This window comes from Malania oleifera, chromosome 8 (assembly GCF_029873635.1).
Source record: "Malania oleifera isolate guangnan ecotype guangnan chromosome 8, ASM2987363v1, whole genome shotgun sequence".
In the NCBI taxonomy this organism is placed as follows: domain Eukaryota; kingdom Viridiplantae; phylum Streptophyta; class Magnoliopsida; order Santalales; family Ximeniaceae; genus Malania; species Malania oleifera.
The window spans coordinates 43,933,939-44,006,027 of NC_080424.1; the positions used below are offsets into that span (position 1 = coordinate 43,933,939).

At 37.2% G+C, this 72,089-nt stretch overlaps 2 protein-coding genes and 1 non-coding gene across 9 annotated transcripts; 2 read left to right on the forward strand and 1 right to left on the reverse strand.

Annotated features, from left to right (window-relative positions):
• The first annotated feature begins 30,081 nt into the window (after positions 1-30,081).
• On the forward strand, positions 30,082-30,176 carry TRNAY-GUA (transfer RNA tyrosine (anticodon GUA)). Its single transcript has 2 exons — positions 30,082-30,118; positions 30,141-30,176. It is a non-coding gene; the product is annotated as a tRNA-Tyr (tRNA).
• Positions 30,177-30,250: 74 nt separating this feature from the next.
• LOC131161496 (protein WHAT'S THIS FACTOR 1 homolog, chloroplastic) lies at positions 30,251-46,931 on the forward strand. Of its 3 annotated transcripts, none has more exons than XR_009138491.1 (2): positions 30,251-31,759; positions 46,915-46,931. XR_009138491.1 is itself a non-coding variant. In XM_058117301.1 (1 exon), the coding sequence occupies exon 1, from the start codon at positions 30,345-30,347 to the stop codon at positions 31,563-31,565; it is 1,221 nt and encodes a 406-aa protein (XP_057973284.1). In that variant the 5' UTR covers positions 30,251-30,344; the 3' UTR covers positions 31,566-31,873. The 3 variants fall into 3 exon arrangements, 1 of the variants encoding a protein (XP_057973284.1); XR_009138490.1 differs by lacking the exon at positions 46,915-46,931 and adding an exon at positions 43,282-43,320; XM_058117301.1 differs by lacking the exon at positions 46,915-46,931 and having other exon boundaries at positions 30,251-31,873.
• A 1,021-nt stretch (positions 46,932-47,952) lies between these two features.
• Positions 47,953-51,358, reverse strand: LOC131161497 (uncharacterized). Of its 5 annotated transcripts, none has more exons than XM_058117302.1 (5): positions 51,223-51,358; positions 50,461-50,979; positions 48,984-50,328; positions 48,739-48,885; positions 47,953-48,604 (listed from the first exon to the last, which is right to left on the reverse strand). In XM_058117302.1, the coding sequence occupies exons 2-5, from the start codon at positions 50,512-50,514 to the stop codon at positions 48,084-48,086; spliced, it is 2,067 nt and encodes a 688-aa protein (XP_057973285.1). In that variant the 5' UTR covers positions 50,515-50,979; positions 51,223-51,358; the 3' UTR covers positions 47,953-48,083. The 5 variants fall into 5 exon arrangements, with proteins under 5 accessions (XP_057973285.1, XP_057973286.1, XP_057973287.1 ...); XM_058117303.1 differs by having other exon boundaries at positions 50,461-50,964; positions 51,223-51,341; XM_058117304.1 differs by having other exon boundaries at positions 51,060-51,246.
• Between the last annotated feature and the right edge of the window lie 20,731 nt (positions 51,359-72,089).

A 72,089-nucleotide genomic window follows, 5' to 3' on the forward strand; every position in this document is an offset into this window, starting at 1 on the left:
GTCATCTGCCTCACGGCATTTTTCTGATTTCCAACGGATATAATTTTTGAAATTCAAATATTTGGAAACTCAAATAAGTTTAATATATGGAAACAACTCTGAGTATTCTTGGGGAACAAGCACGAAGGTTTTCTACATCTAAAAATACCCCAAGATACATTGATTTCAAGACACCAAGATCATTAAGAAATCATATTTTTCTGTCTTACTCTCTCATTCTGAATTTCTGAAACTGCTTCAATTGCTCTCATCCTTGCTTGAAGTTAAAAGAAGTTTTGCTGAATCTCTCACTGTGTTTGAGCATCAAGTTGTTGATTCTTTCATTTATTGAAAGATACTTACAATGATAAGTTTCTAAAAGCTTCATCCTGAAATTCATATTCTGAAATTATTAAAGTGCATAAGTGTTTCAAATTTGTACTAATTAGCTCTTTGAGGAGCAAGTTCTTGTACGTCTTGTTTTCTATCTTTGTTACAAGATTAGTTGACGGTTCGAGTATTGAATCATTGGACCAAACAAGGGGATATTGTTTGGAGAAGGTGGGCTCTAGCCTTACCCAAGGAGTGTCTGTAACTGGTCTTGTTCCGGCTGATAAAGGAACGGTAATAGTGAATCCTTTGGCATTTTTTGCCAAGGGCGAGGACGTAGGCTGTGTTGAAGCCGAACCTCGTAAAAATCCTTGTGTTCTTCTTTCTCTACTCTACTCTTTATTTTTCTTTTTACAAAAGATATAATCTTTGTGGTTACTTTAAATTTCAATTCTGAATGTTTGGTTGTTAAATAGACCAGAAGGTAATTCGTTTTGGATAAATCGGCATTGATTGCGAAAACCGAAAGTGACTACGTTGGTTGTTATCCTTGACCTATTAATTTGAAAGTTTATTTAAAAAAACTGAATATTAGGAAGAAGAATAATTGTGATACAGGGCTTATACTAAGTTCAACAAATTTTCACATATATATACAGGTTTATTGTTACATAAATTGAGTGTTTGATATTGCTATGTTGATTGTGATTGTTTCTAAGTCTTATAACTTAAAAAAAACTAATCCTAAGGGACTAATTTTTTTTTATAAAAAAAAACCCAATTCACCCCCCCCTCTCTTGGGAAGCTATTCCAATTTCACCTATCAAGATCAACTACTCCATGGACAGACTAGGAAAAATATATATTCAAGAGATAGTACGACCACATGGTCTGCCAGTGTCTATAGTATCAGATCGAGACCCATGTTTTACGTCACGATTTTGGAGGAACTTGCAAGAGGCTCTAGGGTCTTAATTGTTAATCAGCACAACATTTCATCCTCAGATGGATAGGCAGTCAGAGAGGATGATTCAGATATTATAGTATATGCTACGGGCATGTGTGCTGGATTTTGGGAGTAGTTAGACCCACTATTTGCCACTAGTAGAGTTTGCATACAATAACAGCTATCAAACCAGCACTAGCATGGCACCTTATGAGGTGTTATATGGTAGGAGATGTCATCTCCTCTATACTGTGATGAGGTAGGTGAGAGGCAAGTTTTGGGACCAGAAATAGTGCAGAAGGCATATGATAAAGTTCAATTTATTAGAGAAAGAATCAGTGCAGCTCAGAGTCAGCAGAAAAGCTACGCAGATAATCGCCGACGAAAATTAGAATTTGAAGTAGGAGACCATGTATTTTTGAAAATAGTGCCACTGAAATATACTATAAGGTTTGGGAGGAAGGGTAAGCTGGGCCCTAAGTTTATTGGCCCTTTCGAGATACTTGAGAGAGTGGGGTCAATTGCCTATCGGTTAGCTTTACCACCAGTTTTATCAAGAATACATGACATGTTTCATGTTTCTATGTTGAAGAAATATGTTGCAGATCCCTCCCACATGGTCAGTTATGCAGGGATAGAACTCATAGAATCACTGGCTTATGAGGAGATACCAGTGCAGATCTTAGATAGGAAAGAACAAGAATTGCGTAATAAGAGGATTCCATTAGTGAAAGTCCTGTGGAGGAATCATGCGGTGGAAGAAACTTCATGGGAACTTATGGAAGAAATACATCAGAAGTACCCACATTTGTTCAATGCTAGTCCTGTGGAGGAATCATGCGGTGGAAGAAACTTCATGGGAACTTAAGGAAGAAATACATCAGAAGTACCCATATTTGTTCAGTGGGGACCAGCAGTAGATAGAGGGAAAAGTAGTAATAATTCAAGTAAAGTAAATAAGGTTTGATTTATTTTATGATAAGCAGAATAATGTATGTGTAAGTGATATTGTAGGTTTTAGGATAGGTAGTGTTTGATTTTTGGGGAATTTTTCTTTTATGTATTTGTAATCTCCCAGAACCCTAAATATAACCACGGTATTCCTCTGCCACAAGTGAGGGTAAGTAATAAAATAAGTAGCCCATTTTCCTCAAAGGATGGGGTTCAATATAGATAATAAATTTCGAGGATGAAATTTTATAATAGGGGGAGCATGTAGAGACCCACAGAATTATAGTAATTAAATAATAAAAGGAGGAGAGAAAAGGAATTTTAAAAGGCGTTTCAGCAGGGTCTCATCGATGAGTGCAGAGTGCTCATCGACGAGCAAGCCTCTTGGACTCGTCGATGAGGATGCGTGTCTCATCGACAAGAAATTACCGAGAGGGCTGATTTTAGAGCCTGAAACTCGTCAACGAGGAATAAGTGTTCATCGACGAACTCCCTTTATGGACTCGTCGATGAGGTGACATGTCTCGTCAATGAATCCGTGTTTTATAAATAAGCTCAACTCGGGTTTTTCCCAATGAAATGCATGCAAAAAGTCTCTCTCTCTCTCTCTCTCTCAAAATTTTCGTCCCCTTTACCTTCTCTCTAGATTTCTGGTTCCAATTTTCGTCGGTTCGTCGATCGAAAGCTGCCATGCTACTCCTAGGAAGATTCTCTTCAAGTCTACCGAAGTGGATTGTTGGTTAGGCTAACTTGAGTACCATCCCAAAATCTGGGTAAGTTGGTTATTTTAGGCTTTATAAGTTATTTGGTGTTTCTGGACTAATGAAAATGCTTTAGATAGTATAATACTGAAGTTTTGTTGGGGAAAATGCAATTTCAGGGTGTTGAGTTGGTAAACACACGGGTGTAAGTTTGGAATATTTTGTGGGCTTCTCAGTAAGTTAGGTAAAGGGATAAATTAAGTCAGTATTTTTCATGAAATTGTTATGAATTATATAGCATTTATTTTTAGAAAAATATGTATGATATAGAATTATGTTTGGGGAATATTATTGTTGAACAGGGAAATAATTTGAACACATTTTATATGGAAATATGATTTTAGAATTAATTATGAGTTTATAAGGCTATGTACATTTGTGTGGCATGAGTATAATATTTTCATGAAAATTATGCTATATTGATATATTATGAGTTTTTCAATATAAGCATGTTATAGCGGTTTTCAGGAAGCCCTAAAAACAGTACAGGAACTATGATTTTAAGATTATGTTAAATAGTGCAAGAATTTATGTTTATTATGTTATGAATTATGCGAGCGAAAATGCCATGATTTTTATGTTATGAAATATGTCGGCGCAAATGCCGTGATTCTTATGTTATGAAATATGCCGGTGTAAATGCCATGACTATTATGTTATGAATTATGCCAGCGTTGATGCCGTGATTATGTATGATATGTAAGAAATCATGAAATATGTTATGTCAAATACTATTCTGAATTACGAAACGACTATGTTTTAATATGGAATGTATTATATGTTATCAGAATCTAAATAGCTTAGTTTAGTTTTATGAAGCACGGTACCGTAACTATATGTTCACGATTATGAATATGTTAGTGTTACCACACATCTTATGTAGAGTGTGGGAGATGGTAGTCGATGTGGCTTTATGAGAGTGTCGTAGTTCCCTTGGTAGTCCGGCACAGGTGGAAGAGGCCAACCGTACTTACACACCTATGTTTGACTTAGCATGGTCGGCCAGTCATTGTTAAGTCCCACCTTCGGGCTGCACAACCCTATCATGTGGGGGGTAAGACATGACAATAGCTAACTAACTATCTATCCCGGGTAATAATTCAAGTATGATATGGTTATAAGATGATTTTGCAGTACATAAATTTAGTATGTTAAGTTATGTTATGATAAATAATGTTTTATCCAGATATGATACAACTGTTTATACTAGTTATGAATTATGTACTGTTTCTATGTATATATCTAAAAATTCTCATGTTGCCACACACTGATATTAGTTTATCTCCCTCACTGAGAGGTGCCTTACCCCAGCATTACAAACATTTTCGGAAATCCAGGTAGGAGGGTGGATAGAGCCCCACAGCAGAAGTGGTTTGAGTTACCCTGTTTGTAGGGTAAGTGGATGAACTAGGGTCAGATGGATTTTTGGGTTGAGACCCTAAGAATACTTTTTGGTCTTTTGTGGATATGTATATGACAGATTTAGTAGAACTCTGGTATGGTTTCTAGTATTTATGACAAGTATATGATTTTATGTTTTCCGCTGCTTAAGTATCAGAGTTTTATGACAGGTATATTCCTAGTACCCATGAATCCAGCTTGGTCATGATTATGACAGTTTAGTTAAATGTCAGAATTATTAATATTATCTTTATGTGGAAAATAAAAAAAATATATGGAAAAATAGGTAGATCATTACAAAAGGAGTGTGTGATTACATGAACATTATATTTGCTTTTTCTGAATATTCAGGCATATTGATATGGTGATTTGGCTTATTATATATGTATTTGGGAAAAACTAATGTGAGTAGGGTAATCATCTCAATTTTCTTTTTAAACATGTATTTTGAGTTATATAAAATTATGGAGATGATCATACCCTTGTTTTCAGCGAAATATATTTTTCCTAAGCAGTTAATTACATTATAAATTATCACTCAAATTGTGTGGCATAAGGGATAAGTACGATACAACAGTTTTATAATAATATAAGATATGACAGTTATGATATGACGATTTTATATCGATTATGATATGACGGTTTTATTCTGAGACAAGATATGACAGTTATGATATGACGGTTTTATACCGATTATGATATGACAGTTTTATACTGAGATATGGAATGACAATTATGATAGGATTTATACAGACTCATGAATTTGGCATGTTTTAAACTAAATTGTGAAATGAGATCATGTTATTGTTTTATGTTATAAATGGTACTATATGGTATAAGAACCCTGATGGACCAATTACGTTAAGAGCACAGTACTGTTGCTAGTATGATATGTTAGTGCAACCACACTATTCTAAGAGTGTTGGTGGTTGGATAGTTGATTGGGCTTAAGAAGAGTAGAGTACCCCCATGGAGTCCAGACCAGGTTGGGTAGGCCAATCATACTTACAAACAATTATGTTTGACTTAACCTAGTGGTAGGCCAACCATGGCTAAGTCCAGTCTTCGGACCACACAACCCGATCATGTGGGGTTATTACATGATGATATATGATTGTCCATTCAGGGAAAATCTTTTATGTATATATGATGATTTAAGTACACAGAGAAATTTATTATGACAAAGCATGTTTTTGAAAAGAAAGTATATATTTTCAAATGTATAGGTGTGAGAATAGTATTACATGATTTCTCAGTTAAGGTTAATTATTTAATGGATACGTTTTTACTACACTAAAACTTATGTTGCCACACACTGATGATAATATTTCGTCTTACTAGGAAGTGTCTCACTCCAATAATTTCATCATTTCAGGGAATACAAGGAACCAAGCCTAGAGAACTCCGGGGCGGGACTAGATAGTGTTGTTTAAGTAAGTGCACGTGAGACACTGGCATGTATGTGTGTGTGTGTGTGTGTGTGTGTGTGTGTGTGTGTGTGTGTATAGATATGTTTTGTTTATTTGGGATGTATTATGGATGCTTGGAGATACATAGGTAATTATGAGAAGGTTTAATATTCTGGTATAGTTTTTGTGGTATGAAGTATTCCCACTGCATGTTTTAAATGAATTATGGAGAGGTGTGCCCGGTACCCCACTTCGGGTTCGTGTCATTATGGTTATGGTATCAAGGATTATATGTATTATTGCTGTTATGATATGAGAAATTTTTAGGGCCTCACAATAGTGGTATCAAAGATTATCATAGGGATTTATGTAAGGAAAAGTAGCACTCTGGGCCCTACCGGGTTCGAGGCACTATAATATGTATATTATATATGTATATATAAATATCTATGTATAATGTGTATGTATCTAATATTGTGAGTGTATATTATGTGTGTGTGTGTGTGTGTGTGTATGTATGATATATATATATATATATATATATATATACATATATGTATTCATCTTCATGAATTTCTCTATGGTGCATCCCTGAACTGGAAATGAACCTCCCTGCTCTCCAGAGCTCCATGCTATCTCAGCCATAACTTGCTGAGCCACACTACGTAACACAGCATCTGAATCTGCACCTCCTACATCAGAAGGCCTACCACCATTAGCCCCACTAGCGTGAGCGCTACTGCCTTCTGGGTCCATCCTGCAATTAAAGAGAGCACTGTTTCAGAATCCTATTTCTCATACAGACCTAACTTATTTCATTTAACTAAAACTTCAAATTCTCAATTAACTATCCCTCATGATCCTAACCCCAAAATCCAATCCTGCAACCCAAACACAGACTCGTTGATAGTTTACTATGGTTTTCCTAAAATTGTCACCCAAGGAAAAGCACCAAAATTACCACAAAATCCTATATACAGATCACAGAACAAAACCTCAAATCTTTTCCTATATTCTGGTATTGTTTTCCGCTGCACTCTAGAGTCTACAGAACCTAGCAACCTAGACTCTGATACCAAAAAATGTAACATTCTCAAAATTCTCACCACTTTATATATATATATATATATATATATATATATATATATATAATAACAAATTACTCCAATATTTGAATATAATGGGCACCCGTATGCAGTGGAAAACATAAATCACATAACCACATATACATATATATATATATATATATATATAATATCATAATTCCGTATTTTCAACCATAGCTATATAATACATCCCTCTCTCCAGTGTCAACTACCCCAAAAATACAAACCCTACACAAAACTTACCTTATAACTAGGGTGACGAAGGGATCTCTATCCGCGAGCCTGATCTGCTCGCCTAGCTGGCTCACCTGAAAAATGTTAAAGTAATGGGGTGAGTCGATGCTCAGTAAGTATGCTATTACTAGTGTGTGGCGACCGAGTCATAAAATTATAATATTAGTATTTAAAACTGCATGATCTGGAAATTCTATAAAACACATGTATAATAGCTTAAAACATTTGTATCATTTGAGCTTTCTATCATTCATATTGCTAATATCATACTATATACAACAAAAGCTGTAAAATTGTATACATATACATATCTGTGCTCTTTCCCTGGGATTCTGAATGTCATGATTTGACCCCTCATGACAAGGTTGTGTGGCCCGTAGACGGGACTTAACCTGGTCGGCCCTCCAGATAAGTCATCATACTCTACACTGCCTCAGCCCGACCAAACTGCATCCACTCCTAAGCTCGAGACTCGCTGCTACCTCGTCAAACTGGCCCCTCAACCTAGTGTACCAGAGCTACATCCTCTCCGAGTACAGTTTGACGGTACCAACACACTATCTGAGATATGTGGTTGTACTCTATCTGTGTTAGCAACGGTACCGTGCTTTGTATTCTATATCTGTACTGTATCTGTTTGTAATCTTTCCACAGGGATCTGATACTATATATATACATTCTATACTCTTTATACTATTTTCATTTGATTTCCAAAATAACCATAACACTATATTGATGTACTGCAAATACTGTAATATTTGTAGCATCTTGATGCTAGAACTGTGTAATCTGTCTGTACTTTCTTTCTGTATAATATAAGTGTTATAGCATTTAGGAAAACATAGCTTTTTATATACACTGTATATACTGTTCTGAATAAATATCTATATATTGTTATATATATTTGTCTATGTAATCATCTGAATAAAACTATGTATGTATACATATTCTGTCTGTACAAAATCTACAATTATCTAACTATATCTGTATAACTTGAAATACTAAAAAACTGCATAAAACTCCATATCAATATCATGTACTCAGGCCACACATACTTTAAAAATTTATATCCTGTATTATATCTGGTATACATGCATATATATATATATATATATATAATTTCTGATAACGTAAGTAAATCTCCTAGCATAGCATATTTCCCTTACCTTAAATCTGAAAAGCCTCTCACTGAACTCTAGCCCTACACCCGCAGGGTTCTCCACTCAACATCCTGAAAATAACATCCCCTAGAACAAAACATTAGTATTTTCTTACCTACAACATTTCTTATAACTATGAGGAATGCATAATCTGAATAAAATGTCTTACCTTGGATTTGGGATGAAATCCAAACCAACTTCTCCCACGATCAACTCTGGAAGACTTGCAGAGAACTTCGTCACAAGCGTTGTGGTGGCCTCAGATCTTCAATCTGGCAATGGGGCCAGAATTGAAGAGAGAAGAGGAGGGAAACGTAGAGAGAGAGAGAGAGAGAGAGAGAGAGAGAGAGAGAGAGAGAGAGTGGAGAGATTTATGCGTTGAATTTTCATCAAAAATCCTAGTTTTCACTATTTATAGAACCAGATTCGTCGACGAGACACATCACCTCGTCGATGAGTCCTTAAGTAATTTCGTCGATGAACTTCCTCCCTCGTCGACGAATTTCAGACTGTCCAAAAACCCTTCTCGATATTTTCTCATTGACAAAACCTGTCCTCGTCGGCGAGCTCCTCTTATATCCTCGTCGAAAAATCCCCTGTGTTCATCGATGAGATGCTGAAAATTCTTTGGGTTATTACATTCTCCCCTCCTTATAAAATTTTGTCCTCGAAATTTACTATCTGAGTTGAATATCATCTACACACTCCATCATCCCGTAAAGGAAAAAGGGTTTACTTATTTTATTACCTACCCTTACTTATAATGGAGGAATACCGTGGTTACATTATATGTTCTGTAAGATTACACATATATAAACAAAAAACTATATATTAACTAAAATCAATACATGTACCTGAAAAAGAAACACCATCAAACCATTGTACTTTACCTGATTACCTCTATACCTCTTGGAACAACTGCGGGTATTTCTATCTTATCTGTTCCTTAAGCTCCCAAGAAGCTTCTTCTATGGCGTGATTCCTCCACAAAGCTTTAACTAACTGTATTTCTTTAGTGCGTAGAGTCTGAATCTTCCTGTCCAAAATTTGTACTGGTACTTCTTCATATGCCAATGAATCCTTAAGCTCTATCTCTGCATAGCTAATGATGTAGGATGGGTTTGGGACGTATTTCTTTAACACAGCAACATGAAACACGTCATGAATTCGAGCCAAAGTTGGCGGCAAAGCTAGCCTATAGGCAACTGACTCTATTCTCTCTAGTATCTCAAAAGGGCCAATATACCTAGGGCTTAACTTGCCCTTCTTTCCAAACCTCATCACTCCTTTCAGAGGAGCTATCTTTAAAAATACTCGATCTCCCACATCAAATTCTAACTTTCGGCGGCAAGTGTTTGCATAGCTTTTTTGCCGACTTTGTGTTGTACTAATTCTTTCTCTAATCAATCGGACCTTGTCGGATGCCTGTTGTATTATCTCTGGATCCAAAACTTGCCTTTCACCTACTTCATCCCAGAAAAGAGGAAAATGACATCTCCTTCCATACAATGCCTCGTAGGGTGCCATGCCTATGCGAGCCTGATATCTGTTATTATAAGCAAACTCAATCAACGATATAAACTGAATCCAATTGCCTCCAAAATCAAGCACACAAGCACGAAGCATATCTTCTAGTGTCTGAATCGTCCTTTCAGTCTAACCATTAGTCTAGGGATGGAAAGCAGTGCTAAAAACTAACTATGTACCCATAGCCTCCTGAAAAATTTTCTAGAATAGTGAAGTAAACCGAGGATCTCGGTTTGAGACTATGGATACTGGTACTCCATGAACATGAACTATCTCCTAAATATATATCTCTGCCAATCTGTCCATGGAATAGCAGATTTTAATAGGAATGAAATAGGAGGTCTTCGTCAAACGATCCATAACCACCCAAATTGCATTCAACCCCTGACATACGGGTGGTAACCTCATAACAAAATCCATCGAAATGTGATCCCATTTCCACTCTGGAATGAACAATGGTTGTAACTGTCTTGCCGGTCTCTAGTGCTCAGCTTTAACCTGCTGACACATCAAGCATTGCTGAAAAAATTCGGTTATCTCCTTCTTCATACCACTCCACCAGAAATACTCTTGCAGATCCCTGTACATTTTAGTGCCACCTGGATGTATGGTGTATAGGGATCTATGAGCTTCCTCCAATATAGTCCTCCTGATCTTGGTATCTGCAGGAACACATAGCCTAGTATGGAATTGCAGGGCTCCGTCATCTAATATACTAAATTCCTCACCCTGACCATCTCATACTCTTGCCATTATCGCTGCCAACTCTACATCATCACCCTGAGCTGCTTTAATCCTCTCGTAAAACGTAGGCTGAACCACTAGACTGGAAATGACTACCTGAGGACTCTCCTCTATTAACTCTAAACTGAGCTTCTCCAAATCCATTAAAATTGAATGTGGAATCTCCATGGCTTCCAATGATGATCCCCTTGATTTCCTACTCAGAGCATTTGCCACCACATTTGCTTTTCCTAGATGATAACTAATTGTGCAGTCATAATTTTTAATAAGCTCTAGTCACCTTCTTTGCCTCATATTCAACTCTTTTTGGTTGAAGAAATATTTCAGGCTTTTGTGATCCATGAAAATCTTGCACTTTACACCATATAGGTAATGCCTCCAAATCTTAAAAGCATACATCACCACAACAAGCTCTAAATCATGGATAGGATAATTCTTCTCATATTCTTTAAGCTGCCTAGACGCATATGCAATAACCTTGCCATACTGCATCAACATGCATCCAAGACCCTTCAAAGAGGCATCATTGTATATTACAAACCCGTCCTCCCCTGATAGAATAGCTAATACCGGAGATGAAACTAACCATCGCTTTAACTCCTGAAAACTTTGCTTATAGTCATCAGTTCATTCAAATTTTACATTTTTCCTTATGAGTCGCGTCAACGGACCTGATAAACTGGAGAATCCATCTACGAAGCGCCGATAGTAGCCTGCTAATCCCAGAAAACTCCTGACTTCTTGAATACTTCCCAGCCTTTCCCAACTCACCACAGCCTTTATCTTACTTAGATCAACTGATACTCTTGCTTCTGAGATCATAAGGCCGAGAAAAGTAACCTGCCTTAACCAGAACTCACATTTCTTGAATTTTGCATATAATTTCCTTTTCCTTAATACCTGCAACACCAGTCTCAAATGATGCTCGTGCTCCTAAAAAATTCTCGAATAGACCAGTATATCATTGATGAACACAACCACAAACTGATCTAAGTATTAATGGAACACCTGATGCATTAAATCCATGAATACTGCTCGTGCATTAGTCAATCCAAACGACATCACCAAGAATTCATAATGCTCATAACTGGTACGAAATGCGGTCTTCGAAATGTCCTCTGCTCTAACTTTCACCTGATGGTAACCCGACCACAGGTTAATTTTAGAATAACCCTGGGTCCCCTGAAGCTGATCAAATAAGTCATCGATCCTAGGAAGTGGATATTTATTCTTGACTGTCAGTTTGTTTATCTCCCTATAATCAATGCACAATCTCATGGTTCCATCTTTCTTTTTTACGAACAAAACTGGCGCACCCTAGGGTGACACGTTGGGCCTAATAAAACCCTTATCCAGCAATTCCTGTAGCTGATCTTTCAATTCTTTTAACTCTAATGGGGTCATACGGTATGGTGCTTTAGATATTGGTGCAGATCCCGGCAACAGATCTACGGTAAACTCAATCTTACGGTCAGGTGGCAAACCGGGTAATTCTTCTGAAAGACATCTGAGAATTCCCTCACTACTAGTATGTCAGCTTGTCTCAATTCTTCTTTTGGCAATTCTTTTATATATGCGACATACCCCTGGCAACCATCCTGTAGCAATCTCCTCACTTGAATAGCCGACACTAGCTATGGTGAGGCACATACACGTGAACCCGTGAATTTGTGTTCTTGCTCGCCCGGGGGTCTAAAAATAACTTCTTTCTTATGGCAATTTATACTGGCATGATGAGTAGCTAGCTAGTCCATACCCAATATTACATCAAACCCCCTGTATATCTAGAACCACTAGATCAGCTGATAATACCCTCTCCTGAATACTTACTAGAAAATTCCAAAGTATCCTCTTGCATCTCACCACAGACCCCATCGGCGTACCCACAGATAGTTCTATATCTAATGGTTGTGTCTCTATTCCAGCTATTTTCACATATCCCACCGATATAAAGGAATGGGTGGCACCTGTATCAAACAAAACAATATTTGTATATGGTAAAGCAGTAAGGATACCTGTAACCACGTCTCCAATTGTCTCGGTGTCTCCCGACATCAATGCATAACCCTCGTCGGCGCGGTATTTCTCTGCTAACCTCCACGGGGTGCCTAGTATCCTCCCCAAAATGGCCTAGGAGCCGGTACATAACCTGGTGTCATCTGACAAGATCGAGCCATATGACCGGGTCTCCCGCAGCGGTAGCAAACATTCTCCCCCAGCCGACATTCACCTAGGTGTCTCTATCCACATCTAGTACAAATGGCAGGAGGCTGACCACCCTGAAATCCACCCTGCTCTACCATCTGTCTCTAACCTCCGCCATATCTACCTCCTCTCCAAGGGCCTCGGCTAGGACCTGCCTGAAAGCTTAAGGGTTCGGTCCTCTTCTTCTGACTCTGTGTCTTAATCTCTTTTGGTAGACTCTCTTGTGCTATAATGACCTTGTCAACCAACTCTGCAAAATCTTGGATCCTTAGTACCGCCACCTGCTTGTAAATATCTCGCCTCAAATTCCACTTGAACATTTTGGCCTTCTTTACTTCATCAGGAACGATATATGGGCAGAAACGTGAAAGCTCGATAATTCTCACCGCATATTACTGGATTGTCATCGACCCCTGGGAAAGACTCAGAAACTCCTAAACTCGAGCCTCTCTGACTGAGGCAGGATAGTATCTATCGAAGAATATATCCCTGAAACAGGCCCATGTCTTCGGCAATGAAGTCATCCTCTGCTCCTCCAATAGTCTAGTGGTCGTCCACCATCTCTCAGCCTCCCCTACCAGTCTATACGCAACATACAGAACACTCTGCTCATCGGTGTAGTGAAGTACTATCAGGATCTTCTCTACCTCCTACACCCAGTTCTCAGCAACTGCAGGGTCAGTTGCTCCAGAAAAAAGCTAGCGAATTCATCTTCATGAATTTCTTTATGGTGCATCACTAAATTGGAGATGGACATCCCTTCTCTCTAGAGCTCCACGCTATCTTAGCCATAACTTACTGAGCCACACTACATAGCACAGCATCTGAATCTGCACCTCCTACACCAGAAGGCCCAACACCATCATCCCCACTTGCGTGAGTGCTACTGCCTCCTAGGTCCATCTTGTAATTATAGAGAGCACCGTTTTAGAATCCTATTTCTTATACAGACCTAACTTATTTCATTTAACTAAAACTGTAAATTCTCAATTAACTATCCCTCATGATCCTAACCCCAAAATCCAATCTTACAACCCAAACACATGACTCGTTGATAGTTTACTATGGTTTTCCTAAAATCGTCATCCCAAGAAAAGCACAGAAACTACCACGAAATCCTGTATCCAGATCACAGAACAAACCCTCAAATCTTTTTCTATATTCTAGTGTTGTTTTCCGCTGCACTATAGAGTCTACAGAACCTAACAACCTAGGCTTTGATACCAAAAATGTAACATCCTCAAAATTCTCACCACTTATATATATATATATATATATATATATATATATATATATGATAACAAATTACTCCAATATTTGAATATAATAAGCACCCCTATGCAGCTAAAAACATAAATTACATAACCATATATACATATATATATATATATATATAATACCAGAATTCAATATTTTCAACCATAGCTACATAATACATCTCTCTCTCCAGTGTCAACTACCTCAAAAATACAAACCCTACACAAAACTTACCTTATAACTACGGTGACCAAGTGATCTCTATCTACAAGCCTGATCTGCTCGCCTAGCTGGCTCACCTGAAAAATGTTAAAGTAATGGGGTGAGTCGAGGCTCAGTAAGTGGAAATATTCTATTATTAGTGTGTCGCATCATAAAATTATAATATTAGTTTTTAAAACTGCATAATCTGGAAATTCTATAAAACACATGTATAATAGCTTAAAATATTTGTATCATTTGAGCTTTCTATCATTTATACTGCTAATATCATACTATATACAAAAAAATCTGTAAAATTGTATACATATACATATTTGTGCTCTTTCCCTGGGATTCTGTATGTCATGATTTGACCCCTCATGACAGGGTTGTGCGGCCCATAGGCGGGACTTAACCTGGTCGGTCCTCCAAGTAAGTCATCATACTCTACATTACCTCAGCCCGACCAAACTGCATCCACTCCTAAGCTCGGGACTGGCTGCTACCTCATCAAACTGGCCCCCTCAACCCAGTGTATTGGGGAGCTACATCCTCTCCGAGCACAGTTTGACGATACCTCCACACTATCTAAGATATGTGGTTGCACTCTATCTATATTAGCAACGGTACCATGCTCTGTATTCTATATATATACTGTATCTGTCTGTAATCTTTCCATAGGGATCTGATACTATATATATACATACTATACTCTTTATACTGTTTTCATTAGATTTCCAAAATAACCATAACATTATATTGTTGTACTGTAAATACTCTAATATTTGTAGCATCTTGATGCTAGAACTGTATAATTTGTCTGTACTTTCTTTGTGTGTAATATGAGTGTTATGGCATTTAGGAAAACATAGCTTTCTATATACACTGTATATACTGTTCTAAATAAATATCTGTATACTGTTATATATATCTGTCTATGTAATCATCTGAATAAAACTATGTATGTATACATATTCTGTCTGTATAAAATCTACAATTATCTAACTATATCTGTATAACTTGAAATACTGAAAAACTGCATAAAACTCCATATCAATATCATGTATTCAAGCCACACATACTTTAAAAATTCATATCCTGTATAATATCTGGTATACATGCATATATATATATAAAATTTCTGATAACGTAAGTAAATCTCCTAGCATAGCATATTTTCCTTACCTTAAATCTGAAAAGCCTCTCACTGAACTTTAGCCCTACACTTGCAGAGTTCTCCACTCAACACCTTGAAAATAACATCTCCTAAAATAAAACATCAGTATTTTCTTACCTACAACATTTCTTATAACTACGAGGAAGACATAATCTGAATAAAATGTCTTACCCTAGATTTGGGATGAATTCCAAACCAACTTCTCCCATGATCACCTTTGGCAGACTTGTAAAGAACTTCGTCAAGAGCGTCGTGGTGGCCTCAAATCTTCAATCCAGCAAGAAATGGGGCCAGACTCGAAGAGAGAAGGGGAGGGAAATGTAGAGAGAGAGAGAGAGAGAGAGAGAGAGAGAGTGGAGAGATTTCTGCGCTGAATTTTCATAAAAAATCTAGGTTTCCACTATTTATAGAGCCGGATTCATAGACGAGACATGTCACCTCGTCGACAAGTCCTTAAGTAATTTCCTCAATGAACTTCCTTTCTCATCGATGAATTTCAAACTGTCTAGAAACCCTTCTTGGTATTTTCTCGTCGATGAAACCTGTCCTCGCCGACGAGCTCCTCTTATATCCTTATTGACGAATCCCTTGTGTTCGTCGATGAGATGCTAAAAATTCTTCGGGTTATTACAATACTGGAAACCCCTAGTTTTCCCAAAAACTGTAACCCAAAATTTTTTGCATTTTTACCCAATAGATTTTCCCAAATAAGTAGCCAAAACATATATACGATCGTAAACTACAAGTTTACCGATCCCGATTTAAAAAATAACTAATATAAACAGAATCCCCTTGCCTTTTCCCGAATACCAAAATATGAACTCTATGGCTCCAAAACTATGAACCGAGTCCCCAAAACCTAAACATCCAAGAACTATACTTAACTACAATTCTTACAGCTACATATACATTGAAATAAAACTTGAATCGAACCCTTACCTCGATTTTGGGTCAAAACCCGAAAATCCTCAAAATGACTTTTCAATCCACTAAAAATGTAGAGATTCCTCCCTTAATGCACGTAGTAACGTCGGATTTTTGAATCAGGCAACAAACAGCGAAGAATCGAAGAGAGAATGAGAGATTTCGCTGGTTCTAGAGAGAGAGAGAGAGAGAGTTTTAGCATACTTAACCTCTAAGCAAAGCAATAGGATATTTATAGCCCTTTTGACCCAGCCAACCTTGTCGATGAAACAGCGCCTTCGTCGACGAATCATCCACACATTCCGTCGATGAACTAGCTTCTTCGGTGACGAACCTTATTCCGATATTCTACAACACATTTGGTATCTCTTCATCGACGAGGCTCTGAATTTCGGCAACGAAGAGTGTGAGGGCCTTCATCAACAAGAACAATGGTTTCGTCAATGAAGCCTAAAAAATTTACCTTTTTACCCTTTTGTTATTTATTCAGTCTACATATCTCGGGTCGGGTTCTTACAATCTCCCCTCCTTACAAAAATTTCGTCCTCAAAATTTGTAATCTCTCACTTACTGACTAAACTGCATACCCAAACGCATACCCAACTCTAGAAAGAGCAGGCAGCCACACACATAGCAGCCTCATCCCAAATACATACATACCCTCACTTATGGCGGAGGAATACCAGGTTACATACATACACTATCTCGAGAGCTCACAATACTACCAAACTCTCCCAAAGACTAACCACACAACACTACAGTAGTAAGATATTACATATATACATACACACCCATACCAATCCTACTACAACATTACTACTCAGAACAACTGTAGATGTTTTCAGTGTATTTTTGTCTCTAACTCCTAAGAAGCTTCCTCAACCGTGTTATTCCGCCACAATACCTTCACTAACGGTATTTCCTTAGTACGCAGCTTCTAAACTTTACTGTCCATAATCTAAACGGGTATCTCCTCATACACCAAAGCATCCCCAATCTCTAAAGATTCGTAACCAATCACATGCGACGGATCCGACACGTACCTCCTCAACATGGATACGTGGAATACATCATGGATCCTCGAGAGCGCTGCGCGTAGTGCAATCCTGTAGGCCACCGGACCCACTCGTTCTAGTACCTCGAATGGTCCGATATACCTTGGGCTCAGTTTGCCCTTCTTCCCAATTCTCATTACCTCTTTCATCGAAGCGATTCTCAGGAATATCTTACCCCTAACCTCGAATTCCAACTCACGATGGCGAACATTCGCATAACTATTCTGCCGACTCTGAGCTGATTTAATCCTATCCTTAATCAATATAACCTTCTCAGAAGCATGTTGTATGAGTTTGGGCCCCAATATCTGTCGTTCACCGACCTCATCCCAATACAGAGGAGACTGACACCTCCGACCATACAATGCCTCGAACGGTGCCATCTCGATACTAGCCTGGAAGTTGTTGTTATAAGCAAACGCCACCAATGGTAGAAACTGGATTAAACTACCACTGAAGTTTAATACACAAGCTCGTAACATATCCTCCAAGATCTGTATTGTCCTCTCTGACTGTCCATCAGTTTGGGGGTGGAACGCTGTACTGAAAGTAAGCTTTATCCCTGATGCTTCCTGGAAGCTCTTCCAGAATCGAGAAGTGAATCTCGAGTCTCGATTTGAAATTATGGACACTAGTACCCCGTGCATTCTAACTATCTCTTGCACGTACAAATCTGCTAGCCTACTCAAAGAGTAGCTAACCTTCATCGTACAAAGTGAGTAGATTTAGTCAAACTGTCCACGATTACCTAGATGGCATTCTGCCCATGTAGTGCTGGTAGTAACCCGGTGACAAAGTCCATGGAAATATGCTCCCATTTCCACTTTGGAATACTCAGTGGCTGCAACGGCCCTATCGGCCTCTGATGCTCAGTCTTTACCTACTGTCACGTCAGACATTGCTCCACAAACCGAGCAATCTCCCTTTTCATGCCACTCCACTAGAAGGAATCGGGCTAATATGATGTTGACCTACCACTGCAGATACTGGTGCGTGCTCTGACTTCCGACTCAACGCATCAGCTACCACATTAGCTTTCCCTAGGTGATAGCTAATCATGCAATTGTAGTCCTTGATCAGTTCTAACCACCTTCTCTGCCTTATGTTCAACTCCTTCTGTGTGAAAAAGTATCTGAGGCTCTAGTGGTCTGTGAAGATCTCACATTATTCACTATACAAGTAGTGTCGCTGGATCTTCAACACATATACTACTGCCACCAACTCCAGATCATGCATAGGGTAATTCTTCTCATACTCCTTGAGTTAGGGGTGAGCAAATAGTCGGTTCGGCCAAATTCGGTTAATTAACCGAATTAACCAAAATTTTTGGTTAATGATTTTCGATAACCGAACCGACCGAACAAAGGAAGCTCACCGAACTGAACCTGAACGAATTACCTTTTCGGGTAATTCGGTTAACCGAATTTAACCAAAATAATTTGAAATTAATTATTAAAAACAGAATATGATTATAACTTTTTTACTAATTTGAGCTTAATTAATCGTCTCATCAATTAATTTTATTAATAAAAAAGATATTTTGGTATTAAACTATAAGAGTAGAATCACTAGAATCATTAATTATCAATTCGGTTAATTTAACCGAACCGATAACCGATTAACCGAAAAATGGTAAAATCGTAACCAAACCGAACTGACCCTATTTTTTGACCGAAGCGAACCGACCAAAATTGGTCTGTTAATTCGGGTTTCCCCGCATTATGCTCACCCCTACCTTAAGTTGCCGAGAAGCATAAGCAATTACCTTCCCCTATTGCATCAGCACACATCCCAACTCTTTCAGCGATGTGTCGCTGTAAATCACAAAACCACCGTTGTAATGACCCAAAGAATAATGGTATTTAAATAATAAAGAGAAAAAAAAATGGAAGGCTGCAGCAGACTTTGTCGACGAACGTGGCATTTTAGGCTCATCGACGAGGGCATGCTTCGTCGGCAAGAAGATACCAAGAGGCTACTTTTTTTCAACTCTGAATTTTGTCAGCGAGGAATAGTATTCGTTGACGAATTTCTCTTAACCTCATCGACGAGGTGACGTGGCTCGTCGATGAAGGTTAGTGTATAAATAGCCCTAAATGCGATTTTTTAGCTGATTTTCACGCAGAAACCCTCTCCTCTTTGGTTTTCATCCCTTCTCTCTAAGTTTCTGGACCGAATTTATGCCAGTTCGATGATCTGAAGCCACCACGACACTCCTGATGAAGTTCTCTGCATATCTGCGGGAGTGGATCATCAGTGGGGCGAGTTTGAAATTCATCCCTAATTCAAGGTAAGGCTATTTATTCAGAATTTGGTCTTCTCATAGTTATAGGAAATGTTATTCATGAAAAAATACTGAAGTTTGGTTTTGGGAGTTGTCGCTTTCAGGGTGTTGAACGGGGAATCCTACGAGAGCAAGACTAGTGAATGTTAGGGGGGGATTTCTTTTTAGTAATCAGGTAAGGGAATAAACTAAAGCAATCATTTTTCATGCAAATTATTATTATTTATCAACAAATTAATTTTCAGGAAGCATATATTATATATATATATATATATATATATATATGAGTAGATTAGTAAAAATGCATATTTGGGAAAATACTGTTATTATGTTGAAATGTATATATATTATGAAATACCAGAAAATATGATTTTAGAATAGAATGTATGGTTTTATTCAGCATTGTGTGGCATGAATATTATTTTACATGGAAAATATTATGTTATGGCAATTTTACGAATAAGGTATGTTTTCAGAGATTATGAAATAATGTAGTATATTATCATTTCAAAATAAATGATAAATGAATTATTTATTCAGAATGATAAGTATGAAATGTTCGGTGCAAGGCCATGATTGATAGCCTGTGCAAGGTCATGTATTATATATGATTTCAATGCAAGGCTGTATTTATGAATGTTCGGCGCAAGGCCGCAGATATAAAAGAATTCGGCGCAAGGTCGTATGTATGTATGTATGTTATTACAAAAAATGCTATCAATCTATTTATGTTAGACAAGTATATTATCATGTATTATATGTTATCAAAACCCGAATGATAGTTCAGTTCAATTTTAGGAGCACGGTACCGTAGCCATACATATCATATTATTATGTTTCAGACTTGTGCTAACCGCCCCTGCAAGTAGAGGGGGTGGGAGATGGATAGTCGATGTGGCTTTCAGTGTAGAGTTGTAGACGTCCACCTAGTAGTCCGGACCAGGGTGTGGTAGGCTCATTGTACTTACAGACATTTTTGACTCTGCAATGGTCAGCCAACCATTACCGGGTCCCGCATTCAGGCTGCACAACCCGTCATGGGGGGTAATACATGACATCAGCTAGTTATACATCTTGGGTAAATTACTGTATTATCAGTTATATCAGACATTTCATGATCAGTATGGCTTATTAGAAATTATGAAAGTATATGATTATTCAGTATGTTATGATGAATGTTTTCTAGCATATGAAATGTATTATATATGTATTATAACACTAAATATTCACGTTGTCACACAGCTGTATTTAGTTTATTTTCTCTTACTGAGAAGTGTCTTAGCCCCCAAACTTAAATAATTTTCAGGAAACCCAAAAAGACCGACAGATCGAGGTCACCGTTGAGATAGGTTAGGAGGGTAAGTTTTGATCTAGGGATAGGAAATTTGTGTAGTGGGTTCCTAGATATGTAGATATTTCTGTATTTTTGGAGTTTGTATATAAACACAGTATTTTGGAATTTAGTTGACTTTGGTATTATGTATTTTATGATTATGAGAATGTGATTTACATTTACTACTACTTAGGTTTCCACTATGAATGTCAGATGTGTCCCCATTACCCACGGATTTGGGTTGACTATATTAATAAATATATTTTACTATATGATAAGATAAGCGGGTCATTACAACCGTCCCTAGATGGGATGGTTAAAACAGAAGCAGTGACCAGTTGGTGTTTCAACTTTTGGAAACTCTGCTTGCATTTGTCGGTCCAATCAAATCTCACACCCTTCCTCGTCAACTGTGTTAGAGGGCCAGATAACTTAGAGAATCCCTCAACGAACCACCGGTAATACCTAACCAGTCCTAGGAAACTCCGAACATCTTGCACGCCCTTCGGTTTCACCCAATCAACCACTGCTTCTATCTTACCAAGATCAACTGAGATACCACCCTTCAACATGACAAGGCCTAGAAACGCAACCTGATTCAGCCAAAACTTGCATTTCTTTAGCTTAGCATACAACTTATTCTCCCGCAGGACCTGAAGTACCAACCTCAGATGGTTCTTATGCTCTACCGAACTCCTAGAGTATACCAGAATGTCGTCAATAAACACTACCACAAACTAGTCTAGATATTTATGGAAAACTCTGTTCATTAGGTCCACAAATACTGCCAAAGCATTAGTCAACCCGAAAGGCATGACCAGATACTCGTAGTGGCCATATCTGATTCGGAAAGCAGTCTTTGCAACATCCTCAGTCCTAACCCTCACTTGATGATACCATGATCGTAGATTGATCTTCAAAAAGACTTGCATTCCCTACAGTTGGTCAAACAGATCATCTATATGAGGTAACAAGCATCGGTTCTTCACTGTTACCTTGTTAATCTCATGGTAATCAATGCACATTTGCATCGACCCGTCCTTCTTTTTCACAAACAATACTGGAGCTCCCTAGGGCGAAACACTAGGTCTGATAAAGCCCTTATCTAGTAGTTCCTACAACTGCTCCTTCAAAGTTCAGCGGGAGCCATCCGGTATGGAGCTTTAGAAATCGACGCCTTACCTGGCAACAAATCAATAGCGAACTCCAACTCACGATTGGGAGGTAAACCGGGTAAGTCTTTCGAGAATACATCCAGAAATTCGTTAACCACTCAGATATCTTCAAGTCTCAAATCATCCCGAGGTGGTTCCTTCACACAAGCTAGGTACCCCTAGCAACACTCCAATAGTAACCTTCTCGCCTGTATAGCTGATAAAATCTGTGGCGTTGAACGCACACACAATCCCACGAACTCAAACTCCTACTCCCTAGGAGGTCTGAACACTACTACCTTCCTACAACAATCAATCACCGTATAACTAGAGAATAACCAATCCATCCCCAGTATGACGTCAAATCCACCAATGTTATACACTACTAGGTTCCCTGGTAGCAGTCTTGCTCGAATAACCACTGGGCAGTTTCCTAACATCTTACAATAGATCGTTACACTCCCAGTCGGTGTAGCCATAGACAACCACTCATCCATCACTTGGGTTTCAACTCCATACAAAACTAGCAGATATAAACTAATGGGTTGCTCTTGAATCAGATAAAATAACAACTCTATTCGAAAGCAATAACATGGTACTTGTCACCACATTTCCAGCGTGTTCCATATCTGGTGGACTAAGAGAGTACACTCTTGCTAGAGTTGTGTTTGCCTGATAGTTTTCTCGAGGTATCTTATTACTCCCACGATTTTGGCTTTGTGCAGGCATATCACTCCTCGGTGCCCACAATTGTAGCAGTTACCCCAGAATGGCTGGCATTCACCGTCATGTCATTTACGACACTTGGCACATAGTGTAGAGGATAGATCCCCGTGAGAACTCTATCGTTTGGTATTCTGGCGATAACCCAAACTATAGTTCTTCTTCTTCTTCTTCCACTGTCCCTGTCGAGGAACAGTTTGAGAACCAAAAGATACCGACCTCTTCTTCTGTTCCTGCACTACCTCATCCCCCTAGAGGTCAGCCTCAACTATGGTGGCTTTATCCACCAGAACAGAAAACTCTTGAATTTGCAGCATACCCACAAGCCTATGGATGTCCTTCCTCAAACCCTTCTTGAACCCCTGGGCCTTCTTATACTCATTCAAGACCAACTATGGTGCGAAACTAGATAGCTCAATATATCTGGCAGCATATCTCTGCACCGTCAGGGTTCCCTGAGTCAGGCTCAAGAACTCTTCAGCCTTCACATCACGAGTGGAAACTGGGAAGTATCTCTCGAAAAATACCTCCTTGAAGTGGCTCCAAGTCATACCAGATGGACCAGCTCTCTGCTTCTCAAGCAAACTCACTGCCATCCACCATCTTTTCGCTTCTCTTACCAGCTAAAAGGTAGAATAGAGAACCTTCTGCTAGTTAGTACAGTGCAGAACTTCCAATATCTTCTTAGTCTTCTACACCCAGTTCTCTACTACTATCGGATCAAGTCCTCCTATAAACGTCAGAGGGTGCATGCAGGTGAACCTCTTTATGGTACAACTCGTAGCAGTAGGATAATGCTCACGTCTCCTAACACTCCGCCCAATCTCCCACATAACCTTGTCAAACTCTGAGGCATAGAAGGAGACCCATCACTCGCAGTCCCCTCAGAACTACTATCCAAGTTGTTATCCTTGGGCTCCATTCTGAAAACAAAATAGGAATTGGTTAGAATTCCTATATCCTACACAGTTAACATAATCATTGAAATCTAATCATGTTAACTACTACCCTTACGGGTCCAAGTCTATCCTACCACACCGACACGAAACCATTAATGGTTTACCGTGGTTTTACTGAAATTGTCATTCCAGGAAAAACACAGAACACCGCCAATGAGTCCTCGTCTAGTAACAAAACAACCCTCGACCTACTCTACCCATTTCCAACATCTTGTACTAAATATAGTTAAACAACACCCCCACTTTCGGATGCTAGAATGCTAGTTTCGGCCACCCAAAGGACTTGAAAAACATTTGTATATTCGGGGTGAGACACCTCTCAGCAAGGAAGAAAGCAGGTTATATTAGTGTGTGGCATACAAGTGTTATTTCAACATAAAACATAACATGATATAGTTCCTGTATTTTCACAATTCAGTTCCAGTACATACGATACCAAATATACGGTCAATGTCGTCACATACAAGCACACAATACCCTGCAATAACCGAAGCCTCACAGCGATACCGTTGCTAGTATGGTGTCCACTTACACCCTTCAGTGACCTGCCGAAACAAACATGCGATATTTCACACCCTCGGATATAGAGCCGGACATTCTTGCCCACGGTAATTAGTCGAGACATGGCATCAGTGTACGGTAATTAGCCGCCCTTAGCTAATTCAGCGTACAGTAATTAGCCGCCCCTAACTGATTTACAAAACCTAGAACAATTTTTGAACTCATGTCCCTATACTCATCAGCGTACGGTAACTAGCCGCCCCTAGCTGTTTTACAAAACCCTAGAAAATTTTACATACATCATTTCATTCCACACTTATTTGAGTATACAACAAATCATATCGTTTTCAGTTTGAGAAATACAGTTTAATACAAATATAGGTACGGTCATCTTAATACTACAGTTTTATACAACATACAGTTTTTCCAATAGAAATAGAGATGATACTCGAAACCCCTAATTTTTCCAAAAATTGTAACCCAAAAATCCCGCATTTTTACCTAATAGATTTTTCCAAATAAGTAGCCAAAACATACATACGATTGTAAACTACAAGTTTACTAATTTCGATTTCAAAAATGACTGATATAAATAGAATCCCCTTACCTTTTCCCAAATACCAAAATACGAACTCTACGACTCCAAAACTACGAACCGAGTCCTCAAAACCTAAAAATCCAAGAACTATACTTCATTACAATTCTTACTACTACATATATACTGAAGTAAAACTTGAATCGGATCCTTACCTCGGTTTTGGGTCAAAACCTGAAATCCTCGAAAGGACTTTCTTATTCTCTAAAAATGTAGAGATTCCTCTCATGATCCATACAGTAACGTCGGATTATTGAATCGGGCGACAAACAGTGAAGAATCAAAGAGAGAAAGAGAGATTTCGCTGGTTTTAGAGAGAGAGAGAGAGATTTTTAGCTTACTTAACCTCTAAGCAAACCAATAAGATATTTATAGCCCGAGAGAGATTTTTAGCTTACTTAACCTCTAAGAAAAGCAATAGGATATTTATAGCCCCTTTGACTCGGCCAACCTCGCCGATGAAACGACGCCTTCGTCGACGAATCAGCTCCTTCGGTGACGAACCTTATTCCAATATTCTACAACACGTTCAGTATCTTTTCGTCGATGAGACTCTGAATTTATGCAATGAAGAGTATGAAGGCCTTTGTCGACGAGAACAATGGCTTCGTCGAAGAAGCTTGCAAAATTTACCTCTTTACCCTTTTGTTATTTATTCAATCTACATATCTCAGGTCGGGTTCTTACAATATAAGTATATACCTTTATGTATTTATGAGTATATTAGAGTATGTATGTGTTTGTGTGTGTTAGTATGTGTATTAGTATGTGTTTTATCTTGTCTTTATTAGATATTCCAAAAAAAATTAATGTTAACTTTTGAGTTCAATCCTTGTTTTGATGCTGACAAAGCACAAGTTACTTATGTGTGTATTTAGCATGTAAAAAATAAGGCCAAAATTGCATTTTTAACAAGGCTCGGTTGACTGACCATTGCACGTTGTAAATGGGTCAGTCGATTGACCATGTCCTAGGGGCAAAATTGTAATTTTAGTCAAGCTCGGGTGATCGACCACAAAATGAACTGAAATTATCAGCCGAACGACCTTGTGTTTTGGCCTGTTGTCTACACCTCGGCCAATCGACTCTTTAGGTAAAAAATGCCTCAGCCGACCGCACCTCAAGCTTGGCAAACTGGCCTTTGCCCATTAACGACTGAACCTATGAAGGTTCGGAATCACCTTTTGGCCAGCCAATCGGCACTTCCCTAGGTCAACCGAACCCACTTTTGAAATTCAAATTCTTATGTGAAGTCAGCCGACTAGCCAATCCCACGGTCGGCCGAACCTCTCAGGTTTCGACAATTTCGAGTGCTAGAATGCAATTAATTTTTTATTAGACAATTTTCAAAATACTGAGCGTGTCCCCAAACAGTCATATTTTCAGAAACTCTATAAATACCCCTCTCATTAGCTTGATTAACAACTTTGATTAGCCAAAATTTTCTCTCAAATTTATTTGAGCTATTTTTTTTTTATCAAAGTTCCCCCAAACTCATTTTTATTGCAAAAATTCTTTCATTGGGGCAGAATTTTTAATACTCTCTTCACCTCTCTTTCCTTTTATTCATTTCAAAAATTATTTTGGAAGAGAACATTTTATTTGGGCATTTATTTTTGAGCACTTACTCTCTCAAGCCTTTATTTTTGAAAATCATCTTTGAGAGTAAGATTATAGGTTCTCCACATAGTGCTTCCTTGATAAATATTTTTGTGGAGAAATTCTTGATAGGATTGTGAATCTTTACACATTCATTGCAAGATTCATAAGTTCACTTATGTTTCTTTGCAAAAATTTTTTTGAGCTAAATACCTTAGACTTCTCCTATATTTGTTTTAAAACACATTTTTGAGAAGATCTTTAAGAGTACATTGAGCATTTTTTTTTAACAACATAATATTTGCTTGAAAGGTCTCTTGGGCAAAAATCATTTGAAAGCAAACCCTAGGTTCTCCTACATTTTTATTGAAATATATTTTTGGAGATATTTTTATTAGGGTTGAAATCTTTGAGTATTTATCATATACATCTTTTTCAAAGATTAAAAATATTATTTTGAAAAGCACTCATACTCTACTAAGCACATATTTCATATCATTAAAGAGTGCATTTTCTGAGTTTTAAAGTTGTACATCTCTATTTGTATTTAGAAGCATTTTTATGTGTACAAAAATTATTTATTAGACCGGTTAGGTTCAGCCCGTAAATTGAACTGGGGAGTCTCCGCCTTATAAAGGAGACCAGTTGGGCTCAGCCTCGAAATTAAGCTAGGTTTTGGCACCGCCCATAAAGTGTTACTGAGGTATCTCCACCTCGCAAGGAGTGTTGGTTGTGGCTTAGCCCATGAATTGAGCTAGTGAAGTCTCCACCCTTTAAGGGAGACCAGTTGGACTCAGCCTGGTAATTGAGTTGGGATATTTATCGCCCCGTAAAAGAGAGGTTTGTAAGTGACATTGCTCCGCCTGGTTAAAGTGAACAAATAGTGGAATCCTTGGAGGGGGTATGCCCAAGGCGGGGACGTAGGCTGGTTTGGCTGAACCTCGATAACAAATTTGGTGTGTCTCTCTCTTTATTTATTTTATTTCTGCACCTTAAATTCCATAATTGTATGCTTGTTCATTTATGATTACAACTATTTAGCATGCACACATTTAAATTAAATTAAATATGTCTCACACGTGTATGCCTGCATTCATTGGTTTATTATTTTTTCATACACACTTAGAACTTTAATTGGGATATGATGTGATGCTTGTGTGCAAATATTTAATTTGTAGAGAATGCCATATTTATTTTAAATATTTGCAAACTTGATTAATCGGGGGGAGTTGAGATTGCTTAAACAGACCCTAGGTGGTGCTATACCGGCAGCAATTTTAATTTACCTAGGAAGAAATTTTTAATTCCCAATTTACCCCCCTCTTGGGAATACACCAATCACATCAATTAAAAATGTAGAAAATCCTAAAAATATGAATTTTGTCTACACAGTCTGTTTCTAGCTGATGATGAGATAAATGGGAGAATTCTACTATATAGTGTCTTTTCCCCCCTTATCCCTTGGTATGATGGGAGTTTTTAACTTTTGAGAATCATATAACTTGAGAAAGATTAAGACTCCGACAAACGGAATTAGACCAAACAAACCATGCTTGTTTGTTTAGTGTTAGAATTTTTTTTTTTTCTATAAATGTTTTCAAAAATATGAAAATATGTGTTTTTAATATTTTTCTTGATTTTTAAAAGGTAGATGATGAAGCCCTAACTTTTCCAAAACTAATGCATTTTATCACACCCTTCGAGCTCAAACTCCCATTTTAAAACTCCTTGTTTACATTTACAAATTTCAAATACTGGTAATAAAAGTGCAATCCCCTTTTCTAAAACTTAGATTTTTTAGGCTGATAATCCATGTCTGATGTTTTTCAAACCAACAAATTTTCATCCATCACCATCATCACTATCACGTTTTAATCAAATTTGGGGTTCTAAGGCTAACCCCTTTTAGAGTAATACTTAGAGCTCCTCAAGCCATGTTGGAGTGGTCAGACGGTGATATCATCATTAGATGACCAAAAGGGGTCTTTTCTCTTTTATTTTTTGTTTCTTTTTTGAAGGCAACATATTTGTACTTGCGGCAACCATTTTACGAACTGATATCATTAAGGGTGCTAAAAGGCTGACCATCATTAAGATGGTTAGCCAATCACCTTCCCTATGCACCAATATACTACCGAACTCAATATACTACCGAACTCTAAATTAGATTTTCATAGACAATTTTTTTTTAGAGTTTTTCTTTATTTTCCTTGTGTTTTTTTTTAAATAAATAAGGCGTTGATTTGTTTTTAACTGTTTTCTCCCTCTTCTTTTCAAAACTCATCTTGTTTGGGAATTTCCATTCCTTCTTCATTGGCACCGCAAATAGAATTCGACATTGACATGATCTACTTTTTCTGCAGCTTAAACACTTTTTCTGCAGCTTAAACATGATCTAAACATCAAAAACATAATTTTTTACATTCTAACCATGAGTAAAAGTCACTTTTTTTACATGACATATATTAATAAAAGCATGCCTTGTTTTGTTGGAAAGTCTTGAAGATTGAGGTCCAAGAAGCTAGAATCCCATACCTCTCACTTGAACCCTTCAATAAATATCTTTTGAAAGAAGACTTGGGGTCTAGGGTTTGGGTGTCCTCTCTTCTCCTCTTTTCAATTCTATTCTTTTCTCTCTTAAATTCTCTTCTTCTCTCTTTTCATTCTCTCCCTCCTCGACATGTGTCTCTTTGAATTGAAAGTACCTTTTCCTCTTTTTATTGTTCCAAGGCTTTTTAAATAGAGCTGAAGTTAAGATTTTAAAATTTGACACCCCTATTTTCCAAAGCGCTTTTAAAAGTAATAAAAACTTTCTTGCATGTTTAGAATGAATGTTTGAGCACTCCCATCACCCTATTCTTAATTAGAATTCTAATTAAAATAAGGGTAACTTATAATTTTAACTAAGAATGATCATATAACATAAAATTAAAACTCGAAAGTACTCCAGATGCACGATTTGCACACTAAAACATTTAAAAGGAAAGCAAAGGTCTAATTAATTGCTTTGCATTCAAATTCACCCCTTGATTGCTCGATTAACTTTAAATTAACTAGGATATTAACTAAATTGACATCAGACAAAATAGGGTATCAGTAACATGAATAAAAATAGCTAAATTATAACATAGTTGATTGATATTAAAATTATAAGTATAATTTACTAAATATAAATTTTAAAATCATCAAATTACTCTAGGAACCATTTTCAAAATTTAACTTTTAACCCATTAATGACATGATCCTAATTTTAAAAATTTTGGTAGCTAAAAATGTATATTCAAGTAGTCTTTAATTACATATACATTCATCATAATGCACCTTATTAATATATTATATTTGTTTAAAAATGTTTTAGTAAATCTGTATAATTAATCATTTTCCTTGGTTCTTACATTTAAAATTCTCATTTGCTATTAATATGATATATACTCAAATTTTATATTTAAAATTTAGTTTTACATTTAAGTTGTCCCGCCATGTTTTGTAGGCTTCTTTTCAGTAAGAGTTAATTTTGATACTTACAAAATGTCTTTAAAATAAGAGCTGCATTTTCACTTCGTCGCCCGACCTTAGCTCAGTTGGTAGAGCGGAGGACTGTAGTGGGTTAATATGCCTGGTGGTGATCCTTAGGTCGCTGGTTCGAATCCGGCAGGTCGGACAAGATAGTTTTAGTTTTGCCCTTTACGGTTGACAGTTTACTCTCATGCTTCACTCACACCAGAGGAATTCCAAATATCGCGTTTCCCAACCGTCGATCCTTCACTCTTTTTGAATCCAAACGCACATAATCTCTCCTCCGCATCCTCCCAGCAATCCCCACAACTCCATGGCTTGGCGCCTCTTCTCCTCCAAACCCAAAAGCCTCCCTCACCTCCCAACCCCAAGCCCCAAGCTAAAACCCTACTCACCCTTAAAACCCTTCCCCCAATCTTTTCTCTTCACGTCCCCATTCTCCACTTCCTTCCTCAGAACCAAAACTCCCAAAAAGTACAGGAAGAAGCGCAAGAAGAAGGAAAGCCCCAGAACCAAACTGGTCCAGCATGAGGCCTCCCGCCTCCCCCACTTTGAAACCTTCGTCCAGCGCGACGCCTTCTTCCGGTTCCTCACCAGAACCAAGGAGTTCCTCTCCAAGCAGCCGGAGCACGTCCTCCGCCTCGACGACGCCGGCAAGCTCCACCGCGAACTCGGCTTCCCCCGCGGCCGCAAAGTCGTCCGCTCCATTGAGCGCCACCCGCTGCTCTTCCAGACCTACCGCCACACCGACGGTAAAATGTGGTTCGGGTTCACAGATTTGATGGAGGACTTGATTGAGGAGGAGAGGTCGATTATGGAGTCCATGGAGGCTGATAGGGTCACGAAAGTGCGTAAATTGCTTATGATGTCTGCGAAAAAGCGAATACCTTTGAGTAAGATTTATCATACTAGGCTTTTATTCGGAATTCCTGAAGATTTTCGGGACCGGGTCGCTAAGTACCCGAATTACTTTAGAACGGTTGTTGAGGATGATGGGCGGAGAGTGCTTGAGCTTGTCAATTGGGATCCACTGTTGGCCGTGAGTGTAGTTGAGAAGGAGTTTATGGTTGACGAAGATAGAGTGAAGAAGGCATTTAAGTTTCCGGTGAAGCATGGGAAGTCATTGGATTTGGATGAGGATGATGCGAGGAAGTTGAATTTGCTGAACACGCTTCCTCTTGTTTCGCCCTACTCAGATGGGTCGAGTTTGGATCTTTGGACTCTGGAAGCGGAAAAGTACAGGGTTGGGCTGTTGCATGAGTTTTTGAACTTGACATTGGAGAAGAGGGCTTCCATACATCACATTGTTGAGTTCAAGGAGGAGTTTAGTCTTACAAAGCATACTTATCAGATGCTTTTGAAGCAGCCACGGACATTTTATTTGGCAGGAACAGAGATGAATTGGGTTGTTTTCTTGCGAGGTGCATACGGTGAAAATAGAGTTTTGATTAACAAGGATCCACAAGTTGTTTTCAATGAGAAGTTGTTCAAATTTGCAGAAATGCAATCAGAGGGCAGCATCACAAAAAGATGATAGGAAGATTTGCTGCACCATTTAAGTTTTTATTTGGGGACTTATGCATGTTCAGAGTTTTTGGAGATTGGCTCGTGAGGGGAACTGATCCATTTTCTTTGTGCTGTTGAAATGGTATAAAAATGTTGGGGCAGACCTGAAATGACTAAAGGACAAAGTGAATTAAGGTCAACCTTCTATTGTACATGGATAAGGTATCTTACCTTCTTTTTGCATAGAAAAGACGTCTTGACAGATCCTTAGCATTGTTATAACTCATCTTTGTATCAATTTTTTCTCCATAAAAAATTATGAATGATTTGTGTCCACAATGCTAATTGAGAATGATACTTTGGGTGCTTGGAGCTTCCAGGGTTCTAGTTTACATTTTTAGACTGAATTTCTTCTAGCAATCTTCTGCTAATGACTTTCTCTAAGTTCCTTATCTCAGTTCTAAATCTATGGAATCATGTTAAGTTCATTTTCTATGGTTGGAACTTGGAAATGGCTATTAGTCTACGTACACTAAACACTAAATGCATCCTAAATGTTCATTTGGTATTTGTTTGGATTTTAAAAAGAATGAGTAAAAGAAAAGGCTTAAAACGCTGAAGGGAAGAATCCATTTTAAAGCATTTATGTAAAATTTTCTTTCCTTTATTTTCCTTTCCTTAGGCTCTAACTATGTGAAACACCTTTTATAAGACAAATTCGTGCGACTCAACTGGCCAAAGTGGACAATATCTCATTGAAGTTGGGCTGAGATTGTTATGTTTGGTATTAGAGTCATGTTGGTTGATCATACATAAAGGTGTAGTTATGACATAGTGTAAGAGAAAGAAAAGAATATTTGCCTTTGAATGATATAATTGAATTGGGAGACGTAGCTTTATACAAGAAATTTCCTACAATCATGTTAGAGATTTCCTACAATCATGGTGATCTATTCTACGTAGTCTAAGTATAAAAGACAACTAAATAAATATACACATAATACAATATATTTGTCAATGAATGGATGGATATTTTGTCAATGAATAGGCCAGGTATCATTGACCTTCTCAACACTCCCCCTCAAGTTGGAGAGTGAATGTCAAGAACTCCCAACTTGTGCATCATTGTTGAAAAAACTTCCTTTCCCAATGGCTTGGTGAACACATCCGCAAGCTAGTTCAATGAAGCAACATGTTTGGTTAAAATTGAACCATCTTATATTTTATCACGAATAAAATGACAATCCATCTCTATATGTCTGGTTCTTTCATGGAAAACGGGATTGACTGCTATATGTAAGGCGGCTGTGTTATAAAGCTTCGGATGCAACATTCTCAAATGTATCAATAATGAGTGTAGCCAGGATAATTCACAGCGTGTACTTGTTATGGCTCTATATTCGGCTTCTGTTGAGGAGAGAGATACGATTTTCTGCCTCTTTGTTCGCCAGGAAATAAGAGAAAATCCTAGAATAACACAATAACCTGTAGTGGATCTATGAGATATTGGACAACCAGCCCAATTTGAATCAAAAAAAGATCACAAATATAAATCATTCTGAGAAGGGAAAAACAAACCTTGTACTGGACTACTTTTCAAATAAACACACGCAATGCAGCTTCCATGTGTGGTTTGCGTGGTGCATGCATGAATCTGCTTAACACATGGACCGAATAGGTGATATCCGTCTGAGTGATAGCCAAATAAATTAGGCGTCCAACAAGTCGCCTATACTGAGATGGATCTTTAAGCAATTCACCTGAATTCGAGAGCTTTATGTTTTGCTCCATGGGAAAGTTCACAGGTTTAGCACCCAAAAATCAACCATCTTTTAAAATTTCCAAAGTATATTTTTGTTGCGAGATGGAAATACCTTTCTTTGATTGAGAAACTTGGATGCCCAGAAAATACTTCAAATTACCCAAATCTTTGATATGAAAATGACTATGCACAATTGTTTGAGAGATAATATGGCATTGACATCATTACCCGTAATAGGAATGTCATCAACATATATCAACAAAGCTATAAAAGATTTGCCTTTCCGACATGTGAATAACGAGTAATCTGCTTTGGGTTGAACAAATCTAGCAGCTTGGATAGCTATAGAGAACTTAGCAAACCATTGTCGGGAAGCTTGCTTTAAGCCATATAACGACTTGTGAAGGCGACACTAGATTCTCTCCTTGGCGCCAAAGATGACAAGGTGGAGACATAGATTTCTTCATGGAGATGACCATGAAAAAAAGTATTGTTGACATCAAGTTGGTGAAGAGACCAATTCTGGGCAGCTGCTAAAGCCAATAAACAAGGAACACTAATCATTTTAGCAGTGGGAGAAAAAGTGTCATGGTAATCTATACCTTCTAGTTGTGTGTTACCTTTCGCAACCAAACGAGCTTTGAAACGTTCAATAGTACCATCCGAGTGTCGTTTGATTTTATAAACCCAACAACAACCAATAGGCTTCTTACCAGGAGGAAGAGAAGTGAGGGACCAAGTGTGATTGGCTTCTAAAGTGGCCAATTCAGATTGCATTGCTTCTTGCCAATGGGAATGAGAAACTGCTTCGGTATAAGATGTAGCTCAATACCTTGATTGACAGCAACAGTAAAAGAGCAATGCTGTGGTGAGTAACGATGATGAGCGACAAAATTGCTAAAGGGATATCGCGGACCTTTTTGTAGACCTGATGACAAAGGCGGCAAATGGTTGGGAGACATCACTTGTTTGTAGACATAATCACGTAAAGCCGTGGGAGGGTAACGAGGTCATTGAGAACAACGTAAAATTTGTTTCGTGAGGAGGACTGCTAGGTGATGGCTGATGAGAAATTGGATTCGGTAGTGGGGGTTGTTGGACGGGAGAAACTGGTTCCAATGGTGAGGGTTGTTGGACTAGTGGAGAAGGATCAGATACAAAAAGAGGAATCGCAGGAGCTGAATTTGAGGAAGCAGATGGAATGGACTCATAAGGAAAAATAATTTCATGAAAAACAACATCACGACTAGTGAACATTTGATGGGTGGCAAGGTCATAGAGCTTGTAAGCTTTTTGACCAACTGGATAGCCTAGGAAAATACAGCGTTTGGCTTGAGGAGCGAATTTATGGGGAATGTGCACATCAGTTGCATATGCAAGACACCCAAAAATTCGTAGATGGGAATAAAAAGGAAGCTCGTCATAAAGTCGTTTAAAAGGAGTTTGGCGAGAAAAGAGTGGTGTGGGCTTATATGAACATCAGTAGAAACACATTCTGCCCAAAAATGTCCCAAAAATGTAAAGGAAGGTGGGCTTGAAAACGAAAAGATCGAGATGTCTCAAGAATATGGCGGTGCTTGTGCTCTACAACCCCATTTTGTTGAGGAGTATAGACACAAGAATGTTGAGAAGTGATCCACTTTTGTTTAAAAAATTCCCGCATAGAGAAGAATTCTTCACCATTATCAACTCGAAAGTTGGCTATGGAAACATGGAATTGTGTTTGGGCAAATGAGAAAAAATTGACAAGTAAATGTTGTGTTTCACTTTTGTGATGCATAAAAAATACTCATGTGAATCTAGAATAATCATCCACAATAGTCAAAAAATATTTCGCACAAGAAAGATAGGCAATTTTATAGGGCCCCCAAATGTCACAATGAATTAATTCAAAAGGTCTAATAGACGAAATTGAACTAATAGAAAACGAAAGTTGACTTTGTTTTGCTAGTGCACAAACATTATAAGCACTAATTAGACTGGAAAGGGAAATTTAACTAATGTTTTGCCATAAAATCTAATCTAGAATAAGACAAATGCCTCAATCGGCGATGACACAAAGCGGTGGAGAAGGTGACTTGAGAACTTGGTGGACGGCAAGAAGTGGCTGCTGTGGATGGAGTTTGAGGTTTTGGCTTCTTTGATGCTAACGCAACCAAGTAATAGAGTTCGTCTCGTTGCTCACCCAAATCAATCGTTCCTCGTCATCAAGTCCTGCAAAATACACCAATGAAGGAAAAAGGTTACTGAACAATTGAGATCTCTGGTAACTCAGCTCACATACATTAAATCCACCTTAAACGATGGCACACCAAGCACATTTTTTTAAGTAACAACGAAATTCAAAGGTAAATTCCCAATGGATGTAATCGGAGTCTGTTTTCCACTTGACATAACAACTGGTGGCAAAAGGGTGTTCTTATTGCTATTGATAAGCAAAGTTGGAGATGAAGTAATGTGGTTTGTTGCACCACTGTCGATAATTAATTGATGGAGTCGCAACAATGTTTGTAACAAACCCGAGGAAGCATCAGCAGCATTAGCTTTAGGATTGACAGATTGTGTTGTCTCTTTTCCTTGCATGATAGATAAGATTTGTTGGATTTGCAAATCAGAGAGCCCATTTGATACCGATGACACTTCTTGCATTATTGGACCCTCCTTGACATTGTTGATTGAAGATTGATGACTAGTGCTTCCTTGATTGGACTAGTTTAATGCATGCTTAGGGTGTTCTGGTGCGGTACCCATTTAGCTTCCAGCATGTTTCTTGCACATGATGTTCACGGTCACAATAAGAGCAATGCAAAGGTTTTCGATTAGATGAGTTGGAACGAGAAGAAGAAGAACCTTGTCCATTTCGAACGGCCAAAGCCACCAGTTCAGCCCTTTGAACAACCATGGCTGAGTTCTCCGTCGTCTCATGTGCAGCTCCCAGGTTTCACTGCTTCTCTTCTTGTACAATGGAAGAGTAAGCCTTGACAACATCAGGTAGTGGATTCATCAATAGAATTTGACCTCGGATTGCACTATAGGACTCATCGAATCCCATGAGAAATTGCATCAATCTGCGTCTCTTATGGTCCGCCCCACAAGAGCAAACAGTGTCATTATAGGATCCTAGTTCATCCCATAAATTTTTTATCTTTGTGTAATAAGCCGCATCGGCCATTTGATCTTGAGCAAGACAACAATGCCCCTCTCAATTTGAAAAATACGAGGGCTATTGTTTTGAAAAAAATGACCCCGAAGGTCTTCCCATGCCTCTTGGGTTGTGGTCGAAAAAATGACGCTGTCTGCAAGATCTTGTATGAGTGAATGGAGAATCCAAGAGAGGATCATACCATTGCATCTTTTCCACAAAGCATAGTCATCTGGTTTGGCTGTGGCAGACGACATTGTCATGGTCCTGTCTGTGAAACTTTATTTGGATTTGGCATTTAAAGAAATCATCATGGCTTTGCACCATGTTGAATAATTATCCCCATTTTGAGGTATGGAAACAAGCACCATTCCTAGATGATTGGAATGGTGAAGAAAATATGGATTGACAGCATCAAGCTTGCCTTCATTCAAAAGTTGCTTGATCTCCATGATAATGGGAAACAATGATAAAAGGAAGGCAAAAAATAAAGAGGGCAGAGAGCTAGGGTATCGTTCCCTGCTCTGATACCATGTAAGAGAAGGAAAAGTATATTTGCCTTTGAATGATATTATTGAATTGGGAGACGTGCTTTATACAAGAAATTTCCTACCATCATGCTAATCTATTCTAGGTAGTCTTAAGTATAAAAGGCAACTAAACAAATGTACAATTAATACAATATATTTTTCAATGAATGGCTGGATATTTTGTCAATGAATAGGCTAGATATCATTGACCTTCTCAACACATAGGAGTGTAAGCCACTCTGGCGAGGGCGTCAGAGATTGGGCGGGCAGTTTGACACAATTCCATATCACACATGTAACTTGGGAGATGTTGGACTCACAAGGATAGTTCAATGCCTCAGACTTTCAACTATATGAGGTGCCTTTTATAAGAAAAAATCATGAGGCCCATTGGCTAGAGCCGACGGTACCTCATTGGAGCTGGGTTGAGACCATAACAATTATACCTGGAAGATGTTGTTTCCAACCCTAGGGCATGACTCTGATTTTTTTGTAAACTTGAAAGTTGAAATTGCTTCAAATTTCCAATTTTTTTTCTTGATTTATGTGCATAAATTGTTGGAATTCTCATCTTTTTAAGCTTTCATAACTTCATAATGCTGCCATCAGCTCCTTTATTTCTTCTGTGGGGGGGGGGGGGGGGGGGGAGGGGGATGGTCCCTTCTTGGAATCTCAATGAAAGAGAGGTTGAAGAGCTCACTATCCTAATTTCTTAGTTGGACCAGCACATTCCGTCTTCTAGCAAGGATGAGAGTGTGGGAGGGGGATTCTTCAAGCATGTTTGCTTCCAAATTTTCTTGTCTCCCCTTCTAAAAACTTATATCCTTAATCTTTTTCCTTGGAATTGCTTTCTTTGGAGGGTCAAGGTGCTGGGGAAGATTTGGCCTTGTTTCTAGACCATGATTCTTAAAAGGATTAACACACATGATTTGCTTCAGAGGAGAAGACCCTATGGGGTTCTTAGTCCTGACATGTGATTCATGTGTTCTGAAAGCAACGAGTTGAATGCCCATATTTTCATGCATTACAAGGTGGCATTGCATCTATGGAATGACCTTTTTTCATTGGCTGGGTAGGAGTGGGTCGCTCCAGGAAAGGTGAGACTTATTTTTGGTTAATTTCAGGGTTTTGGAAAGAACTGAATTGGCAGAGACCTCTGGGGTGTGGCTGTTTTTGCCATCCTCTCGACTTTGTGGATAAGAGAGGAGTGCTAGGTTTTTTAAAGGTTGTTCTACTTGCTCATAGCTTTTGTAAGATAGAGTGACTTTCCCAGCCTCCTTGTGGGTGCACTCATTGGGATTTTTTTGGGGTATATAGCTGTCCGACCTGGTTAGAGATTGAAGGGAAGCACTTTTGTAATGACTTTTTGATGTTGTTTTTTGTTTTTCCTGTTCTATTCTTTTCTTTCTGTAGTATGGTTTTTCTTTTTCTGTAAAAATGTTGGAATTTCCGATTGGAAGCAGTGATAACAGAAATTGGAACTGAATTGGAGTGATTCTGATATTCATGAATGATGCAGGAGATAGAAGTAGAAAAATGATGGGGGATCAGTTACAGAGAAAGACTGGTGACTAGGTTTTGTTTGGTAGCAAATTGATGTTGGACTTGAGAAATAGAAACAGAGAGAATCAAGGGAGAGAAACTTAGAGAAGGAGAGAAGAAGAAATAGAAGAGAGAAGAGAGAAACTGTTGGGGGCAGAACAGGAAGTTAGACACAGGACATAGAGAGAAATGGACAGAGAAGGGAAGCAGGAGAAAGAAGAAGAAGAAAGGAGGAAGGAAAGTCCAACACATCACAACTACTGAAGTATTTATGGAGAAGAAGGGAGAAGAAGAGACGAACTGTTAGGGGGCAGAACAGGAAGTTAGAAACAGGACAGAACATTAAGAGAAATGTAAAGAGAAGGGAAGAAGCAGAAGGAAGAAGAAGAAAGGAGGAAGGAAAGCCCAATGCAACACAACTACCAACATATTTATACCTTACATCTAAGTAAAACGCATAATTTCATATTAAACCAAACATAACAGAAAATTATACGACACAAACAAAAATATAATACGTGCATATTTTCCTAAACTACGTGAAAAATAAGTATGCCAAATAGACAGCCTAAATGATGTAGGCGGTTCCCCTGTCACTATCCTAAATAAAAAATCTATTAGTTTTGGTGGTTATGAATTATGTGTTTGATCTCCCTCTCATATTTAGTCCTCACTCACCCGCTCCCAACCCCCAATTTCTATGTGTGCATGTCCATGCACGTGTTATGTCTATCCACTTGTGCCCAGTTGTTTTATGCAGCATAATTATCAGCAGTGTGTCATTTCTGTTTGTGAATCAACCATTCTGAGTGCAGAAAAAAGTAAGTGTTTTGAGGGGTAAAGATGAGGTGATGGATATATTATAATCCTTTATTAAAAGTCTTCCTTTTCTTTTAGGCCTTATTTGGATATTGGAATTTATGAGGGAAGGAAAACAGTGAGGAAAAAATATTTGGGATGCTTGGCTGTAGAATAAAAAATAGAGGCAAAAGAAAATGTTGAGGAAGATTAAAAAATTATTAAATAAAGGAGAACTCTTATTTCCTTGAAAATAAGTGAGGAAAGTGAAAAGCAATGGAGGAGAAATTGTTGGGCTGCCCCTCTCATGGAGATGTAGTCATGCAGCTCATGCTAAGTTCATTTCCCTTTCTTTCCTCCTCATCCTCCCCCTTTCACGGCTTCTCATGGTAGATTGATTTGTCCCTCTTATTTGTTCCCACCACTGGTATAGGACTGAGTCCATGCTACAGCACCAAAAGCTATAATTGGTAGTGCAAGTACTCTTCAAATCCCTTAAAACTACAGTAGTGCAAGCACCATGTTTCAATTTTGACTTGATCCATACCCCAGGTCTATGCCATGCAGACTGCTGCCTCACCATGGGTAGCAATCTCTCCCCAGCAACTGCAAGATGATGTGAAGGGTCAAGCATGTGACCTTGGCTTTGATTCCCAAAGGGGGTGCATTTATTAATTATTATGTAATCTAGATTAGAAAAAAGTAAGGCACTTACCCTTTTTTTGGTACACTAGAATGGAAAGGATTGAGAGTGGAATGGAGTAAAAAATTGTATGATGAATTTGTAAAATTGTGAAGACCAATTCCATTCTGTTTCATTCTATTCTTGTATACCAAACAAATTGATTACGCGCACTCATTATGGGGGTGTTTGTCTTGGCTATGACAAAATGAGATAAAATTGGATATTTAGATGTTTGTTTCTGTTAAATCTTGATATACATTGTCGGCCCACAGCTTCACTTCTTAAGCTTTTAGGTAAAAGTGGTAATCATATCAGGGCTGGTTGTCAAGAGGTCCTGGGTTCTAGTTTTGTTGCTTGCGTTTATTGTGTGGTGTTTAAAAATTATGTATTCCCTGCAACGGGTGTTATGTATCACTTGTTTATCTCACCACATGCTATTAGTCCGCATGTGCGAGGGAGTGTTGAAGCTTGATATACATTGTTGGCCCACAAGCTAACAAATTAAGCCTTTACTCTTTAGGTAAACTGGTAATCTTACAGGTTTTTTTGGTAAAATTTTAAGATTTGATTCATATGTGCATATTTGAAACCTTTCATTTTCTGCAAACCTGGAACTCAATATTTAAGGTCATTAAAAAAGGGAAAATATAAGACTCATGAATTAATGTTTGATAATGCCAAAGTATGTTTTTACTTAGTGATTTTGATTAATTAATTTAGAATTTGATAAATTAATCTTGACTTTGATTCAATTGATGTTGTACCTACCGAATTTAAATATTTTCTTATTCATGTAATGTCTAGCTATATGACTTGGGCATTGTTTTTGTTAACTTTTAGTAAGGCAATTTGGCATGGGCTCAATTTCAAATATGATGATTCATGTGTGGATAATTATTTTAAGGGTCTGTTTGGTATCATTTATGTTTTTTGTTTCTATTTTCGATTCTGTACAGTAAAGAAATAGATTATGAAAACGCATTTATTTATGCTACTAGTTTTTTGTTTCTATTGTTAGCTTTCAGTTATTTGTGAAAAATTTGAAAATCAGACTATAGTTTTAAGTTATTTTGGCATCCTGTTGCTAGAATATTTTAGTATCCAAAATTTACTTTTTTAGTTTAGATAATTTATTTTATAAATACTTTTTAATTAAAATAAAAATAAAATATTCATATGAATTTAAAATATAATTGAAATAAAAATATCCATAAAATTAAAAATAATTAAAAATAATAAAAGTTAATTACAAAATATTTTTACTAATTTTCAATTGTCATGTACAACAAGCTTGTTCTTGTAAAGTGAATTTTGAAATATAATAGTTAAGAAATATAATTATAAAATTTTTTATTCTTATTATAGTACTTTTTATTTTTATTATTTTAATTATATTTTTTTAATTGTTATTTGATTCAAGGACAAGAAGGAGCATTTATTTAATCAAAAATTCAATTTGCTTTAGTTTTAGTAATATTAACCAAAAAGGTTTTTGGTTTTCAGTTTTTTGTTTCTATTTTAGTTTATAGTTTTTGTTTCTGATTTTTATTTTTATAATTTTTCACAGTTATACTAAACAGCCCCTAAGTAAGTTAATTTTAGTTGTATGCACTTGTTTTATTTTTTTTTTCTCTTGTTTTGGAAAAAGGTAAGAAAAATATGTTGAGCAGTGAGAATGAAGGAGGATGCAAGATACAAGATGCAAGGAGGCCGAAAGCCACAATAGACAAACAAAATTACAAGAATAAACCAAAGATTAAAATCCTGCTAATGTTCCAAACTGGGAAATGTAGCAGCCTATATCACCTCTAATTGAATATATAATATCACTAGTAGAGTTTTTTAAGATGATCATATTCCTTGCTCTCCAAATATGACAAATTGTGAGAGCTAGAACAAGCTTATTAACATCAGCAACTGCCCCTTTTAGATTAGTAATTCTTCTTAGCTCTTCATCCTAATTTTCTGAAGGACAGCAGTTAGTCCTCATAGCAGCAACTTCCGAATAAATCTTGTAAGTGATTTGCTAGGAAAAAAAAAAGGATGGTTCCTGCTCTCACCATTTCACTCTAAAAATGTAGCTTTGGGAACAAAAATTCTTCCATTAAGCCATTCTATCCAAGGTTCTTAACCTGTTCCAAGCTCCCATCCAAAGAATCACAGCATATCTTGGAATATGGTTTCTAAACCATACAATCTTGTACCAGTTTACAATCTCAGATTTCTTTATAACAGCCTTCCAAGCTTCAGATAAAAAGGTAATTGAGATAGTTTTTTCCCAGCAAAAGTAACAAAGTCAGAATCAGCTGAGATTCGTTGAAAATTAATTGATTCAAATATTTCAGCAATCAGACAATTTGATCTCCTTGGTCAATACCAGCAATTATCATTGATAATTGTAGAAACAGTAGCACTCTTGTGGCGGGGAAAACTCATTTTTTATGGCTAAACCATATTTCATGAAGAGAGGACCAAAAGGGTGCCAATTATCAAATAACAGTGTAGTATTCTTCCATCACCAATGTTATATTTGAATGACAAAACCACTTTGTCTCTGATTTAGAGTATCCTTCTCCAAGCTGGGATTGCATTAGGAGGGAACTTTATAGCCCAAATATTCATGTTTTTAAGCAGGTAAGCGTTTAACCAAGTGATCCGGAGGCAGTTCGCTGCATAACAGTTGTGCCATAGTAATTTGACAGCAAATGTATCTCTTGTCTCTATTAGACTCATAATGCCAAGCCCACCCTAAGATCAAGGCTTGCAAATATTCTCCCAACTTATGCTTCTTGTAGTATTTGATATATCACTACCTTTCCAAAGAAAGGATTTAAACTTCTTTTCCAAACAGTTCAGGACAGAGTTGGGAAGAACTAGACATGAGCCCCTGTAATGATGAATACTCATTAAGATTGATTTTATTAATTGGATTCTTCAAGCATAGGATAGGCTCTTGTTAACTAGTTTTATGCACTTGTTAACGAATTAAGAATTTAATCTCTTTGAAATAATCTTGAATGTAATTGAGCAGTTTCAAACAAGTCAAGACCAAAGGATCTTTTTAATGTGCTTTCCATTTGAGATTTTTATTCTAAAGTTAAAATTTAATGAATTTTATTATTTGTTTGCATATTTTAAATTCATTTGCTGAAAGTCAATGATATGGATTTATTCTTGATTTTGATCATTCTTGGTTTATCTGCAAAGGAGATTTAATTCTATCTTGAAATTTCTGGTAAAAGTGTATTTGAACATCTGATACTTATTGAATTTATATATTTTTAGGAGATTTGATTTTGAGTGGAATGTTGGAGCTAGTTTTTTTCTTTTATTTAAGCATTATGTTAGTTTGATTGGATGAAGATTGGAATAGAGCTCCTAAATTCAAGGACTATATGTTGGAGCAACTTTGTTCATCTATCTCTCCTTATGGCTTGTAGAATTATTAGATATCTGTAAGCCTTTATTAGAGGATGATCTTGAGGAGATTTATAGCTAACAAATAAGTTGATTTGTTATCTATTTTTGGTTCCATGATCTTAGGGGATTTGGGTAGCATGTTACCCGATTCTGTAGATAGTATTTCCTATTTTATTGCTTTCCATTTTAAATAAGATATTCTATTTTCAGTTGGTTGTAAATGTCCCTAGTAATTAGATGAGAATTGTCATCTATTTAAAGAGAACGTAATCTTTTTCATAAGTTAGTGGAATATTCAGTTTTCTTTTCCACATTTCAACATGGTATCAGAGCATCCTCTGAACCCTAATCTTCCCATATGACCAAATATGATATGGCCACTGGGTGATGTGAATACACCTCTTCAGTCTTAGACGTCACCACCAATCAAGAAGCCATGACCTCAAGCAACAGTAGCAGTTCAGATAGCAGCCTCATGCCCATTACAAGACACAAACTTAATGGGAGTAACTATCTCCAATGGTCCCATTCCGTGATGATGTTTATATGCGGAAAAGGAAAGGATGATTATCTCTCAGGAGTTGCAGCCCAACCAAGCAAGGACACCTGCTGGAAAATCCACAGTAAACCTGCAGATTGGAAACCTTCCTGCTTTGCCAACAACAGAGAAGGATAGGGAAATTTTGTCTTGGTAAATGAAAAACTAACACGACCCGAGCCCAGTCTCTTCAGCAAGGAGCAACTAGAATTATTGCAGAAAATGTTCAGCCAATCTTCAGCAGCCCCTACTACTGTGTTGGTACCGGTTCTTTGGCATATAGGTGATTTTTTAAATGCTCTTAATGTTAAAAAGGAGAAGCTAGGTCTATGGATTGTAGGCTCAGGAGCATCAGACCATATGACTAGAGATAGAAGTTTTTTTTCTATTTATAGTCCTTGTTATGAAAATTTAACAATCGGGATAGTAGATGGTTCATTCTCAAAGGTGGCTGGTAGAGGTTCTATTCAAATTTCAGAGAACCTAACACTCAACTCAGTTCTATTGCCAAATTTGGATTGCAATTCACTATCTATTAGTAAACTCACTTGGGATCTCAATTGTGTTACTAAATTTTTCCCAAATATGTGGAATTTCAAGTCTTGGATTCAGGGAAGATGATTGGCAGTGCTAAGATGTGTTCGAGGCTCTATCTTCTTGAGGTTAATGATCCTTCTCAAGGAACAACTCACAAATCCGATTGTTTAGTTTCTAGAAGTCAAAGTTATTTTTCTGTCATTCGTTCTAATAATGATAGTGCAATTATGTTGTGGCACTATAGGTTAGGACATCCAAATTTCTTGTATCTTGATAAACCTTTTCCTTCATTATTCAATAATAAAAATCCAAATGATTTTCAGTGTGAGATGTGTCAATTTTCAAAACATGTTCGCAACTCTTATCCCTACCGACCCTACCAAGCATCCCAACCCTTTTCAATGATTCATAGTGATGTGTGGGGGCCATCTAGGATCAAGAATATTACTGGAAACGAGGCATCCTTCAAGGTTGAATAAAAAGATTGGAAACGAGGCATCTTTCAAATTCAGATGGGTTTGTCATAAATAGCATTGTGCTTTGGTTGTTGGTCTCGGTAGTTGTACAAATATAGTTTTTGAGGAAGTTGTGAAGAAGTCCAATCTGTACAAAATTGCGTGGGTGAACAATACCAACTTGAAGGTCCATGATTGTTGCTTGGTTACCTTCAAGATTGGTCCACTTGTGGAGATAGTGGAGTGTGATATCCCTTTGGCCTCCTCCAAGATTTGTCATATCCTTTTGGGCCATCAATTGTTGTGTGATAGGAGGGTTAAGCATGATGCATATGACAATTCTCATACCCTCTTAGTGGACAAGAAGTATGAGTTGATGCCATCTTGAGTTCTTACACTCATCAAATTGAAGTGCATTGTTGGTTACTTGTTGATTCTATTCATGGTGATGGAATTTTTGTTGCTTCCCTAACTTCTTGTAGTTTAATTCTTTTTGGATTGAGGGAATTGATATAGGACGGGAATTGAGCATTTGGATGGATCATTTTGATCCAATTGGAGACCTATTTCATAGAATAGGATCAAGGGATTGTTGGATCCTAAACCCGAATATGTTTAGTTTATTTGTAGTAAGCTTATGTGTATTTGGGGTTCGTTTGTAATATATGTATAATTTTAGTGCTTGTTTGGTAATTTCATGCATCTTTAGGGGGATATGTATTATTTCTTGTATATTAGGCTTTCTTTTAAGTAGAGTGTGAAAGCCTTGTAGGAGTTAGCTTTTGGTCAATTTGAATTGATAGTGAATGTGTGATTCCTCCCATTGTATCCCTTCCTCCTCTTCTTCCTTCCTTCCTTTTCTTCTTCTTCCCCTCTCCTCTCCTTTATTTCTCCCAATTTTCTTGGCTGTAATTCCTTGATGCTGCTATTGTATTAGGGGGTCAATGGGAGAAGGAGAAAAAACAATATTAAGGAGTTGCAGTTAGAGTCAAGAAGTTTGGCATGAGACTCAAAACAAATTGGTGAGGCAATTATGGATTTCTATAGGAAGTTGAGGGCTATTGTCAACAGGTTGATGTTACATAGTCTTGATTGGAGCCCTATTGGCGAGACCTTGCAATTTGGTTAGAGACCGTTCAACATTGAGGAGATTAGGGAGCAGTGTTTGAGATGGATAGAGATAAGGCTCTAGCCTAATGGTTTACTATGGCTTTCTTTCATGGAAGTTAGGGGGGGTCATTTGGGAGGATATTACAAAATCATAGTAATGTGGTCGTGGGGAAGAATGTGTATTCTATTTTATTGCTCTTCTTCCTAAGAAGGAACATTCTAAAGGGTGAGTTACATATTCTATTTATATAATCATGTTTTAAGTATTGTGTGGATCAACATATTGAAAGTTAGAGAATCACATGCGTGAAGAAGGATGTCGTTGGACTATCCCGCTATGTGATTAATCTTCATATGCAGACACCTTATTTCGACCCCCCGCAAACAACCAAATTCTTTTCACATAATAATCCCTATTTGAAGTATAAACTATAAACTACTGTGGATTTGATTCCTTATTCAAATAAGGATGTCGGCTACTTGAGGTATCATCCCAAGCCCAAATAGAGTCTAAATGCCTTTAATATTGTTTGTAAGATAGTGTTAGCTTTGAATATGATTATTTGTGAATTTACCAGGCATGAATATTGATGCAAATGTCCTCCTATTGAACTGAACAATTTTATTTATTTATTTTTGCCTTTTTGGGTTGCTTTGGGTGATGACTGGACCTTCTTTTTTACTTAGTGCCCAAGATACTGATGTAATCTCTATGATATGTGCAACCGTGTAGTGGGTGGAGTGGTTTCATTATGTAGAGTAATACTTGCAATTATGTTATTGAAGTTGCGAAAATGTTGGCTATTCTTTTATTTCTTTTTTATATTTATTTATGTTTGCAATTTTTATGTGGTGCAGAATAATACGTGTGGATGCCACAGACTTAACTGATTAATGGATGCTGTAAAAACTCGCAATTGATGTACAAAAACTTAAAAATATTGTTGATAAGGTAGATAGAGAAGGATATTTTCATTTTTGCATACAACATTGTATTTCACGGATATATTTTTGTTTTTCCTGCTTCTTTTCCTTAACAAGCAAACAACACATAATTTTTGTTTTTCTTGGCTCTTTTTTTCTCTTTTCGTTTCCTCCTCATTTTCTTTTCCTTTGTCAATTTTTGAGATCCAAACAGGGCCTAATTTTTCAGTACTTGCCCCTTTTTAATCAGATATAATAATTTTGCCCATTGCTACCAATGTACTAGTCCCCCCCTCCAACAACACCCCCCCCCCCTGGGCCCCCCCAATGAGTTTGTTACTGTGCTAGTTCCAAAGCAGGTCCTTATTATAGGTCTAATATCAACCGCTAACCCAATGTTTGGAGGTTTGGAGATAGGATTTTCTAGATTTATGTGGATTTGGACAAGATGAAGTATAAACTTGTATTAAGAATTGTCCAAGTTTGCTATAAAAATCTGAGGCTTGCAATCAAACACAGGGAAAAGGCTATTTAACAGAAAAAATGAATGAGAGTTCTATATTTGCTTAACAGTTTCTGGTGAGGCACCTCTGCAGAAACAAAGCACCCTGCACAAGCCTTTGTTTGTAATTCAAACTGTTCATAGTATTTACTGTAACATAATTGCCCCATGTATTCCCATTATTTAGATCTATTTTTCAAGGCTAGAAAAAATGCGTGGTCATATGACACCTTGATTTGGATACTTTCTTATGACCCTTGAGTTGGATATATATATATTTTTTTAAAGTTTATCCAGATAAATGTAGTCTTGTGATAATGGTAGTGCCCCTTTAAAATTGATGTGATAAAGAATATTTGTCAAGAGCCCATGCTACTAGCCTGTTCCAATATACATTCTTATGTAATATATATTTTTTTCTTTTAATTTTTTTTTTGTTGGTTTTGGTGACGAATCATAGAAAATGGATGTGACAAAAGTTAAACCACATATTGTTTGCACTGTGCAAATGCGAACTCAAATTGAACATTAAGCCCGGCTGCTTGCAATAAACTTTAAGGCGACAATGGTATCTAAAAACACTTTGAAATGGTGAAAACATCTAATGAGATGAAGAAGGAAGTGCAGATGAACTAATTTGCAGGGAGTGGTGGTGGCTTCGAGTCTTTGACCTGCTTCTGCTTTTGTGCCCGGCATGCATACTGCTTCTATGCACACTGGAGGAGAAGAATCCACTTTGGCTCATCCTCTTCGCTGTTTTCCTGCGGGAGCTTGACCCACTGTTCCCGAGTGCAGCTCTAGCAACATTGTCCATGAGTAGTTCTTGTGCCCTCTGTGGTTTGATGGGCTGCTTATTCAGATAAGCTAGCTTGGGTAGGAGACTACAAACTGTCTTCCGCAGCTGGTCATCGCTTATATTGCTTTGGATTGGACTTCCCAACAGATTTAGTGCTAGCAAGGAGTTGTAGTTGGCGACAAGTTGTCCTAGAGCTTTTGTTGTTGCTATCTTGTTGAAGCTCAGGTCCAACACTGTGAGCTTCAAGAGCCGATGTAGACCTTCAACATCGCTAATCTTGTTTCCAGAAAGATAGAGCTCTTTGATCAATGTACAGTTTGACAACCCTGTACCAATTCAGTGAAAAGCGTATTAAGAATAGTATAAACCACCAACGAGAGTGTCCTCTATTGGGGAAGCTTTCTTTAGAGGCATGAATTCATAAGAAGAAAAAGTTTGAATGTAAGAGCAGCATAATTACCATGCCCAATTCGACAGATCCGGTTGTAACTGAGATCAAGTACACGCAGTCTGGTTAATTCTCTTAGTCCTTCAATGGTGCTGATCTTGTTTCTGGACAAATCGAGGGTGTGAAGGCCCTTCGGCAGGGATCCAGGTGTAATGTGAACTGCAAATGGATCAACCAAGCAGTTAGTGCCATCATGCATTGCTATATCTAACCATTAAGCTTTCCTCTCTGCTAAAAGGTCAGGGTTGTTTAGATACCTATGAAATTGCTTGATAAGTTGACTGATCGAAGACTGGAGAAGCGTGAAATGATGGGGATTACTTTCAGTCCAATGCCCGAGATATGAGCCACACTTGAGGAAGTGTTGAGAGACTGGACAACACTATTAGCATGCAAAACCTCCTCTGAAAGTTTGATGTTCTGTTGTTGAGTGAAATGGGTTGTGCTTCGTGCTGGAGATCTACTTATCTCAGAAGAAGGTGGAAAGGCAATACCCTCATCACTGTTGTTGCTATCCTCAGCCGGAAGTGCTGATTGGATATCAAGATCTTTGACCCACTCCTCCACTCTCCTGAAGGATGAGGATTCTGTTGAAAAAGCAACCCACTGGTTCTGGGGCCATAAAGCGGGAGCTCTGCTATGAAAATCACCCCAACATGTGTCATTCTGATTGTTGATACAGCCTTTGTTCCGAGTTTCTCTAGTGAATGAGCTGGGTGATTCTAGCTTCCCTAGTTGTGTAGCTCGGTTAGGTTCAAGTGTATCCGAAGAGTACCCTCCTTGCTGGTTGAAAGCAGGGCTGGTTGGAAGTGGTCGGGGTTTTGTCATCGAGCGTTTATGCAAGTTCCTGTGGCTCCAAAGGAACAATTTCCACCACAATCTTCTACTCCTGGAGGGAAGAACTTGGCTTGAGGAATGCTTCTTCAGCATCACTCTATCAGCACTGTAATGAGTCATTACAGAGCTTGGGCTGCCAGGAACCTTCGGAAACCTGTCCCTTTCCTCCCTTCCTGCCAAGTCGTCTAATTTTTCAAAAGACCCCGACTTTGAAGGAGGCAACTGATGAGTTATCTTCTTGAGCACATCCCTTGATTCCAGATTAGAGCAGGATCGCTTAAGCTTTGGTGAAGCCCAGAACTCTTCCTTCCCAATCCCTGGGTCGCTGATATGTCCACTTTGGATCAGATCAACACTCTTTTCAGCATCTTTAATAGTCCTGTTCTCAAAACGGCCAATCACCTCAGTGTTAAATGAATCTGAAAAATTCATCTTTCCTTTACGTGATTGAAGCTTGGCTTCACCTGCTGTAGCGATATTAGCTCGGAGATCGAAAGAGTATTCCCTCTTGGCTGATGGGTTCTCTTCGTGTTCGTCTTCCCCTTCATACGCTACATCTGATGCATCACCTGCAACAGGACTCTCATGGCTCATTACCTTAACCTGGCATTTTGAATTCCCTTTTATTGCAAATGGTACCATGACACTGAAAGTAGTTGAATTCAACTCATTGCTTTCTATTGATTTCACAGGATGTTCTAGCTTCACTTGCAGGCTTTTAGGCCTCTCATTATCATTAGGAGATTTCAAAGATTCCCCGACTCCCTACAATCAACCATGGAATGGGGTATGAATTGGCTTACAAATCAGTACGTACAAATCCTACTTCATCTTTCTCTGTTTTTATTAAGCAGTAAATTTGTGCAAATATGAGGGTGAAACCAAACTGATTCTCACCTTGTCTTTCTTCTTCCTCGCAGTCTGCAAACAGAAGCAATTGAATTTGGCCATTTCAAAGAATGGGTTGGCTGAAAATCCTCAGGTGAAGCCCCAAGAACAGATCCACTCCTTACTCAGGTCCCTGTTCTCTACCAATGCTATTGTTCTTTTAGTCTTTTATATATACAGATTTTAAAATTCAATAAAAAAGCTCACATGTTCGATGTTCTCATAATTGAGGTTACACACTTATTGAGAAACAAGGATCACATCCCAAATGACTGGATTAAGAGTTAGCCGTAATCAATAGGAAGCCGCCAAACCAGCGACCAAGCCCAGTTGGATGAAGAAAGATAGAAAAATGAAGAATGGAGGCCCGCTCCTGCTGGAACCCACACCAGGTCTGAGGAGTGAGGAGATATAACTGGAGCGTTGGCCAGACTTATCCGCGCAGCAGCTTCCCTCCAGACTCCAGAGGTAGGCTTCCCAAAAGAGCTCTAAAATTCCTGTTTGAAACCTCACCTGCGTATGAATAAACTGTAAAAAAATAAACCAGACCATTAGAAACGACTCCAAATTAAAAGACCATCAATCAAGATAAGCCCGTTTTGAAGCACCTTCCTTATATTGAGAGAGTAGGTTAAGAGGATTGATTCCGACAGAGCTCTTGGTTTCAAGAAATTGGGATGAGATGCATTGGAAGAGGGAAAAAAACGTTTTTTGACAATTTCGGGAATTTAAAGAATCCAAATGGAAATTGATGTGGCATGGTAATCTTACCTGTAGATCACAGAGTAGAGAACCAAATCAAATCCTTGATGATAAATACGACTTAATCAATGAGAGAGAGAGAGAGAGAGAGAGAGAGGGATGGGAGTAAAGTAATGAGGGGTGCGGGGATGGGGTCGGGAAGACACTTGAAATAAGTGGTGTAATTAGGAAAAAGACATACGCGCATGTGACACGGGGTGGGCGTTGGGCCCCCCTCACTATGCAAATATGGGCATGGATGCGTTTCAGGTCTCCTTTCTGAAGATGCTGCTCTCTGCATCAATGTGGGGTCCTAGCTGCACATGGCTGCCACCACCACGGAATCATCTCCCCGGATGTATTATTAGATAAAGGACTATAATTTGAACGGCTCTCTCTTTGGGAGATTACTTTGCACAATAATTTATCCATCATATTCTCTTAAAATACTACAGCTGATTTGGTCCTGCATGCAATTGAACTCGACGCCTATTCAGGCCTCCCCCCCTCTCACCTATTTTGTAATACACGCGACTCCCCCACTTCAATGTAAACCAAAGAACGTTAGTAATGATACAAAAAAATATCATCCACTCACTTCATTTTAGTATCATTCCTATTTTATTTTATTTTATTTTATTTTTCGCGAAGGAGAGCACGCTTCCAAACTCTGTCGGAGTGGGGACTCTTGCGATCTATGTAGGGATGATGGGATTTTCAAAATACCGACTTTTGTTCTGTGCTGTCATAGTGCCGTAATGGTTCTTCTCACCGGCGGCGTTAAATGTTATTGGCGACTTGAAAGATGACAAAACAACAAACAGAAAAAAATAAAAAGAAAGATGATAAGGAGAGCCGGAGAGGATACGGAGCTCAGGACCACGAATCTCCTAGTAGTCGTACGCATCACCGCCCGCGCTGGTTCAAGCTGGCTCCTACCTTTTTATCCCCCCCACGAGATGCCATTGCCATTGCCATTGCCATTGCCATTCCTCCCCTCCATCCATCCTCCTCTGCGCCTCCTCCATTTTATTTTATCCTAGTTTGAACCTCTCCCTCCAACTTCTTCTCCATCACAATAATAATGAAGAGAGACATTCTACAGGCGTGTGAAATGCTTTTGGTATTTAAATATCATAATATTTATGTGCTGCTTTCGTAACGGTGTCGTCCTGTGTTCCATTATGAATTTCATTCTTAAGCTGCGAGTAGGAGAAGTTTTAACATGGGGAGCAAAAGTCTGCTCGCTATTCTTGGATGCGACTTTGGTACTAAATACTAAACAATGTAAAGCTGGCTACATTTGAAAATTTGTCTCTACAAAAGAATATGCTGCAATAGCTCTCACTATTTATTATTGTGTGCGTTTGTACAAATTCTCAACCCAACTTGGTTTTTTTAATTATTAGAGATGGTCAACTCCTAAAGAGGATACAGATATAATTATATTTAAATATTGGAAAGCTCAGTGTTGTTTTTTTAAATATGTGGGAAGGTTTGCATCTTTTAAATAATAATAAAAAAAAAAAATACAAACCCTTGAAACTCTTGAATTTTAGAAGGAAAAAAAAATTCACAAACTCTTCAATTTTAAAAGCTTCATAATTTTCATGAAACTCTTGAATTTTAAAAATAAAAATAAAAAATACAAACTATTCTCTTGAGATTTTAAAATTTTTACAAACTTCTCTTGACATTTGATTTTAGTACAATTATCTAAAAAAAATTAACGAAAAATTTACATCGTTTTGCCAAATTTTATGAAGTTTTTGGAAATTGGTGGTCTTTTCTTTGCGCAGCATGTAATTTTATTTCTTTATTTTTTGCGAGAGATTTCAAAATTGATTTTGGGTTACTTAATGGTCAAAGTCAAAAAATTTTTAGAATACCACCACAATCCTAGAGTTGAGTACGCAAAGAAAGCTCTTTGCTTGCGACAGCTAACAGGCTTACAGCCACCCAAATGCACCTGCTAAAAGACATGTCATTGCTGAAGTAAGATTGCTTATGGGAAGGAATGATGCAACGACCAATAGAAGACACTAGCTTAAAGGCCTACTGATCCTAAAAAAATTCTCACCTTTGAAATTTTTGGTTTTTGTATAAATTATTGTGGCGTGATTTATTCGAATCATGCATTAGTTGGATCTGTGGTGGAGGTGTGAGTTTTTACAATACATTTTATTGATAGTACTAATGCACTTTGTCTCGGTATTTTTGTTTCTCTTATATAGTTTTTATTCCAAAAGTAAAGGATTCTCAATCTGTTGATAAATTTCGCCCGATAAGTCTTTGTAACGTAATTTATAAAATTTTTTCCAAAATTCTTGTTGGCAAGCTATCGTTGGTGATGAGTGATTTAATATCTCTTGAGCAATGTGCTTTTGTGAAAGAGATGAGTATTTTTGAAAATATAACGTTTGCTCAAGACATGACAAAATTATTACATAGGCGGGTGAGAGGAGGTAATATGATACTAAAACTTGACATGAACAAAGCGTATAATCGAGTGGAGTGGCAGGTGGTAGATCAAATTTTCCATGCTATTGGTTTTCTAGATTTTACATTACATTTTATTGATGATACTAATGCACTTTGGACAAATCCCAACGACTATAGACACGCATGCACAAGTGTATTAGTGTGTATTTTTGTGTTGCATATCCGTACCTCTATGCATGTGGTAAATTATTAAAGAAATATTAAAGTAAAGTGGTACTATTTATTAATTTTGTGTCTCTAGTAATTTTACTTGATAGATCTACCATGGCGATTAATGTTCTTGTGATGCAAATTATATGATTAGTGTATATTTGATGAGAACCATTTTTTTTTTAAAAAAAATTAATGAGTATAAGTTGTGGATGTGAGCACATAAAAGTCATCCATAGTGAAACTTTTGCTAGATTTAATATAAATAAACAATTAGCTGAATTGAATTTCATCTTTGTGGGGAAAAATAGAAGAAAAGAAGCAGGATCTCAACAAATTGATATGAAAAACCACCATTTATCATATTCGGAGAGGTCGCAACTCCCTTATATATAGATAACTTCTTTCAATTTAGAAGCAATAGTTAGCAAAATTTTCAAAGACATAAACTTTAGATTTAGTGTATCTGGCAGAAGGTTGATAAATTTTTTAATCTTTAGCAGAAGTTTGATCATTGTAAAAGTTTGTGAATTCATTTCTTTTATGTCGAGCTAATGCTCATTGTTGTCTTGTTTTGCTCCTTTTCTTGGAGATCTTTTGTAATTGTGGCTGTGTTGCAGTATTTGTAGGATGTGATGTGGTAATGTGTTGTGCAGTAGTGGTTATGTGACGTGATGCTAGCATACACAATGTAGACTTCTAAAGTGAACCCAACCTCCAGAAATATGACTATTCATAGTGTGTGTGTGTGTGTGTGTGTGTGTGATGGAATGTTCTAGCTTAGAATAATGAAAGTACAAAACAGAAAGGGAACTGCAGATCCTTAAAGGGGGAGAGTTATCCCAATAACATATTGTGTTCTATAGATTGATGTGCAGGGATGCTAGGCCTTTGAGAGGCAGGAGTAGTTAGTCATAGATTAATAATTAATTGATATGCGAGATCCTATAATTGTTGATGGAAAGCAGAGAATAGTAATAAAAAAAAAAAAAAAAAAAAAGGGCTTATCCCCAAAAAAAAATGTCGTACATTCACTAAACTGCCATGTTATTTTTGGTTTTTGGGATGTTTATGATCTAAAATGGAAGAAGAAAATGATAGTTAAAAATAAGAGGAAACAGAGTTGGATTGAAAACTCCACACTTAATTGACGAGGAAATGACCTCTAAAAAACAAATGGTTACAAGCACAAAAATAGGCATCACTAACATCATGCTAACCAACTCCTACAAACTAGGCAACAAATAATACACATTCAAATATGCTGCAATTAATTTATTCAACAAACCCTCCCTTAAACTGATGTTCCATACATGACATTAGTTTAATAAGACTCAAACTTTGAAATGCCATTCCTCATCAGTTTAATAAGACTCAAGCTTTGAAACGTCATTCCTCAGATAAAGTACTTTGAACTACAAACACCAAGTAACTCCCTGAGCTTCTGAAATACTGAAAATTTGAGAGGCTTTTCCTTTTGCAGACAAAAGATGAATCACTATTGGACACTCCATGTATCTACTAATGACACTTACAGCATGCATTATATTAGGCCTTGTTGCAAACAAATACATTAAGCTCCCCACAATATGCTTATAAAGAGTACTATTACCCTTCTTTCTTCCATCATCCTTGTTTAGCTTCAAACCAAACTCAAACGGTGTATTCACAGGATTACAATCCTTCATTTGAAACCTGTCCAAGATTTCTCCCACATATTTCTTTTGAGAAATAAGAATGCCAGGAGAAGACTGCAACACTTTTATGCCAAGAAAGTAATGCATCATGCCAAGATCAAACATTTCAAATTCAGGCATCATGGATTTCTTAAAGCTTTCAAACATGGTTGTATTACTTCCAGTATAGATTAGATCATCTACATATAAGCAAACAATGAGAATTTTCCCTCCATCCTCAATTTTTATGAAAAGTGTATGTTCATAACGACATTTTTGAAATTCTTCCTTCAAAAAATAAGTTTCTATACTATTATACGAAGCCCATGAGGCTTGTTTTATGTTTTAATCCATATAGAGCCTTCTATAGTCTATACACTTTTTGCTTATTTCTAGATTTCACATAACTAGGAGGTTGATCGATAAATACCAGTTCCTTCAAATCTCCATGGAGGAACGCCAACTTCACGTCTAGCTAGAAAATAGGCCATGAGTTCTGAGCTGCTAATGCAATCACGAATCTGATTGTGTCATGCCTTGCAATTGGAGTAAAGACTTCTTTATAATCAACACCACACTCCTGCTTATAGCCCTTAGCCACCAAGCGTGCCTTGTACTTGTCTACTTCATCATTCTCCTTCAGCTTTGTCTTGTAAATCCACTTCACACCAATTTTTTTGTGCCCTTTTGGAAGTTCAGATAACTCCCAAGTGTCATTCTTTTCGATGACTGGAATTTTAGCATCCATAGCCTTCCGCCATTTTGATTCTTTGACAGTACTTTCAAACACAGTAGGATCAAAATTTGAAAATAGAGCAAAATTAGTGAGTGGGTCTTCAGATTGATCAATTCCAGTTACTTCATAATCTGACATCCATGCTAGCCTCCTTCGAACACGATGAGAACGTGATTCAGTTGCTACTTCTGGTGCCGTTGGAGTGACTTCAGAGGCTACAAGAGTTTCATTTTGAGGATTCTCAAATGCATTAGTTGTTGGAGCAAGGTGTTGCTGTGGCTAGTTTGCTTCATCACCATCTTCTCCATCAAAACTAGTTGGAATTGGCTCTCTAACTACATTTTTGCTCCATTCCTAGATTTGATCTTCATCGAAAACAACGTCTTGACTGATAAGTATTTTCTTAGTGTTAGGATTGTAAAGCTTATAAGCTTTTGACTGATCACTAAGACAAAGAAAAATACATTTTTCTCCCTTGTCATCTAGCTTCTTCCTCTTCTGATATGGAATATGGGCATATGCAACACACCCAAAAATTCTGAAGTGATCAACAGCTGGTTTCTATCTGCTCCATGCTTCCTCTAGTGTCTTATTTTGAGCAACAAGTGTGAGACTTCTATTCAATATATGAATGTTCTAGTTAACTGCTTCAGGCCAGAAGCTTTTTGGAATACAGCTCCTTATTAAAAGACTTCGCACCATATTTAGAATAGTGTGATTCTTTCTTTCACAAACGCCATTCTGTTGGGGCGTATAAGTTGTTGTAAGCTACCGCTTGATTCCATGAGTCTCACAAAAACTTGCAAATTCATGCGAGTTATATTCTTCACCATGATCTATGCGAAGAATTTTTATAGGATTGCCAACTTCTTTCTCAACTTGCACTTTATATCTTTTAAAGGCTAGAAAGGCTTCAGACTTCTTTTGCAAAAAATAAACCCAACTTTTGCTACTAAAATCATCAATGAAGGTAAGTATATATCTCTTACGTCCATTAGAGCATGGAGTTATTGGCCCGCAAATGTCTGAATGAACAAGCTCCAGTGCAGCCTTCATCCTCCATGATTTCCCTTGTGGGAATTGATTACGGTGTTTGCTACCAACACATTCTTCACAAACTTCAGAAGGAGCTGTACATTGAGGAAGATTTGTCACCATATTCTTCTATTGTAAAGTTTTCAGCCTGCCAAAGCTAAGATGCCCATAGCGAAAATGCCATAGCCATTCCTTCTCTCCCAATCTTGCAGAAAGACATGAGTGAGCAGTGTCATGGAGATACAATGGAAACATTCTCTTGGCTGTCATGCTGACTTGAGCTATCAAGCCCAACTTCTCAACTTCAACTTTGCAGACTCCATTTTTTATAGAGATTTCATGTCCCTTTTCTTGTGGCTGACCAACACTGAGTAAATTTGTTCTCAAATATGGAACAAATAGAACATTAGAATTAGTTTGAATAGAATTTCTATTGGTTTGAATTGCTACCTTTCCCTTTCCCATAACAAAGACTATAGAGCCATCTTCAAACTTCACAACATCACGAAAAGTTTCATCCAATTTAGAGAATACAAATTTCTCTCCACTCATATGGTTGCTGCAGCCAGTGTCTAAGTACAACAAGAATTTCTCATGGGCTTCCTCCTTCACGTGACAAGCCATCAACAAAGACACTTCTTCTCCCTTCTCAGCAAAATTGGACTACTTTCCACCATCTCTCCTTAGATTAGTACGACACTATGACTTGTAGTGGCCTAACTTGTGACACCTGTAGCATTCAACTCCTGATTTGTCTGCTGACTTTGACTTGGAAGGTGTTGAATGATTGTTGTTGTTGTCATGGCCTTTTCCTCTCCTTTGAGAATCAAAATCTGTAGATTTCTGATTTGAGTATCTACTATTATTGCCACCTCCGCCCCTTCCTCATCCTTGACCTCCTCCTTTTGATGTCGAGGCTTGTAACGCTTGCTCCTCGTTGTCTTGCCAATTCATTTTCTGCTCATGAACCAACAAAGAACTCTACAATTCATCAATGGACATACTGTCAATGTCTTTAGATTCCTTAACTGAACAAGCAACTTGGTTGAATTTTATTGTCATCAAACAAAGAATATTCTCAATGATAGTGACATCTGTCATTTTGTCGCCATGGATTCTTATCTTATTTGCAATTTCCATCTTCTTGGAGAAGTAATCAGTCACTGATTCTCTAGACTCCATGTGTAAAGTTTCGAAATTGCCTCGAAGTGCTTGCAGCTGTGCACTTTTTGCCTTTGTTGTCCCCTCATACTTCTTCTTCATAAAGTTTCTTTACAAAGAATGGTTTCCAGGATGGAGCGATCAATTTCCTGGAAGAGATAATTATTTGCTTTGAGATACTTCAACTTCTGCCCTTCAAACTCCACCTTCTATGCATTTTCAGCACAACACCTGTTGCTGGTTTTTCTACTCTAGAAACAACAACTGTCCAATATTCTTTGGACCTCAAAAAATTCTCCTTGAGCATGCTCCAATCGTCATAGTGACCATCAAAGCGCAGAATGGCTGGTTGCACAAAAGTTTCAGAAGCCATTGTGGAACTCTAACCTCGCTCTAATACCACTGATGTAAAATGGAAGAAGAACACGCTAAATTTAAAAACAAGGGGAAGCAGAGTTGGACTGAAAACTCCACACTTCATTGATAAGGAAATGACCTTTATATAGGCTAAAAAACAAACGGTTACAAGCACAAAAATAGGCACCACTAACATCATGCTAACCAACTTCTACAAACCAAGCACGACTCACACCATGCTAAACAACTCCTAGGCACCACTAACATTATGCTAACAAATTCCTACAAACTAGGCAACAAACAAAACACATTCTAATGTGTTGCTACTAATTTATTCAACTGTTTACTATTATATAGTATGGTATTTAATCACTTATTGAAGATATTTAATCATGCTAAATAACTAAAAATGTAAATCTATACTATATTATTAAAACAGGCTTATGTGACCTTACATGTTTCCAAATGCTTATCTAATTTTTTCTAAAAATTTACAAATTTTAATTAATTACAAATTTTAATTGATTTGTAAAGTGCTTAGTGCTATTGGTCACTTATTATTAAATTGTGTTTTGTTTTGTAGAAAATAAATATATTGAAATCTCTCTCCATTACCCTGAGAATCACTCTTTGTGTGTGTCTCTCTCACGTAGATCTCTCTCTCTCTCTCTCTCTCTCTCTCTCTCTCTCTCTCTCTCTCTCTCTCTCCATGCACTTTATTTTAATAATCCTACAAAACCTTGCAAAGAAAAATCGAAATCTTCTCCCCTAAATCCTCATGATTTGTTAAATACTCTATTATCCTTTCTTCCTCAAACCCTAAATGCATGATTTGACCCTTTGACTCCCCTGTTCTCCTTTAGAAAACATTGGCACCCCCCAAACAAATAGGTACATATTTGGCTATTGCTATTTATTTATTTATTTTGATTTTGTTGTAAACTAAATGATGCACAAAGTCATGACAATAATCCATAGTTAATTTATGTATAGATGTTAGTTTTTTGTTCTTTTCCAAATCTCAAATTGCAGTCTCTTTCACGCCAATCTTGCTTTAGTTTGACAAAAGTTGGTCATGGTTGTGTGTGTTTGTATTTATGATGTGTTTGTTAAAATGTGTAAGTTCCTTATGTTTTTTATTTTCTTTTTTAATTGCTTATGTGTTTTTTTTATGGGCTCAAATTTAATGCCTTTGACAACATTTGTTGTACAATGTTTTCGTTCGTTTTGTAGGCTTATTTTCACATAAACATATCAATAAATGGTTATTGTTGTGAAATAAATGGTGGATGTCACCATCCGAATAAATGCCTCCAACTACTCCCATCACTCTTGCTCCATCAATCATCCACCTTTTCCATGCTCCGTTGAATAATGAAGCAAAGACAAAATAAATACTATGCTCACATGCTCCTTCTATGGCTATAAAAGGAGGTACAAATGAGGAGAGGAGTGTGCGCATAAATTAAAAGAGAATCAGACTGAGAAGAAGGTAAACTTAGACAGAAAGAGGAGAAGCAGAAGAGAAAAGAGAAAGTGAGATATTTTGTATAAGGTGAGAAAGTGAGATATTTGTACAAAACCAAATACATATTGTAATTCCTTTTAACACAGTGGAGTTTGATCACATTCGCCCGTGTAGTAGGTATATCCAAACCACATAAAATCTTGGTCTCATCTCCATTTATTTTATTGTTAATTATTTGCATCTTTTTATAACACGTTATCAGCACGAGACTCTAACCTATTGACATGTTTATTTAATTTTCTAACCAACTGACATATTTATATATATTATACCATCTTAATGGACAGTTTTATTTTTGTATATTTATACTGCCTTAATAGATGTTTTATTTCTATTTATTAATACTGCCTTAATGGCCGGTTTTATTTCTATACCACCTATATATATCTAAAGTTTAAAGAGTACCAATCTTTAGAAGAGATGGTAAAATAGTCCTCCTAAAGAGGATATATATCTAATCTCCAAAAGAGATGCTATATATTTAAATTTTCTATCTATATATTTAATCTCTAGAAGAGATGATGAATTATTAACCAATTTAATATTGTAAATTGAAATAATACTCCTGAAGAGTACAAATTGAGAAAAATAAAATAATGTTCCTAAAGAAACATATTTAAGTAACCCTTGAAGGGTGAAAATATTTTATTGTTATCTTAGTATTATTTTCATTTTTACATTTCGTTTTTCTAAATTGCTTTATTATTGTTAATTTATTCAGATGTCTAATCTAAGAAAAGTTGATTTTGTTCCCCTTAACATCAAAGACAACAATTATCTATCATGGATTCTTGATGTTGAAATCCATTTAAATGCAATGAACTTAAGGAATGCTATTTAAGAAAGAAATAATGCATCCCTGCAGGATCGCGCAAAAACCATGATATTTATCTAACATCATTTAGAGGGAGAGTTAAAAATAGAATACCTCATTGTTAAAGACCCACTTATCCTATGAAATAATTTAAAGGATAGATTTGACCACCAAAAAATTATGATTTTACCAAAAGCTCGATATGAATGGTTGCACCTAAGGTTGTAAGATTTTAAAACAGTTAGTGAATATAATTCATCTCTACATTAGATTAGCTCAAAGTTAAAATTATATGGAGAAAATATTACTGATGAAGACATGTTAGAAAAAACTTTTACTACTTTTCATCCCACTAATGTGCTCTTGCAATAGCAATACAGGGAAAGAAAATTTACTAAATTTTCTGAACTTATATCATGTCTTCTTGTCGTTGAGCAAAATAACAATTTTTTGATACGAAATCACCAATATCATCCTATTGGTTCAACCCCATTCCCTAAAGTGAATATGAACACATCTTGTGGTCGAGGACGAGGTCATTGGTATGGTCGTGGCCATGGTCGAAAGAGCTTAGAGCTATTGAAGGGACCCATTTGAGCAAAGTTTGGCTTGAGTATCAAACCCGCTGTGGCTCGGATTTTCACATTTGTAATAAGCCATTTAAGCAAAGTTTGGATTGGGTCATCAACCCCGTTGTGGCTTGGATCATCACATCCGTAGCAAGCCATCTAAGGAAAGTTTTGGCTTGGGTCATCAAACCCGCTGTGGCTTGAATTATCACATTCGTAGCAAGCCATTTGAGCAAAGTTTAGCTTGAGTATAGAACCTGCTATGGCTCGGATTATCACATTTGTAGTAAGCCATTTAAGCAAAGTTTGGATTGGGTAATCGAACCCGTTATGGCTCAGATCTACATCCGTAGCAAGCCATCTAAGGAAAGTTTTGGCTTGGGTCATCGAACCCGTCGTGGCTCAAATTATCACATCCGTAGCAAGTCATTTAAGCAAAGTTTGGCTCAGGTCATCGAACCCGCTATGGCTTGGATTATCACGCCTTGCGATTTCATATTCCCCACCAACCACTAATCCCCAATAAATTTTTAAAAAAAAAAAAAAAAAAAAAACTTGTGCAACATTCCTATTTCCCCTTGTTTGCCCTTCTAATCCTTGATAGGCAAACCACACCTAACAATGAGCAGTCAACTAGCCTGGTCAAAATAGGTGTATTTTATATTTATAGTCTTGTCGCTTCAAATAACATAGGAAAATTCCTACTTTTACATTAAAGTGACAAAGTCTACAAAGAGGGGCAGTTGTATACACCCCTATTTTAACCAGGCTCTCTTAAGAAGACTTGACATAATAAAGTTCGAATTTGAGTCCTGAATGATCCTGAGCTTCGAAATTGAGCCGTTTGAGTCTTAAGTTTTAAGTTAGGTTGGGGTCCTATAAATTTCCATATTAATTTTCTTTATTCTTAATATAGGTATTAGGAATTAAGTCCTGGGGTTAACATGAGCTTTCATGAAAGTTTTTTGCAAGTTAGGTTTTGAACAACATAATTTAATCTTGGTACTAATCATCTTAACCAAGCCCTTTAATTTCAAGGTAGATTTTATTTGTCAAAGTGAGCCCCGAAGTGTGTCCTTTTAAACTTAAGTTCTCTAACCTTAATTTCAAGATTAGTCTTCTTTTATTGAGTCCTTATATTAAGAGTCTTCAAAACTTTTGGTGAAGTTCTTTAAGTTTTAAAATTTTGCCCTCTTATTTTCAAAACCCAGTTTTTTAGTCGTTAATTTGGGTCTATAAATTTTTAAGTAAGTAATGTGGACTTTTAAGTTGAATTTTTAGATTTTTAAATTGACCTTTTAGATTTTTGAACTAAGTCTTCTAAGTTTTGAAAATCAGGTTTCAAGAAAGTCTTAAAGTCATTTTTGTAACCAAAATTTTCCTTTGGACCAAATTGCTCATTGCTGACATTTTTGATTGGTCAAAATTGAAAACATCGAGGTCACATTTCACTAATGAAGAGGCATGAGTACACATGTCCTAATAAAGATAGGGTGATGCAATGTACAGCGCACAATAAGAGAATATAAATGAAAAGTGTAGGGAAATAAAAGGTTACAGGGAACTATACAAAGAGCGGTTGCAAGGAAAGTAACCCGAGGGTACATACATCACAATTTAGCAAAAAGAAAATTACAGAAAAAAAAAAACAGTGACCGAAATGCCAAATCCTCCAATCCGGGCTTGCCAAACTGGAATAGCCAAAAAGCCCGCCATTCCCCCGCTGCCACCTTGCACACAGAAGGGAGAAATGGAAAAGTTTGTTAGCAACAAAAGAAAATTGCAAAAATAAAATAAAAAAGCATGTGCCATGCCCTCCAATGCCTTGTTGTCAACTAGGAATTTTCTTCAAATTGACCTACACACATGAGAGGAATGACCTAGTTAGTTAACAGAAAATCAAAAAATTAAATAAATCAAAAATAAAATCTCACGTGGGGGTTGTTAAAGAGAATTATTCCCTACCACAATCCATTGGAGGGAAATATTGTTAAGACAATTGGCGCCAAAATGCACCCTCAGACTCCCTATAAATAGAGAGTCTCGACACTATAGAAAGGGGACTTTAGAAAGCAACAATACCCTGTCAAAATTGAGAAAAGTGTGAGTTAGAGAAGGGAGTTTCTAAGAAATGGATATTTCAATAAGTGAAAGGGAAAGAATTAAAGAGAGATGGTTTTGCCAAATTGCAGGGAGCAAAAAGGCAGAAGGGTTAAGAGCAGAGGAGCTAGAAGAAGGACCAGAGTAGAGAAACAGATACAGAGAAGCTCGGAGCACCAGAACAGACATCCAAATGCTCAAACTCACAACAAGGAAGGAGAGAAGATGAAGGAAAGAAAGAAAAGGGTAAAAATATAAAGCTTCACTTCTTGAATTTGTTCGATCCCAGTATACTGTGTGTGTTTGAATGCAGGTACTCTCTTATATGTTAAACCCAAGCTTATACCCATACTCGAATGAAGATTTGAATCCCCTGATCCAAACCTCTAACCCAAATTATAGTTCGGATCTTTTGACCCAAATCAGATTCGAACACCTCAGTTCTTGACCCAAACTTAAACCCGAGCCCGGTTTTGAACCCTTTGAAGGGCCCCTAGCTCACTTTTAAAACAAATCGGGCCCCACCTTATTTTTAAGACTCCAAGCCCACATCCTTATTTTAAATAAGGCCCAAATCCATTTTAAACATAACTAGCCTACTCGCGTTTTAAACCAAAGCCCAATTCATCTTTTGAAAGTCCCCGACCTAATTCTGTTTTCAAAAACCATGCCATGTTTTAAAAATGTGATTGGGACGACCCGTTTTAAAAGAAAAAAAAAAAAAGGAACACCTGGCCCTTGTTTTAAAAATGTAACCGAGTTGGCCCATTTTAAAAATATCCCAGTTCAGGCCCATTTCAATTCTCAAGAACCCCCAAGCCCATTTTGGAAAATCCTCGAGGCCTAGTTCCCATTTAAGACTAGGGCCCATATTCATTTTAAAACACCGGGTCCATTTTAATTTTCGAAAAAAAAAACTCCAGGCCCATTTTTATTTTTTTTAAATCGAGATCGGACCCGTTTTGAAAAGAAAACCCTGAGCCCAAATTCATTTCAAACAGTCAAAGTCCATCACCTCAAGCCCACTCTCACAAATCTTAAGGCCCACATGTGACCCAGACCTAACACGGGCCAACCCACTCACCTAGGTAAACACACTAAACTCACCTGAGTTTGGCAAAATTAGCGCATGCACACACACACACATGTCAGGTTGACTCGCACGAGTCAACCCTGACACTCACTTGTCGGGGCGGGGACGAGTTGACTCGTCTCCAACCTCACATCCTACGCCCAAACCCTAGCCCAAGCTCACTGTATCAGTGACACTCATGACCTCCAAGCCCCAATACACACCCGTAATCACATGTATAGAACAAAGATCAATCAAAAAATACAAAATAGAAAAAAAAAAAAAAAAACTTATCTGGCCTTCCAGGTGTCCGTGGAAGTTGAAAGCATCACCACGAGCTTTTGAGAGTCCTCCTCCTTGAAACAGCCTCCATAATGATTCACTATACCTCCACTTCCGTCTGACCTCCACCCCTGCTCTTGGATATGATAAGGAAGCAATTTGGGTTTCCGAAAGGTTTCTCTAGGGTTTGAAGAAGGAAAGATCAAGAGGGAAAGTCTGAGAGAAGGACATCAATAATTTACTGAGAGAGAGTGAGAGCTGAAAGGGCAAGTAGATCTGAGAGAATGCAGAAACCACTAGGGTTTCTTATTCAAAGGGATAGAGGTGATGAGAGGAAGAAAGAGAAGAGAAAGAGAACTGCGAGAATAGGGAAGTGGCAAAATAAGAAAAAAAAAAGGAATTTTTCGCTTAAATATGCCCTGCCTCGGGACCCAGGGATTTTGACACGTGGTACCTCCCATCGCCTTACGATTAAGGTCATGCATGGACAAATCTTGGTCGTTCATTATATATCGGGTTTAAACGCACCAGATAAAGCCACATTGACCATTGGCCCATCGCCGTTCGATATGAGTTGGCTTGGACGGCCACGATCCCATCAATGTTAGCGCCTCTGACGTGTTTGATTGCCACTATTCGATCTGAATCCATCGGAGGGCCACGATTCACCCTTGTCAACAGCTCTGATGCATCCTCTTCTGACCCATCCAATCTCCATCGTACCAACGGTCAAGATCTCACTTGTATCAGAGGGCATTAACGACAACCTGCTGACTCACTCAAAAAATGAGTAGCTCGGAAGCTATCCCAAGTATAAGAGTTCTGTCGTGTAATATTAAGCCCAAGGGCTAAATCGTCTCCTCAGGGAATGCGTTTAATCTTATATTTTACGTTCTTCCAATCGAAATTAAAAATGCACTGAACTCGGTTTAGATTCGAATTTTCAAAATTGTTTGATTTTACTTTTAACAAATTAAATAGCACGCAAATTAAAGTCCTAAAACTAACATGTATTGAACTAAAGAATAAAAACGGGAAACTCTAACCTACTCAAGAAAACATCAAAGCACGCATTAATTAAGGATGGTAACCTAGAACATGGAATTAAAACACACAAGAATGGAAACTCAACCAAACACACACGCACGCAATAAAAACCAAATCTTTAACATGAACCAAAAATTACGAACCAACATCACAATTTAAGATATGCAAACGGTAATGGAACACAATAAAAATGAAAACTTTGGTAAGACTAACCCTAGACTAATTGAACTTCAATTAAGAATTAAAAGGTAACTACTTTAATTTCTAAGAAAAAGACAAATAGATAAATAAATGAACACTATAGTAAAAATAAAGAACCTAACTACATTACCATAAAAACTCTCACTTTAATAAAAATCCCAAAGGTAGTCAAGTACAAAAGAAACTTTAGCAATTTAAACTATTGTTCAAGCAAATAGTAATAGGACTAAAGAAAATCAAAAACTAATCAAAAGGACAAGAGAAAGAAATAAATTAAAGAAAAAGATAAAAAAAAAAAGAGAGAGATAGCAAGCACAGCTGGCCGGAACAGGGATGGTCCATGCAGCAGGGGTTGGACTGGTTTTCTGCTGGTGTTGGCTTCGGGTGGTAGCTGGTATAGCAGTAGGGGGGCTGCTGTTTGGAGGCTTTTGCAGAGGAGAGCAGCTGCTAGCTAGAGTGGAGTTGGAGCTGCTGGCTGGAACAGGGGTTGCCACGGCTGCTGTTGATGCTCGGCTGGGTGGCGGGTTGTTTGTTGCTGCAGTGGATAGAGCAGGGAGGAGGAGCAGCAGGCTGTGCGTGGTCGTGGGGCAGAGAAGGGAACAACTGCTGTGAAGGCTGTAGGAGATTAGGAAGAGAGTTGGATTGAAATTGAAACAGAGGGAAGAAATGAGAGAGCGGGATAACTGAGAGAGAAAATTAGAGAAAAAGAGAGACTGAGAGAAAAGAGAGTTGGAAAGAGAAATTTGAAGGAAGAGAGAAGGGAAAGAAACAGAGGATGAGAAAGGAGAAGAGAGAGCTGGGAATTAGAGAAATAAAATAAAATCAAGGAGAGAAGGAGGAAGAACAGGGAGAGAGAGAGAGAGCTGAGAAGAGAGACAAGATCAAAAGAAGGAAAAAAAATTAAAGAAGAAGAAGAAGAAGAAGGAGAAGAGGAAGAGCAGGAGAAAGAGAATGGTGCGGCTGGGGCAGCGCCCAACAGGGAAGAGAAAGGGAAAAAGAGAGAATAAAAAGGGAAGAGGGGAAACACAGCCCTAAGACCCACGAGACCAACTTGACCCAATTGGGTTTGACCCAGCAACTTGACCCAACCCAAATTGTTATATATATATATATATATATATATATATATTTTTCATTCTCGGTTCATCGCAAATCTGACTCTTTTGAAGCCCGTTTCTTGCAAAACTCAAAATATGAAAGTTGTAGATAATCCTTTCTTCTTTCTCCAGAAATTTGAATCGTCTCGATCAGAGCTCGGACGGAAAAGTTATGTACAAAATACGAACAGATACTGGTTTTGGTGTCCGAGATTTTTCCTGCAACAAAAAATTATCAAAACTTCATAAATAATGTAATAAAGTTCAAGAATGATGATTTTGGCACTTTATTAAAATATTGGACAATTTTGGACATTTAATTAAAAATATAAACCGTAAAGCCCAGTTTAAGATGCCCAATTACGCAGTTTTGACGCGTAATCACCTAGCATCCGCACGTCATGCAACACGTGACCTCTTGTCTCCTAGGCAATTAATGCATAGGGCAGTCATGCATTTAATGCTCTCCATCGCAGCTGTCTGATCACCACCACATCAATGGCCAGGATTTCGCTCGCGTTAGAGGGCATTAATGACCACTTGCCATCCGCACACCACGTGACACCTGGCCTTTCCGGTCTCCCTCACAATCAATGCTGGTTGCTGTTCATCCCTCAACCGTTGGATCCTGACATTCTTTGAACACGCAAAATGATGCCACGTGGGCAATCCGCTTCGCACGCCTTCACCCAACCCGACACTAACATGTGGCATTGGTCCTGACTCGGACCTTAAACTGATCCCCCATAGACCAGTTAAAGTTGACTAGTCTGCCCCCTGAACCGAACTACTCCAATTCTTCTTTTCTTCTATTTTTATTATTTCAAATAATTTCTTTTTAAATGCATAAAATTCATTAAAAATTCCAAAAAAAATAATAAAAATGTTCGAAAAATCACAAAAAATACTAAAAATTGAGGGAAAAAAAAATCTAAAAATTTTTTTGACTTGATTTTCATTGTTTTTGCTTGATTACCTTTTTGTTATTTCAAAATTTTTGAAAAAAATATAAGGAAAATTGTTATAAAAATTCAAAAAAAATCTCAGAAAAATACAAAAAAATTATTTTTGAGTTGAGAAACTCAATTTTCATCCCCAAGTAAATTTCAAACCTCTCAGAATATTACTTCTCACTTATAAAATTTTATAAGGATTTCGAAACCTCGAGACTCTATTTTATACCCTATTTTCTCGATTTTCCATCTTGATGATTGTAATGGGGGGCATATAGCTCTTCGAATTATGGTATGCCCCGGTTCTGAGAGAATATCTTTATAATATTTTATTTTGTACATTTTCTTCATACTTTTTAGGGAGTAAAATAAGAACGAGCGCGTAGGGGGTGCTAATACTTTCCCCTCACATAACCGAATTTCCAAGCCTAACTCTGGTAGTGTAGACCGATTCTACCCTTAATTGGGTAGTAATCAAGTATTCTAACCACACTTCAAAAGGTTAATGGCGACTCCATTACACCTTATCTTTCCACGAAAATTCTTATTAAAATTGACCTTTTTTCCCAGTTCGCAGCTGCACCCATGCGTGTTTGGCGGGTCCGGGACGTCGCAACACTTCTTTTAGTGAATTTTTAATATTTTACTATAATTAATTTATATATGGAATGAACGTATCTTGGAAAAAAGCATATACCTCAGATTGAGAAATGTATCTACATTAGTTGAGTCATTCATTAATATATTTTATAAATCTATAAATCATTTATGTGAGTGTACCTTGATTTTAGGTATATATCTATTTACTTTATGTATGTCATATTTGTTAAATGAAATGTCTAAAGTGTCTATAAAGAAACCTCTCTAATCTTGACTCTACACAACATAATTTCTACATGCTAACTTTTTTACATCATTCTCATTATCATTTGAGTCTATAAAGTTTGATAACTTAATAAAGATATTGCTTTGTAGAGCTTTGGATTCATCAAATTGTATAAAATTGGAGAGAGTCATACGATCCAAATGCAAGTAGAGTTATGTTGCACCCGCTCATAAGGTAAGCCAAAAAAATTACAAAAAACTTAAATCTCCTTAAAGAAAATGAGATATCCATGTGTCACCCTAATTCTAAATCATATTTGTGTTTAATTTGAATTTAAATTTTTTTATTATATTTGTATCAAATTTCTTAATACTTTCAAACGCAACGCTTTGATAGTACTAAATGTTACCATATTATTATTATTATTATTATTATTATTATTATTATGCGGTAAGGGTTTTTTTTTTTTTTTTTTTTTTTTCACTTTTTTTGGCGCGGTTAGATCATAGATGGATGGTATTTAGTGAGTTCTAAGATGACAACACGTTGGTTGTAGGCTTGTAGGGTGGTATCTGAGTCCCCACAACTCAACCACTCCCTTTCTCTGTTTTTGCTGCTGTCTTTTATATATATATATACACAAGGTCTGCTTGCTATTTTCAGATGAGTTGTAATGGAAATTTTCTTACCAAACAATATAAAGTTAGGCATATTTGAAAAGTAAGATGTGTTCTCACATAAATTCAAATTGAGTGCTTGTCATTATGTGCATTTATCAAAGTTCTTCTTCCATGATTTTTTTAAAGATGAGCAACGCATAAGTGAGCTAATTATGCTATGCTAGAGATGACGAGCTCATAGAAGGGTATCAATGTAATTATATTTAAATATTAGAAAGGTAATGTCATTTTCTTAAGGGTAAAAGACAATAACATTTCTTGAAATTTATCAAAAAAACAATGGCCTCCTTTGAATTTTCAAAACTTTTAAGGACGTCTCTTAAGATTTCAAAAATTTTAGGAGTCTCCTAGAGATTTACCAAAAAGATACAAACTTCCCTTTACATCTCTTGTATTTTACAAAAAGACAAAATTTTAAGCGAAAATTTGTGTCTTTATAACAAACTTTAAGAAAGGTATGTGATATTTTTGAAATCTCAGAAGAAGTTTGTGACATTTTTGAAACCTCAAGAGAGGTTTATGTCTTTTTATCAAGTCTCAAATGAGGTGAGTGTTTTCCCTTTTTATAATGCCAATTAAGATTTGCATTTTTTTAAGCAATTCTCTTTTTTTTTTTTTTTTTAAATATAAGTACTTTGTTGAGAGAAAATTAAAAATAAATAAACGTGAGAAAGCAACAAAATAATTGCCATTGTAGCATAAGTTGGCCACATGTGTGAGCATGCAATTATGATCTTGGACTTTCATTTGTATGGATTATATATAGAATTTCTTGTGCAGCCATATAAATCCAAATTCAAGTCCCAAAAAGCCATGATTATAAGTACTATCTTATATAAATTTTGAAAAATTAAAAAACAATTTTTTTTTTTTGTGTGATTATTTCAAAATCTAGAAGTAAAAGATAAAAAAAAAAATACTATGGCATATTAACAAATTTTTTATTTTCTACTTTTTTTAGTACAAATCTTGAAAAATTTAATAATAAACTAAAATTTTAATTATTGTTTGAAAAAATAAAAAAAATAAAAAATATTGATCACAACTAAATAAGCCCTAAATACTAAGTTAAAATCTATAGTTTGCTTTAAACATCAACCACCCACTTAGGATTTCTTTGGAAGCCGCTTCTGATTTTAATGCTCACTTTTCAATTTCTATCTTCAAAACACCAACAAACTAAATAAGCAAAAGGTTGCAATTATAATAACAATGTCTTGCTTTATATACATGTTGGGTATATAGAGTAAGACCCCTTGGGATGTTATTATTATAAACAACATTAGAGGTAGGAAGATATCCCTAACTCATATATCATTTTCTTTTTGAGCATAAGATAAGAATATTGTCCAAACATTCCTTTTGGATAACAAAGGAAGCTCCTTTTATTTAAAGGGCATATTTTTAAAAGGAATTGTTAAAGCAAAACCCTACTTCTTTTGCTTGTAAAAAAAGAAGCTTGGAGAGCCTCAAGAAGAGGTGGAGATATGTTCAATTCATTGGAAAAGATCTTTGGAGGAACACATATGTTGAAAAGATTAATAGGGAAAAGGAGCATATTATTTCTTGGATCTTCTTGTCACTATAGGATTTTCTTTTATCTTATTGTTATTGAAAGAGGGAAAGCAAGGAATGCTTTCCTAAAAATGTTCTTAGGTATTCTTTCATGAGTGATCATTGTTGACACTAGATTTAGGTGGCCTGCTTTGTTACCAATTAGTTTGACGACAATAGATAATCATTTTTTTCTCCAATAAAAACAAAAAAACAAAACCTAACTGAATATCTGAAAAAAAATTAAATTGAAAATTAAAGGAAAAGGTTGCAGCATGGGGTGGTTAACTGTCCACTTTTTGACAATCAACTAATCATTTTTTCCCTTTTCTTTGGTTTAGCACCACCTGATAGTAGTCGACTAGCCTTTTTAGGTGGTTGACCGGCCTAGTGAAAATTCCAAATTTTGAGTTGTTTTTATTTGGGCAATGGATTTGGGTACGCAGAGTGTTCTAAAAGTTACCACATGTCAAGCAATAAGTAGGGCAGTTGGTAGTGGCTAGTTAATAGTTGGTAGTTTGAATTTGAATTTTTTAAATTCAAATTCAAATGTTATT

Bases quoted from the DNA above. Each gene is read 5' to 3' on its own strand.
- LOC131161496 (XM_058117301.1), top strand. From the start codon at position 30,345: ATGGCTTGGCGCCTCTTCTCCTCCAAACCCAAAAGCCTCCCTCACCTC.
- LOC131161497 (XM_058117302.1), bottom strand. From the start codon at position 50,514: ATGGCCAAATTCAATTGCTTCTGTTTGCAGACTGCGAGGAAGAAGAAA. The intron at 48,886-48,983 runs GTATCTAAACAA...ATCCATTTGCAG, and splicing joins CTTATCAAGCAATTTCATAG to TTCACATTACACCTGGATCC. The intron at 48,605-48,738 runs GTAATTATGCTG...GAATTGGTACAG, and splicing joins GATCTGTCGAATTGGGCATG to GGTTGTCAAACTGTACATTG.